The sequence below is a fragment of the Cynocephalus volans genome, chromosome 1, assembly GCF_027409185.1.
Source record: "Cynocephalus volans isolate mCynVol1 chromosome 1, mCynVol1.pri, whole genome shotgun sequence".
NCBI lineage: Eukaryota > Metazoa > Chordata > Mammalia > Dermoptera > Cynocephalidae > Cynocephalus > Cynocephalus volans.
In genome coordinates this window covers 119,140,800-119,207,787 of record NC_084460.1, presented here as the reverse complement: position 1 = coordinate 119,207,787, position 66,988 = coordinate 119,140,800, and the positions used below count along the sequence as shown (strand labels likewise).

The 66,988-nt window shown below is 38.3% G+C and overlaps 2 protein-coding genes, 1 non-coding gene and 2 pseudogenes across 3 annotated transcripts; 1 reads left to right on the top strand and 4 right to left on the bottom strand.

Annotated features, from left to right (window-relative positions):
* Positions 1-20,409: 20,409 nt before the first annotated feature.
* RNF168 (ring finger protein 168) lies at positions 20,410-49,559 on the bottom strand. Its single transcript, XM_063097626.1, has 7 exons — positions 49,342-49,559; positions 48,640-48,976; positions 38,553-38,629; positions 36,269-36,448; positions 34,027-34,148; positions 27,312-27,393; positions 20,410-24,420 (listed from the first exon to the last, which is right to left on the bottom strand). Exons 2-7 carry the CDS (start codon positions 48,968-48,970, stop codon positions 23,470-23,472), a joined length of 1,743 nt encoding a protein of 580 aa, XP_062953696.1. The 5' UTR covers positions 48,971-48,976; positions 49,342-49,559; the 3' UTR covers positions 20,410-23,469.
* On the bottom strand, positions 30,537-33,489 carry LOC134386518 (glycogenin-1-like; annotated as a pseudogene).
* A 3,333-nt stretch (positions 49,560-52,892) lies between the features above and the next one.
* On the bottom strand, positions 52,893-56,977 carry SMCO1 (single-pass membrane protein with coiled-coil domains 1). Its single transcript, XM_063077896.1, is given in 3 exon segments — positions 52,893-53,368; positions 53,831-53,980; positions 56,755-56,977. Coding segments are annotated over 3 exon segments (621 nt in total). The 5' UTR covers positions 56,781-56,977; the 3' UTR covers positions 52,893-52,923.
* A 934-nt stretch (positions 56,978-57,911) lies between these two features.
* Positions 57,912-58,018, top strand: LOC134365167 (U6 spliceosomal RNA). Its single transcript, XR_010021945.1, has one exon. It is a non-coding gene; the product is annotated as a U6 spliceosomal RNA (small nuclear RNA).
* Positions 58,019-65,240: 7,222 nt separating this feature from the next.
* Positions 65,241-66,988, bottom strand: part of LOC134386010 (developmental pluripotency-associated 5 protein-like) — a 3,143-nt pseudogene continuing 1,395 nt past the window's right edge.

The window sequence follows — 66,988 nt, the reverse complement described above, 5'->3', positions numbered from 1 at the left end:
TCATGCCTTATCAAGATAATTTCCTAGGCTGACTGGTTAGTCCACTTGGGAGAGCATGGTGCTAACGCCAAGGTCATGGGTTCAGATCCCTGTACTGGCCAGCTGCCAATTAAATAACTAAAAGACAAGTTGTTGTGCTTTGTGCCTTTGAAATCTTTTGTCGCTTTGGTTGACTTCATAGTGTCCCAGTGACCTGTCATCTTATTTTGATTAAGTATTCTATAAAAGAGAGATATTAAAACCAATCAGGATTTTGATAGGCTAAATTACATGGGAAGCATTGTCAAAACAAGAAATGAAGTTTGGGGCCGGCCCTTGGCTCACTCGGGAGAGTGCGGTGCTGATAACACCAAGACCCCGGGTTCAGATCCCATATACGGATGGCCGGTTCGCTCACTGGCTGAGCGTGGTGCTGATAACACCAAGTCAAGGGTTAAGATCCCCTAAAAAAAAAAAAAGAAAAAAAAGAAATGAAGTTTGAGCTTCTTTGAGTTATATGGCTATATTATTAATATGTGTTCCAAAACTGTATAAAGTTTCTATAAATCTGATATGTCGTGATATAAATGCTATCAGTCATAATTTTGGTTATTTTGCCACGGAACAAATCGCCTTCTCAGTTGCATAACTTTCATCACATCTTTAGTCATGGCCATTTTAAGTATCGTTGTCCACAGTTGTGTTATTCTGATACTTTTTCTGAAAGCTCATTGCAAGCAATTATAATCTTAAAGTGTTGTGTCTTCAAGGAAGTTCATGGAAAGAATGAAAAGAACTCTGACAAATACAGGTTTCTAATAACTTCGAGTTCATACCATTCAACTAATTTTGTAAAATTCTAATGAAAAAACTGATGGGTTTGTGAAACTGCTAACCAAGATCAAACAGAGCAGGAATTAATTACATGAGACTGAATGAACTGAAGAAGAATTATGATTTTTTTACAGATTTTTTATTTGAAACATTGCTGGTTCTTTTAATGTTTTGTTTTCCAGATTTTTTTTTTTTTTTTACAGCAGTCTGGTATGGGGATCCAAACCTGTGTCCTTGGTGTTACACAGCTGAGCTTTAACCGACTGAGCTAACCAGTCAGCCTGTTTTCCAGATTTAAGAAAACTTTCTTCTTTTAAGCTATCTATAGCATACAGCAATTGGTAAAGGACACTTCTGTAAACAAAAATTTAAACATTTGCTTTTCCTCTCCACCTGATCCCTCCAAATTAAGGAAAATATTCATGAGTACTCATTTTTATAGCAATATCATTATTTGCATAAGTTTGGTAAGAATTTGTTCTCTTTAACAGAATACATTTGGATATATTACTAAGGTTTTGGCTGGAATTTCTATTTAAAAATGTGCATGGAATGCCTGGCATCAAGAGTTCCCAACCTTACAGTGAGTGAATAAAAAATTGTCACTTCCAGACAGGTCCAGGAACTTCAAAATATCAGATACAGCAGGAAAAGTCTAATATCTGCCTTGATTTGGCTTCAAAAGTCCATCCTGAAATTTTTTGTAAAAATTTCCAGCAAAGCAAATTTAAAAAGGATCTATGAGGTTATTCTTGCTACACTTATGTCAATAACCAGGCAAATTGGTCTTACCTTGATTGTCTTTGGTAGAAATGGGGGTGACTATAGACAGAAGAATTATGTTCCAAAGAAAACTATAGAACACTTGTTATTAGATTGTAGCCCTGTTTGTTATTTTTGCCTTTTTATTATCCACCCGTAGTTTGGACTGGATTCTGGATTTTTCTAGTTTTCTTTAATATCTGGTCACAACTTTCTAAGAATGAAAACTGTTCTGTTCCTGAAGCCTTGTAAGGCAAAGCTGTACAACTCAATGTAGACTTCAAGGGATAAGTCTTATGCCTGATGCATGGGTCACACAGAGAATTCACCAAAAACACCTAATACCATAACCAGAGACATTCAAACTACAAACCAGGACGAGGAATTGCCAACTTCATGCTGTGGACAGCTTTTCCAAAGACCTTCAGAACAAGACTTCCTATCATAATGAGATTCTTATCCCTCTTAATTTTTCTTTACTTATGTCTACCTCTTTCACTTGGCAAATGATGTTGTAGTTAAAATTTCACTATCAGTAGCTTCGGTGGATAACTTGCAAATTGTCTCTCCCTGCTTTAATTTAACCCAGTCGTGGGATGCTAGATTACCTCCTAACTGAACAAGCAGGAGTCTCTGTGCAGTTGCTAATACTTTTTGCTACACGTGAATAAATACATTGGCTTACTGGCTAGTTGCCAATAAATAAATAAATAAATAAATAAATACATCAGATATTGTAAAGTCTCTGTTACAAAATAAAATAAAGGACAGGCTATTTGATTAAAATGAGTAGACTCCTGTTTGGCCATTTGATTTTAATTAGTTTGTTTCATGGAGACCTTGGTTAAGGAGCATACTCCAAACTCTTGGTATTACCCTCTTAATCATAATAGTGGTCTCACCGGTGTGCTGTATCCTCAAAAAGTTTTAAAGGTTTTTTTTTTTTTTTTTTTTTTTAAAAGATGACCGGTAAGGGGATCTTAACCCTTGACTTGGTGTTGTCAGCACCACGCTCAGCCAGTGAGCGAACCGGCCATCCGTATATGGGATCCGAACCCGGGGCCTTGGTGTTATCAGCACCGCACTCTCCCAAGTGAGCCACGGGCCGGCCCAAAAAGTTTTAAAGGTTTTGATAGCCATTTGTCAAATGTCAAATGGTCTCTCTCCAGCCTGAACAGCAAAAACTCAAAGAAACACATGATAATGAGGGGACACTGTAACCTATAAATGGTATGCCGAGACCAGAAACTCAAAATGATGGTACAGTGTGACCAAAAGGGGGAAATTGTTATATAAAAACAATAGGAAAAATAATTATAGGAGGCCATTTTTTGGACTAAGCTTCTGTACCAGGCCTCAACAGACCAGACTAAAAATAAAAATGGAGTCACCCCTGCTAAAGTTCTACCTCACCAAACCCAAACTAAGTGGTTGTCTGACCTTCTGAGAAATCAGGAGAGACAGATAACAGCAACTTTCCTGAAGAGGCCAGTTTAAATCTTCAAAAAACACAATAATAAAGTTCCCTCTGCTTTAATCTTTACACAAAGGAGGTATCCTGATGTTAACCAATCTGTCTAGCTGTCTCCACCTTACAAGGAAAGTAATTCCAAAATGTTCTGTCTAGCTGTCTGGCTGTCTCCACCTTACTTTGTTCTGTCTGGCTGTCTCCACCTTACAGGGAAAGTAATTCTGAAATGACCGATCTGCTTTTTGTTCTTTGTTTCTGCTTTTTTAGCCCTTTTTCTGTCTATAAGCCCAATCTTTTTTGCTCAGCTCACTGGAACTTAATCTATTGGATTTTTTTCTATTTTACGTAATTTTTCTACTTTGTGGAATGAAGTGTTGCCTTATTCTAGAAATGCACTAAAGCCAACTGGTATCTTTAAATTTGCTGTAATTTTGTCCTTTGACACCACTTAAGGGTAATTATGAACAAAGCTACTATAAATTCATGTACAAGTTTCTGTACGAACTTGGGTTCTCGTTTCTCTCAGGAAAATATTTAGGTGTGGAATTGCTGCTTGAATAGTGTATTTCTGACTTTACAAAAAGCTGATAAACTGTCCCGTGATTTTTAAATTTCAGTTTTAGAAAGACACCCTGCAATCATCACCTTAATCAAGTGATCAAACTTAATAATTAACAGAAAAAACAAAACAAAACAAAGCAATAGTGGGACAAGATATTTCATATTCCTAATGTGATGTGTTAGGAAATGTATAGCATCACCTATGACATATTCTTGGCAAAATTGTTACCAGTCAAGCTTCTAGGCCTTGTTTCTAGTCTACAAAACATGCAGGACAGTTAAGAAACAATTCAGGGGGCTGACCAGCTAGCTCAGTTGGTTACAGGGCAGCATTGTAACACCAAGATCAAGGGTTCAGATCCCAGTATCAACCTGCCACCAAAAAACCAAAAAAGAAACAAGTTAAAGGACACCATGAGGAAGCACTCAGGCAAATACAGAATATGGGCATTCATTAGACAATTGTCCTGGTCTTTTCAAAAAGTCAGTGTTATGGGAAGGGCGCATTGCAGGTAGGGGGAATAACAGGAGGACTGTTATAGATGAAAAGAGAGTGAAAAGACATTACAGCCAAATGTAATACTTTGATTGGGTTCTGGTTGTGAAACAAACAACTATAAGAGACTTCGGGGAAACTGAAATTTTAATATGGACTCAATATGAGTTAACATTAGAAAATTATAATTTTCTGGGCCGAGCCTGTGGCGCACTCAGGAGAGTGCGGCGCTGGGAGCGCAGCGACGCTCCCGCCGCGGGTTCAGATCCTATATAGGACTGGCCGGTGCACTCACTGGCTGAGTGCCGGTCACGAAAAAGATAAAAAAAAAAACAAAACAAACAAACAAACAAAAAACAAAGAAAATTATAATTTTCTTAGATGTTATGACATTGTAATAATAGTACACAGTGTTCTTATTTCTAGGAGATGCACTAACATATTTAAGGTCTAAATATGATGTCTGCACTTGCTTTTCTTTTTGGCAACTGGCCAGTATGGGGATCGGAAACTTGCCTTTAAATGCTTCACTAAATTTAAAAATATAAAAACAACTATGTAAAATGTTAACAATTGTTAAATCCAGGTAGTAAGTATATAGGTGCTGATTGTACTGTACTTTCAACTTTTCTGTATTGCGAGAAATGCCCTCACCTGTCCAATGTCAAAGGATGCACACAGAGACACAAGGTATGGCAAAGTGAGACTTCAATGGCAGTCTTGCAAGATTGGGTTTCTGATGAACAGGCACACCTGAAACGGCTACACTGAGCAATTTATTCCCTAGTGCACAAGTGCCTCCCCCATTTCCTCATTGGCTGAGTACTATGGGGTGCACAATCTTCCCGAACATGGCTTAAGTTTTATTTCTTCCTTATAAGGCATTTATTGTCCCCTTCCCTGTGGCAGAAAGGGGTGGGCTCAGGACAAACCCATGAAAAAGGCCCTGAGGAGGGCCTGAAGGAGGAAGAAGAACCAGGAAGTAAAAAGAACAAGGTGACCAGCCACCATCTGGGGGAGTCACCCTTGGGAAAGTGCACTTTCAGGGGTTATCACACTAGAAGTTAGTCAAGCAACCCTTGTTAAGCTATTCTTGAAAATGAATCACTTAGGCTATTTTCCCAAATGTATGTTTAAAACTTTTGTATAAAATAGTTTATAAAAAAAAGTCTTTAAATGATTCATTTTTTTCTCCTATTTTCTATGACCTAAGCTTTATTTTTTAGTTTTTTGGTGGCTGGCTGGTATAGGGATCCAAACCCTTGACCTTGCTGTTATACCACACTCTAACCAACTCAACTAACCAGCCAGCAAAAAAAAATTTTATTATTATATATTGTTTTTACCTAGAAGTCTTGTTTATATTTCAAATCTGACTAGTTACTTTTTAAAAAACGTTCTTGCTTATTGTGTTTGCTTTCAAGCTAGTATTTGATTTCTTTAAACATGGTAATCATAGTTACGTTATAACTCATGTTTGATAATTCTAATACTGAAGTCTTTGCAAATCTGTTTATTCTGTCTGTTGTTTATATTGATTCTCATACATAGTGCTTGTGTTTTCTGTTGTGTGCTTATGTATTTTTTTCTATGAGCTACTTTTTTTTTTGCAAAATTATTTATAGGAATTCTTTGAGGTCTAAGCTAGTATATTTCTCTAGAGGGAATTTACATCTGCTCTTGCCCAGCATTTATGGGCACTACCATGCTACCATACTACCATACTGAGACCGATGTAAATTAAAGTCATAACTTGAAGTTTTCTGAACCACACAGATAATATGTATTTGGGCTGCAAATCAATATGTGAGAGTTGGCCTGGGGCTACAATTTCTCAGGGATGGCCCCCACTTCTCACCCTCCATCACCAAGGCCAACTTCCTTGAAGCCCTATGGTGACAAGGTGTGGAAGGATCAGGTTTACTTCTAGTTCTCCTTTTCCCAGAGGGGTCCTAGCATTATGAGGAGCATTTCATATTAGATTCTTTTAGGGGCTGAGCTGTGTCCCCCCTCCCTCCCCCCAAATTCATATGTTGAAGCTCTAACTCCTTCATACCTCAGAATGTGACTGTATTTGGAGAAGTGGCCTTTGAAGAGGTGATTAAGTTAAACTGAGGCCATGATGGTGGGCCCTGATCCAATCTGACTCATCCTTAGGAAAAGAGGAAACTAGGACACACAGAGAAACCTGGGGCACACATGCACAGAAGAAAAACCACGTGAAGACACAGCAAGAAGGGGGCTAACTACAAGCCAAGGAGAGAGGCCTTAGAATGAACCCAAAGCTGCCAACACCTTGATCTTTCCAGCCTCTAGAACCGTAAGAAAATAAATTTCTGTTGTTGAAGCCACCCAGTATATGGTAGTTTACTCTGGCAGCCCTAGCAAACTAATATAATTCACCACCTTTGGTGGTCCTTGCCATCGACTTCTTTACTCCACACCCCAAGGGGCTGTGAAAATTGTCACTCAAGTGTATCAGATTTGGCAAATGTACTCAAAGAAAAGAGACATCAGTGCTTCTTTTCCTTTCTGAGATTCTACTTTCCCTTTGATTTTGTCCCAATAATTCCTTACTATCTTGTCAGCTCAGTGATGGTTTTAAGAAGTTTTTTGTTTTAAATCGGTATTCAGCATTTTTAGTTATTTTTTGTGTCTATCTAAACACCTCCCCCTACCGATCAGCTTTGCAGAGGCTTCAGCTGCATTGTGGTAAGGAGTTAATGTTCTAAAGACATCAACAGTCCCAATAATGGAAGGCTGCAAGAAGGAAAGAGGAAGGGGTGCAGAAGGAAGGGGGAAGAGAGCGAGAAAAGAAAGAAAAGTCAAGAAATAACAGCAGACGGACAGAGGCGATGAAGAAGAGGGGAAAGTGAGGGCAAACCTCAAGGCTTCAAGCCTGCTGGAGAAAAAAAGGTGATTTCTAGCAAGAAATCAAAAAGAAAAGTGAATTTTCAGAGAATGACCATGAGTACTGTTTAGAACAATAGTAAGACATCAAAGGGTAAGAAAGGAATAATATTTTCAGTCGAATGAGAGTTGCTGTATAATAAGTATGAAGCTTAATACATAAACTCATGTAGCAAGAAATATAATTTTATTTTTCCATAACTCAATTTAACTTTTATTATTCCCAGACCAGGGAATCTTTACGTAGTCTAGGTATGGGATAGCCTGATTACCAGTCACCAATTATTCTCCCAAATCTATTGTCCATATCTTGAGTTTTTGTTTTTGTGTTTTACTGCCCTGAGACCTAAGTTTTAAAATTCAAAAGCTAAGAATTAACTTATTTTCCCTGTTTTCTACTAGGTAAATAACAATAGTTAGGAATGGTTCATGCTTCAAATAACAGAAAACTTGGCTTTAGTAATAGAGTGTTGTTTCTCTTATATAATAAGATGTCAAAAGGTAGGCAGGCTGGTACTGGTTCAGTGTGGTCAGGGCTGATAACTCTTGGCCTTTTGCTCATGTTTGCAAGATAGCTTTCATAGCTCCAGCCATCACACCAGTGGCAGTGGCAGGAAGAAGGGCGAAGGGCAAAACACAAACTTTTCCAGGAACCCCCAACAGATTTCTACTTTTTTCTCATTGGCCATGATTGTGTTATATGGCATAATTGAAAAGGAAATTACTTCTTTTCCAAGTCTCTCACCTTTGTGTTGATAGGACCTGCATATTTGTCCCAGATTAGATTCCACAGAACAGGAACTTGCTCTTACAAAGCAGTCCAAGGCTGTATTAGTGACACTACTTGCAGTGGTTTTAAAATATTATCTACAGATTTTTTGACATACCACTCCTTCTAAAAATGATACCTAATTCCTCTCCTTTTTAGAGTGGGCCTGATTTAAGGACTTGCTTCTAATAAGAAGAACATGGCAGAAGTGTGAAGCTTCCGCGATGAGGTCATAAAAAGTATTACACTTCCTCTTTTTTCCTCTTGCCTCACATACTCTGGGGAAAACCAGTTACCATGTCATGAGGACAGTCAAGTAGCTCTGTGGAGAGACCATGTGGTAAGACACTGAGGCCTCCTACCAACAGCCGCGTTGACTTGCCAGCCCCAGTCAAGTGTTCAGATCACGGCAGCCCCAGCTGACATTTTGACTATAAGCTGATAAGAGTCCTAGTCAGAACCACCCCATGAAGCCACTCCAGAATTCCCGACCCACAAAAACTGTGTGACATAATAAATGTTTATTGTCACTAAGTTTTGGAGTAATTCATCCACAGCAGTAGACAACTAATACACTCCCTGTGGGCTCCTCAGGTCCTTAGGTAATCCTGGATCCAGGGTGATGTCCTCACCTGCACCCACTTTGATAAGTACCTCTTCGTTCTCCCCTGTAGAGTCTTCCTTTGGTTCCATTCCCTCCACTCCCCACGGATGTGGCCGTCAGTGAGCTGGGTGAATCCTCTGATGGGCCTTGTTCATGTAGAAGAAAGGGCAGAGCCTCTGATTCAGCTTTAAAGCAGCAGGAGCCTAGTGCCCAGCCATGCCATCTTCCATCTTCCTTCTCAAACAATATAGGCCAATTTCAGGGCATTCATTGTCTACCAAAGAGGTGAGATGGGTACCAACCAAACTAGTCTCTTTGGGTATTCTATGGTTCTTTCTGACTCCTGAGATGGTGTCCTCCCCAAAGCCTTGACTTGGTGTGTACATTAATAGCTGTGGGTTCTCCTTGTGGATTTAGAAATTTTTCACTTTTACCACAAAATAGTAGTAAAGAGAGAGAGTTGCTTGCCCTTTCCTAAACTCTTATCATCAATCTTAAGGTCCTAAATCATTCCTCCCAATAAAATTCCTTACTATCTTGTTAGCGAAGGGGAGCTGCAAAGTGCTGTAGAGACCTGCCTTATCCTCCAAAACCCAGTTTGTCCCCACATATGCAGGGCATCATTTTTATAGCAGGTTAAGAGGTATGCCAGTTTGGAAGGGTTTTGAGGGCCTCTCTACTTTGGTAGCTAGAGTTAGAGCCATTGAAATCACTCTTCCTTCTCTAAAAAGAGGCTCAGTCATTTGAAATTCACCCTGTGACAGGGGCATTATGACTATATTACTTTCCTAGTACTGCTGTAACAAATTACCACAAACTAGCTGGCTTTAAACAACAGAACTCTATTGTCTCAGAGTTTTGGAGGCTAGAAGTCAAAAATCAAGGTGTTGGTAGGATCAGGCTCTAGGGGAGAATCTGTTTCATGTCTTTCTTTTAGCTTCTGGCAATCAGCAGCTGTCTTAGTACATTTTCTGCTCCTAAAACAGAATACCACTGGCTGGGTAATTTACAAAGAAAAGAAGTTTATTTAGCTTACAGTTCTGGAGGCTGGAAAGTCCAAGAGTATGGTGCCAGCATGTGGTGAGGGCCTTCTTACTGCCTCATAACATAGTGGAGGGCATCACATGGTGAGAGGGCAAGAGTGTCCGCAATAGAGAAAAGCACGAGGGACTGGGCTTGCTTTAAAATAACTGGCTCTTGGAATAATTAACCCACTCCCACTATAACAACATTAATCCATTCGTGAAGGTTCTGGCCGCATGACCTAAACACCTCCCATTAGGCCCCATTTCCTAACAGTGCCACATTGAGAATTAAGTTGCCAACCCATGAAATTTGGGGGATACATTCAAACCATAGCACCGGCATTCCTTGGCTTGCCACTATGTAAGTCTAATCTCTGCCTCGGCCATCACATGGCATTCTTCCCGTGCTTCTTATAAGGATATCAGTCAGACTGGATTGGGGGCCCACCATACTCTATTACAACCTCATCTTAATTATATCTGCAATGACCCTATTTCCAAATAAGGTCACATTTAAACACCAAGGCTAACAGTTCGGATCCCCTTACTGGCCAGCTGCCAAAAACAAACAAACAAACAAAAACACACACAAAAAGTAAGGTCACATTCTGAGGTTTTGGGGGTTGGAACTTCAACATATTTGGAGGTGGGGTGGGGCACAATTCAACCCATAATGACCTTATGCATCTTTGACTTAGAATATTTAATCATGAATGCAAACGCTAATAAGGGTGACGTCACCCTTTTATCAATCACCCCGTCTGTCTGGAGAATTTAATCATTCTGTGGGACTCCTTCATACTTGGTCTTGTCACTGTCCACTGGTATTTCTGGAATCATCAGACTTCTGAGAGGTCACCTTAGCTCTACACACAAAATTTCCAACCAGGGCAAGGCCTTTGTCTCAAGATGACTCAGTTCTCATCCTAGTCTAGGGTTTATATTCAGCCCTCAAACAGATATGGGCTACCCCAAACTTCCAAGACATCCTAGATGAGGGTGATACTATTCTTGATCCAGAAGTAGATGTACAATGGCTTTAGTCTTCTATAATTCAACGTTATTTATATTGTTAGCCCCCTTCATCTGGGGTAGCAAAATTTAGTTTCAGTAAAGTTGGTTTCCTCATGCTTTTACCAGTTATGCCTAAATTCTAGGGGGCCTTACATCAGCACACACACACCCCTGCCCCAGGATGTATGTGATCTTTGTCGTCTACCCTATTATGTCATCACAGCCTATCTGCTGCTTAGTCCTCCCCAGGCATGGTGGGATTCTCTCTTGTTAGGTCCTCTGGGCTAGCTCTCTGTGTCACCCTTGAACATACAGGAAATGTTGGGAAGGAAAGCTCTAAGGTTGTCTAAGGCTGTCTCTGTTTCCGTGTTGTTTTGGAACAGGTTTCTGAGGCATGCAGTGGTTTGGGGTATGGGGTCTCTTTCTCTAGGGATACACTGCGAATGTATAATGCTTCTCCTCTTTCTTCTCCCCCAATCCCAGCCCAGGTAATCTATATTTGGTCTGAGGTCAGGGAATTCTGTATTATGCAACATCATGTATTCTTTTTTTTAATTTTAATTTTATTTTTTTCAACTGCAACTTGAGGTACACATCAGGTATTCTTATACATCTATCATTTTTGTGTTGAGTTCTTTTTATTCCTCTCTGAAGGCTAGATTTTTGAGACTCAAAAGCCTAGAACTAACTTGTTTTTCCTCTTTTTCTCCTAGGTGAATCCTTTCCTGAAGGAACAAATGTCAGAGAGCCCAGCTGACTAAATGGGGAAAGGACCAAATAATGCAAGGTAAAATATTGGTTAATATTTCAAAAACTTATCCTATCACACATATGCTATGTCATTTAGTCTATTCAACAATTTTATGAGCAATGTTGTTTTGTTTGGTTGGTTGGTTTTTGGTGTTTTTTTTTTTTTTTTGGTGGCTGGCTGTCTGGTATGGAGATCTGAACCCTTTGACATTGGTGTTAACAATACCGGGTTCTTTTTTTTTTTTTCAAAGATGACCAGTAAGGAGATCTTAACCCTTGACTTGGTGTTGTCAGCACCACGCTCTCCTAAGTGAGCCATGGGCCGGCCCAACAACACCAGGTTCTAACAAACTGAGCTAACCAGCCAGCCAGGAATGTTTTTGTTATCTCTACTTTACAGTTTAGGAAACATTCAGAGGTTAAGGCTACACAGCTAGACGCAGAATTTGAATCCATGTCTATCTAATTCTAGAATCTGTTCTTGCCATCTCACCATACCCTATGTATAGGCATTTAGAGGTATATAATCTGAATGTTCCAGGCCTTATCAGCTTGTGGGTTCAAATGAGGCCACATTAGCACGTACCCAAAGTTTTGCTGGCAGGGTAAAACTTGTGCATACAGGACCTCAGCTTCCTTCCAAATGTCTCCCAAGGAGGTTCTCATAGATGTTCAAGAACAAGTTCCCTTCATTAAGTATTGCTGTTCTCTTGTCTCTAAGCCTTGGCAAGGAAAACCGATGCAAACATGATGCTCTTGCTGCCTGTTGGGCCATGAGTAATAAAGTCCTTTTTCTCTGACTCCAGGTATCTTTTGCTAGCATCCATGAAACAGTAATAGGCTAACTTAGCAGTTTATAGGTAAGGTAAAATCAAATCCCAGACTTGACACATGGCACAGGCTTAAGGTCAGGTGCTTTGTGGTGACAACCACAAGAAGCTGGTAAGAGCCCAGGCAAAACTTGTTGCTATAGCAGTGGCTGGCATAAGAGGCAGGTAAACCAAGGGAATGCAAAAAGGTATTGCTACTATGTTTTCTTTCCTCAAATCTTATAAACCACCCTCCTAACACTCTGAACTGAGACTAAGAAAACTAGAGCCACCAAACAAGAACTCCCTTGACTTGTAGCCACCAAACTCACAAATCTACATACAAATGCATTTGTCCTGTCCCCCCTTTTCTTCTCATGACAGAAAAGCCATCTTTCCTCCGATGCAAGACTCATCCCTTCCTCTGCTTGTGTATTTATATGAAAATGTTTCTTCTCAACTGGGCCCTCTCCACTAACGTTAAATATGCCCATGTGTTCTCCCCTTTCCATTCTAGCTACGCCTTAATCTCTCTCCACCCATTTCAGAACCAAACTTCACACTATTGTCTACACAGCCATCTCCATTTTCTTACCTCGCACTCACTTCTGAACCCACTTCAATCTGATTTCTGCTCACACTGCACCCAACCCACTTTTACTGGGGTCACGTAAGACCTCAAATTGCTAATTGCTACAGATACTTATCAGTCTTTTCAATAGGATCTGGCACACTGCTCACACACCCTGCTGGTTTTCCTAGCTCTCTGCCCTCCTTCCATTCTCTGCAGCTCATTCCTCCCCACCAGCCATTCAATGTGTCCTCAGGCTTGCTCAGGCCCATCTCTCTTTCCCCTCTGTAGGACAGGAAATTTTACTATACCATCAACTTTGATCATCAGAAATAAAAGTGATTTACGGGCCGGCCCGTGGCTCGGGAGAGTGCGGTGCTGATAACACCAAGGCCACGGGTTCAGATCCCATATAGGGATGGCCGGTTAGCTCACTTGGGAGAGCGTGGTGCTGACAACACCAAGTCAAGGGTTAAGATCCCCTTACCAGTCTTTAAAAAAAGAAAGAAGGAAAGAAATGTGATTTACACATTTCATATGTTACGTAAGTGCATTTAATCCTTATATTTTATCTAATTTACATTTAACAAGGCAGTACATTTTGCTTGAAGGAACATGGGCCTTAGACTGATCTGGATACAAATCCTGGCTTTTTCCACTTACTGGCGGAATCATCTTGTTTTTTGTGATTTTTTGTTGGTGGCTGGCCAGCAGGGGGAACCGAACCCTTCACCTTGGTGTTACAAGGCCATGCTCTAATCAACTGAGTTAACCAGCCAGCTGCAGTATTACCTACAGAAGTGTTAACTGCCTCCGTCTCAGGTTCTTCCTCTATAGTATTGTGAACACCATCCCCTCATTAGGTGTATAGAACTACACACAATCCCTTTCTTTTCTCCTAAACAATGAAAAAAAAAAAAAGGTGAAACATACCTCACTCCCTATACCATGTTAAATATCAAATGAATTAAATATTGAAATAATGTAAGAAAACAAAACTACATATGTGTTGGTGGGAGGAGGTGAAAACCTTTAAAGCTGTGTAGTAAGAAAATCTTTTGGTTTTTTTTGGCAGCTGGCTGGTACCAAGATCCAGACCCTTGACCATGTGTTACAAACACCACACTCTAACTAAGTGAGCTAATTGGCCAGACCAAGAAAATCCTTCTAACAAAAAAATTCAAAATCCATTTTTAAAAAGATCGAAAAAGTAAACTATATAAAGATTTAAAACTTTAGCATGGCAAATAAGGGCTGGTCGGTTAGCTCAGTTGGTTACAGGGCAACCTTGTAACACCAAGGTCAAGGGTTCTATTCTGCATGTCAGCTTGCTTCCAGAAAAAAGGCATCCCCCCAAAATAGTTGGTTTAGCATGGCAAACAAACAAACAGAAAGCATCATAATCAGTCATATGACAAAATGACAAGTTGGTGTCAAAATATGAGACCACCACTCAATAACTAAGACCCCCAAATCTTTTTTTATTCCTTAAGTACGGCAGAGGTATGCTGGTGATCAGGCATAATCACATTGCACAAAACAAACTGCTGATCTCATATGGGTTTTAGGAAGTGCAATGGTATTGGCTGTGTTGGCTATAGAGGCAGGAATGTGTTGGTATCAGCCTTAGAATGGTGGTATGAGATCACTGATAGTGAGCAGACTTTCAAGGTATGAGGCTCTGTCACTGATCTGGTTGGTTTTCAGAGGTGTGCATGGAATTAGTCTTTTCCTAAGGGTGTGGAGACTCTTATTCTCACGGGGAAATTTTTTCTAACTTACTACATAGGTCAATATTCCTAATATATAAAGAGCCCCTAGGAATTGAGAAGAAAAAGACCAACCCAATAGAAAAATAAGCAAAGAACTCAAACAGAAAAATAAATACAAATGGTCCAGAACATTGAGAGAAAAAAAACCCCACCTCAACCTCATTCATAATAATGGTTTCCCTAATAATTGCTCTCAAGACCCTGCAGAAAAACACAAACCACATTCCATAAAATTGAGGTAGAATGTCGAAATAACTTTTTGACATTTAAAGACACAATGCATTCTTCTGAAGTGAGCATTTAATGCAATAAATTTTCCCCTCAATACTGCTTTTGCAGTATCCCACAGGTTTTGGTATGATGTATCATTGTTTTCATTAGTTTCAATAAACTTTTTGATTTCCTGCTTGATTTCTTCTTGGACCCATATGTCATTAAGTAGAATGCTGTTTAATTTCCATGTGTTTGTATAGTTTCCAGAGTTTTGTTTGTTATTAATTTCTAGTTTTAATCCATTGTGGTCTGAGAAGATACATGAGATAATTCCAATTTTTTTGAATTTATTGAGACTTGATTTGTGACCTAATATGTGATCTATCCTGGAGAATGATCCATGTGCTGATGAGAAGAATGAATATTCTGAGGTTGTTGGGTGGAATGTTCTGTAGATATCTGCCAATTCCAATTGGTCTAGAGTCTTGTTTAGATCTTGTGTTTCTCTACTGATTCTTTGCCTAGATGATCTAATATTGACAGTGGAGTGTTCAGGTCCCCTGCTATTATGGTATTAGTGTCTATTTCCTTCTTTAGGTCTAATAGAGTTTGTTTTATAAATCTGGCTGCTCCAACATTGGGTGCGTACATATTTATGATTGTTATGTCTTCTTGATGGATCAGTCCTTTTATCATTAAGTAGTGTCCCTCATTGTCTCTTTTTATGGTTTTTAGTTTAAAGTCTATTTTGTCAGATATAAGAATAGCCACTCCAGCTCGTTTTTCTTTTCTGTTTGCATGGTAAATCTTTTTCCATCCTTTCACTCTTAGTCTGTGTGAATCTTTATGGGTGAGGTGGGTCTCTTGTAGGCAGCATATAGTTGGGTCCTGCTTTTTGATCCAGTCAGCCAGTCTGTGTCTTTTAATTGGGGAATTTAAGCCTTTAACATTAACAATGGAATACTACTCAGCTATAAAAACGAATGAAATACTGCCATTTGCAACAACATGGATGGACCTTGAGAGAATTATATTAAGTGAAACAAGTCAGGCACAAAAAGAGAAATACCACATGTTCTCACTTATTGGAGGGAGCTAAAAATTAATATATAAATTCACACACACACATACACACACACACACACAAACTGGGGCGGGGGGGGAAGAAGATATAACAACCACAATTATTTGAAGTTGATACAACAAACAAACAGAAAGGACATTGTTGGGGGGGAGGGGGGAGGGAGAAGGGAGGGAGGTTTTGGTGATGGGGAGCATTAATCAGCTACAATGTATATCGACAAAATAAAATTAAAAAAAAAAAAAAAAAGACACAATGCAAAAGCCATAAATTTTTTAAATAAATGTTTTAGTAAAATACATGATATCTATTTATATTTTTTTAAGCCAAATAAAGAGGAGTGGTTAGTTCAGAACCTTTTTGGTTGCCTTAGAAATTAGAGCTTTTGCTATTATGAAACATTAAAATTGCCACTTCTCTCCTCTAATGTCCTAAGTCTTAGATAATTAGCCCTCATCTATTTTTTAGCCTGTGACCTGTTTTTATCAGCCCCAAAGGAAAATTTGTTTCTAAGACCATGAGTTATTTACTTATTTATTTAGGCAGCTGGCCAGTATGAGGATCTGAACCCTTGACCTTGGTGTTATAACACTGCGCTCTAACCAACTGGGCTAACCGGCCAAGCCTCTCCATGCTTTATTTTATCTATTTTTTTATTTTTTAATTTTTTTGTGGCTGGCCAGTACAGGGATCTGAATCCTTGACCATGGTATAACAAGGACCATGATTTTAAAAGTACTACCGGTTTAAAAATTATTCTTCCAAAAATAAACCAGTTAAATTCATGTAATTTTTAGCTTTATACAAGATTTAAATATAAGTTTTCCAAGCATTTGCTAATAGAAGAAATCAATTAATATCCCTTTTTTTGTTTACAAGGTGCTTTTCCAGAAACATTTCTTTAGATCCTGAGATTTTTTTAACACTCTTCTCAATTCAATAAACGTACAATAGAAATATGTGAATTATAGCTCTTCAAGCTCTTTGGGTATGGAAAAATTATCTCACACATTAAAACCAAATTGATTTACTATCATGTCAGTGCCTGTTGCTAGCATTGTTATACCAGTTCTCCATGCTGATTTTTTGTAATCTAGGTTTACTCTGGAGAGTTACTTCATTATGATCTATTTTCAATTACTCAAATGCCGTCATTTTGTAGACAAATAAAATCTTATCCTCTTCTAACTCTATTATTTCTGGGTTGTATCCTTCTAAGAGCTCTGGGAATTCAGTGATGACGTCTGTGGGCTTAATTGTACATGATGGAAATTTCAGAGAGGGGTTCCTGGCATCCCCTCTGGGAACGTATAGAGCTTACAGGGATTCAGGAAAATGGGACAATGGTAACTTTAGGTGACTGCCAGTCTGTGTATGGGAGTGGCACGCACCACCTTATTCTCTGAATCATCAGCTTAGGTCATAATTAAGACAAAAGAAACTAAACAATGGGGAAGGCTTTCTACAGGTACTTCTCCAGTTTTCTTTCATAGATCTTTAATAAGGTTTTACCTCTCTTGGGAATTTGTGGATAAGCATCATCTCCCCACACATATTACTCCCATCTTATCAAGATAGGTGATTTATAGATTTTGTCTTAGAAATTTTATGACATCTTAGTCCCAGAATCTATCAAAGGAAAACATCTGTGGTGTGTTTACTTTTCCCTCTTATCTCTCAGTTCCAAACCTGCCATTTGAAACTCTGCTATGATATAAGAAACATTTTCCCAGACTCCTTTGCCAGCTGTCTATTAAGTTCTACAAATAAGAGGAGGGAAGGGAAAAAGGGACTATGTTTTTGTGCTGTTCCTGTCATTATTGCCCCAGCAATGGCAGTTGACGCCAGCCCCCAAATTCTTTCAACTATTCTAGAAGTAGATTCATTTGGCCATTTCAGAGGTACCAGCAGCAGCTGGGAGGTATTTCCTTCTCAGAGATCTGCATACATAGTCTGCACAGTCCACATTCCCCCACACACTCAGTTCCTACATTCTCGTAAGCAAAACCCTTCTCTTTTGTTTCTCAGCTCTGAAAGTGGTAGCTACTTACTGCAGTTATCATCTTTGGGTTATCTTAGTTTTCCCTTGTGTTCCAAAATCTATGTAACCAGTTCCCTAAACTGAATACCCTCTGTTGAAATATTTATTGTGGCTTTTGTTTTCTTGATTGGACCTTGATCAATATACCATATAATCTACATTTGTCTAGTATATAATTGAGCAAGGAGCAAAGCTCTCCTCCTGATCCTGAGACTGAGGAAAGTCCATGGATAGTTAGTCTAACCCGAAATAAAAAAAAAAAACACAACGAAACTTTTTATGGGTCTCAAGAGATGTAGAGGAATGGTACAGACTCAATTGATGTTCTGCAACTGAGAGTCTTCCAAATTGAAGCTTCAGGGATGGAGCCTAATCGTAGCAGCTTGGGACCACAAAAGTCAAGTTGAAGAGAAATATAAAGCAAGAGAATGACCTGGACCCCCACCCCATCCTACACCCCCTAATTGAACTCAGTGTCCATGCTGTTCCAAGTCCTGCCAAGACAAGGCAGAATATTCTGGAAACAAACAAACAAAAAAAGCATGAGACTCAAAGTTTAAGGTTGTGATTGTTTATTATGATCTTTACACAGGAAGAAATGGGTAAACATACAGTACTGGCACAACTCCCCAAGTCCTTTTTATTTTTGTTTTTGGCAGCTGGCCAGTACAGGGATCCAAAAACCTTGACGCTGGTGTTATCAACACCATGCTCTAACCAATCCGTCTTTTTATTTTTTTCAGCCAAGTCTTTTTAATACCTCAAAGTTTTTAGTGTACATTTTCCAAACTATTATCCATATATGTGTAGAACTAGCACATGAACTTGAGCAAGTCACAAGGTATTTCTGATCATTGGTTCTCTCTGGAGTCAATGTCGATTGTGACCTAGGAGCTGTGGTTTCATCTGGCAGGGGGGAGATGAGTGGAGTCTTCATCAATAGACAGAAGATAATTGCAATTTATTGAATGCCTGTTGCTTAGCCCCCCACAGATTTGTCACCCCACTTCCCCTGGGTGACAAGAGATGCAAAGGAAACTCAAAGCCCATCTCTTCTGAGCAGTGAGAGACCCCGAAGTGGTTAATCTCCCGCCAGAACCCTCAAGCGAGAGGCATCCCTTCCTTGGGAAATTAACCACAAATTGGGGTTCTCTTCCTGCATTTATTTTCCAGACCAGGACGTTACAGGAAGAGAACATAGGTGGGGTTATAGTTTAACAATACAGGCTGGTAACTTTCAGTGAAACAAGTCAGATGACATTCCAGTAAGGCAATTAAGCGGTCCTATCAACAAAAGCTTTATCTTAGCAAACATTCCTTCTCTCTCTAGCCGTTTTCCAGCAACTTAGATATCAATCAGTAACTAATGTCTTTGAGCCAGCAACCTTGCTGTGCCACAATTCTTATCTTGCAACAGAGACTCACTAGCCTGGGGGAAATTTCCTTCCTTCAAATATTTGAAACTGCAAGGCTTTGGAAAACCAGGACCTGTGAAGTACATTTGCTTTATAGGATATTCCACAGATGCCATCTCAGAACTTAAGGCAGCAAGAAGTCACCAAATGACTCCAAGAAGTGAGAAAGTGAGGCTGATTGAAGTGGTGGTGAAGAATAGCCAGGAGAAAGGAACTATCACGTATCAAGGATCATTTTTGTCAGGTCATGTGCCAGGTGGTCTATACATATTACTCTCCTAACTCTTCATAGCCACTCTGATGGTTACATTATGACTTCCATTTTACAAATTAAGAAAGTTAGGTAATAAAAGCTAAGTAGCTCCCCCAGGGTCACACAGATAGAGACCAAGTTAAGATGGGAATTATTTTCTTTCTTCCCTCTTCCCTCCTGTACTACATGCACTTGCTTTTTTTTTCAGCTGGCTGGCATGGGACATGCCCTTGTGTTGATGGTCTAAAATTTGTGCAATTACAAGTCCTATAGTTCAGTTTCTTATAGATTAAATACTTGTGGACTAACCAAGTAATGTAAATGCTACTTAAAAAGTATTCAGCTCACAGGCCCTATAGATAGTGGGTTAGATTTGGCCTTTGGGATGTAGTCTCCAAACCCCTTTCCTAGGGCTTTCAATTGAGACTGGTATGTTCCACAGGCCTAGTAGGTCCTGAATTCCAATCTTTTGTCTCATGAGCACTATGAACCTGACAATAACTTGCTGCTTTTCAGAGGTTTTCAGCTTAGCTTTTAGCCTCTGCTCTGAGCAGTTTCAAAACTCTGCAATTATCTTGAGGGGAAAACCAGCCATGTAGTTGTGACCCTCAAATGTCCAATATTGTCATGCTAGCCTTAGATGGCCAAAAGCTCTGCCAGTTCCTCTGTTCATCAGCAGCAGCCCTGATTCTTGTCTTACATTCTGGATAGGTTCTTGCTACTAAGGAAAAAGTGGTTGCAAACAGTTCACCTTTTTTTTTGGCAGCTGGCTAGTACGAGGATTGAACCCTGGACCACTTCTCTTTAAGTCTCCCCTCTCTAGAATCTTAGCCCCTTTAGTCCTGTTTCAGTAGCCACTAATGCTTTTATGTAGACAATTTTATATTTACATGTGACTTTTCTCATTGTTCACAGCAGAATTGTAGGTCTGCTGCAGTCCTATCCGGAAGGGGTAAATTTTCCTTTTCGAACAACTGAAAACTTCCCAAAGCTATTTTCTTTTCTCGCTGAAAAAACATTCCTGAATTACAACTTGTTATAACTTAAACGGTAAAAAAAAAAAAAAAAAAAAAAAGGGCCATCTAGAGTGGTGCAGGCTGAGAATTTATAAGCTTACTTTATTTTGCAATATTTTAAGAGCACTTAATGTTGACTAAATGATATATTCAGTATGTTTCAAAATGCAAGAAGTATGAAAGAACATATAGTGAAAAGTAATTCTTTCACTCCTGTCTCCCAGCCACCCAGTTCTCGCCACTGGTAACAATATCATTGTTTCTCCTTCTGGAGATATTTTATGCAAACACACATATATTTCTTTTTTGGACAAATGGTTGCACACTATATATGCTAGTTATATCTTGTATTTTTTATTTAACTCTGTATCTTATAGTTTTTTCCATATCAGTAAATTGGTTTGTTGAGGGTTTTTTGCCAGCACTGTAGACCATGGAAAAAAAGGTTTTAGTGCTATATAGTATTCCATCGTACCATCATTTCTTTAGTGTCTACTATGGACATTAAAGTTGTTTCTAAAAAGTTATTAGCAACATGCCATAACAAAATTCTTTTGTACATCATTCTGTATATGAAGACAGCTTTAAGAAATTCCTAGAGGTGTAACTGCCAAGTTCACCTACATATTTATCTTTCTATTCATACCAAGCAATGCATAAAAATGCCTATTTGCCTACACTCTTGCCAAGATTAAAAAAAGACAACACATACACACACAAAAACAAGAAAATAAAATAGAACAACAAAAAAAAACCCCTTTGTCTTTACTAATCTGAAGGGAGGAAAAATGTAGAGCATTAGTATAAGTGATATTACGCATCTTTTCACATGTTTAAGAGCCATTTATATTTCCTGGTTGTTTCTGTTTTCTTCTGATGGCTGGCCAGTTCGGGGATCCAAACCCTTTACCTTGGTGTTATCAGCTATATTTACTTTCTTGAGAGTGATGTTTCCTGGGAACATAAACTTTTCTAATTTTTCTATTGTCAGTCTTTTTCTTAATGAATTGGTAGATACTTAATACAGAAGAAATTAGCTGTTTGTGATGAACTGCAACTATTTCTTCCCCAGTTTGCTATGTCTTCCAATTTTGTTTTGTGGTAGTTTTTGCAGAACTTTAAATTTTTATGAAGCCAGTATTTGTGTATTTTTAAATTTTGGTAAAATATATGTCAATTTTTATTTTTAATAATTGTTTTAATTTTCAGATTCTCAACCTCTCCAGCTTTAGTACTCCCTTAGAAATGAAACATTCTCATATCCCTTTCACAAAAATTAGAGAAAGAAGTAGCAGTACATTCTAATGACTGACACAAAACATTTATTAGTTTCTAACAAAAAGGTATATATGGTAGGGATAGCAGAAAGACTTAATAGAAAAATTAAAATTTATCTCAAAACCAACTTTAGTCAGGAAGACATCTTCACAGACAAGTAATAAGTGGTTTAATATATAAATCCTAAATATATCACACCATGAGATACTTTTCCCCCCTCTTTGGTCATGGAGTATTCCAGGAAGATTTAATTAGATTACATTTTAATTCGAGGAGTTCCAACAATGTCTACCCTAAAACATAAAGTAAAATTGCCCTTAGAGAAATACTGGTTTGATATGACAGATTTTAGTCTGTTGTAGTCAAATTTGGTTAATTTCTGACTATACTTCATTTCACACAATCATTATTCAGAGGGCAATCGCTTCTTTTTTGAGAAAGGGCAAATTAAATTTTAAATTAGCATCAGAATTCTACCCATAATTACCCAATCAATATTGATGTAGACGCTACCAAGTATGCAAAGATTAACAGAATTTCAATTAAAAAATATGGAGGGAAAAAATCTTAATGACGTATAAAAATGTTGATAAATTTAAGCTAGAATGAGCTCTAGGACATTTTATCATATTTTTACATTACAAGGATGGATGACGACATCAGCAGAAATGCTGTTAAAACTGTTGTTTGTGAAAAGTTGTTCACATTAATGAAACAAAAGATTGATAGTCTCTAAATTAAATTTCAAAAATGAAATCACTGTCTTAAGATTTAACTTTCAGGGGTAAGAGAGGGCAAAATCCAAGTCTCATACTTTTTATGTCCGCCCATAAACACACAAAAAAATCAATATCAATACAAATGATAACAGGGAAATAAAGACATGGTTGTTTCAGGTTCCACAACTTAAGATACTGTGATATAACTCTCCTACAGTAAATACCCATTTTTTCTGGAATAGCAGATTAATACAAATGTGAATGTACAAAAATTGAGGTAATTTAGTAACTAATTTTGATTTTGACACCAGATACTAATGGTGTGAAAAGCTGTAAAACCCAAATGTTTTCTGTGTCACTCAGCAAAGAAAGGACAGGGAAGAACCTCTGCCAAACTACACGTTCTATTCCATCCTGGACACAGTTTCTGATCACACATTCAGTTCCAATGCTCCCAAACTGTCGATCCACCCAACTCAGCCTCATTCCAACTCTTCACTCCTTTTGTATAAAGAATCTAGGTTCCTTTCTGTCACCTGATTTCTGATTTTCTAGAAAACTCTGATTTTCCGACTTAACTTTGATCCTAATCCATTTTAAATAAAAGGAAATGCTACAATACTTAAAATTTAGGGATGGATATTAGATAACTTCAGTGTTATGGAAGATACACTTCAAGTGCTCTGTAAATATATGAGAAAGCAGCAAGAAAACTTAGGCTTTAAACCTAGCATGGGTCCATTAACTATTTGGTATAATATAACTTTGCTTTGATTTCTGGTCAAGACAAAAAGGTGAGCAAAGGCCATAAAACATGCATTGTTTGGAAAGAGAATGGCACTTGAAGATTTCTTGGTGTTGGCCAAGGCATTTTTGATATCCACAAGGTCTGTCAAACTTAGTACATCACAGTTATTAACAATGGAAAAGATAGAGACCCTTGCTTATCACTGAGCTTTGCAGAAACACATTTATATATTCTTCCCTTGCAATCACACAGTCCTTCAATTAAAGACAACGAGTGTGCCTACAGACCACAATTAATGATAAATTTATATTCTATGATAGAAAGAGGGCTTCACAATCCAGCTTTACCAGATTATAAAACACTCCCTTTTCCCGTGCATTACTTTGTGCATCTCTGAAACATTTGAAAAATACTTTTCTGTAAACTACTAGGGTGTAGGGAATGAGCACTTTTAGATACATTACAATTATCTCTAGTAGAATTTGGCATCTTTCTTCCATTAACAGAATGCTTCAACTGGATCTTAAAAGGTTGCCAATTTTCATCTTTTGAGCCTCTCCGTGCTTTTGAATGCCCTATATCAGCTCGCTCTTTGAAGTTCCTCTCTTTGGAATTCTTCCTCTGTCCATTTAGCAATTTGTCTGGAGGGGAGGATGTAGCCCGTAACTGATACTCATGTGGGGATCCTTTTTGCCAGTTTAGCTTCATTTGTTCTTTATCCACCTCTTTCTGAAGTTGTAATGCTAATAACCTGTCTTCCTCCTCTTGTTTATGTCTCTCAAAAAGCAGATGCTCCATATCCATCAGTCTTTGGGTAAAGTTTACTTCTGTTTCCTCTTGATCTGAGGAAGATTTGGGGAACATCTTTCTTTTTTTTGCAGAAAAGCATGGATCCCTGACTGCTTCAAATGACGATTCCTGGTTTTTTCTTTTGGAAGTATCTTTACTGATCAGTAGGCAAGAATCTTCATTTTCTGTCTCAACTGTGTTCTTTCCAATTATCTGTGTCATATCTGATATAGTACACCCACTCTCTGTTTTGCCACAAGGCTTAACTGCAACCTCTCTAGAGTAGGGAACTCTTATTTTAGGTCCCTCATGATTTATGACACATAACTCTTTATCATGATTGTTTGATCTTGTTTTGACTTTTTCTTCAAGGCACCATTCTGCACCATAAGTATATAACCATGGCATAGGTGACTCTACCGAAGACTTTGTATCTTGTTCTTGAATTTCTTGGCATATTTGTGGAGAAAGTGCTGGCATAACTTCTTTAATTTCCGTGTCTTGCCACAAAGAACTCTTCACATCACTACTGTCGGTTTCCTGTACAAGAGAGAAAAAGACTGAGTGAACCAGGGGAAAACATCAAATCATAATATATAACTTAATTCCACACTAATATATATCTGAACTGTCACTATACATTATTTTGTGTGTGTGTGTTTTGGCAGCTGGCTGGAATAGGGAACTATACATTATTATTACTAATAAAGTATATTTGTTTGTTCTTAATAGTATTTTTGCTCTGTGTGCCAATTTAGATTGAGACATACATCACTTCATTTTCACTCCCATGAAAACCTACAGATTAAAACCCACAGGCTAGATTCTACCTAAGGCCAATATGTAGACCTGACCTCTTTCACCTTATAAATTTCCTCTACCCCAGGGGTTTTTAACCCATTTCTATTCTGTGGACCCTCCTTTTGGCATTTTGGCAAAGCTTAGACTTCTTCTGAGAATCACACTTTTAAATACAAAAATTAAGATACACAACCTTACAAAGGGAGTAATTAATATTGCAATACAATTATTAAAATGTTTTTAAAAACCCAAATGTGATGTAGTAATGTGCATCTATTAATACATTAAATAATAAGATCTAGTAGCAAGTCTAATTGGTAACATTAAAGTAGAGGTAAGTATAAATGATATTTTAAGAGATCTGCAACGAATGTAATGTGATATGAAAATACCCATGTTTTCTACTGACAAAGTCACAGATACTGTAAATAGTACTGTGGTTTGCTGTCTACATTCATAATTAAAGGAAACACTAAAATTAGAGTAAAATATATACTTTTCTCCTAAGTTCACATGTACTCCCTGGATTCTAACCACAGACCTTAGGTTAAGAACTCTTGCTTTAGCCAGTATAATTCTTCTCCCTTATACGTCTTAGGTAGGTCAAGACGTAGCTTTGAAAACGGGAAAGCCTTGAGAAGAAAGTCTTCGATGAGAATTTGCCTCAGTGGAAGTTGCTTTTATACCTAAAATTCTGATCACAACACGGAAGGTAAGGTACCAGTAACAATGGGAACTCCTCCTAATGGGAAAGCCCCTGGTATGTACTTAAAGGACCCACTGGACAGTCAGAAAAGCTTCGGGGCCAACTTCTTAGCTGGAAGCCTAGCCAGATATGGGATCTCTCTGGGGAGAGAACAGGATTTACCTACTAGTAGAAGATGAAGTGAGGACAGTTTAGGAGACCCTGCCCCCCCCACCCAAAAAAACAGAGCAGAACCCAAGTTTACCCCCAAATCTGCCATTTCTGAAAAATCTATAAGAAGAAATAGCCCTTCTCAGTTGTATTCTCATGATACAGGTCATTTGAAACAAACAAAGAAATAAAACATAAAACTCCAACCATGAATTAAAAAAAAAAAAGAACTGGCCTCAGAACAAAGATTACTCCTTGTTGCTGCAGCCTTTATGTTCTTTTACCCACTTTGCTTTGCATTTATCATTCCTGACAGCATTTCTTATGAACCAGTGTGGTTTGGATTGGACAAATTCTAGGTTGCTTACCTAGTTTTACCGTGAATATGAATATCTGAGTAGGAAAAATATCTGCCTCCTACAATACCCCTTCCACCAATCCTTAGTTCTAGTATAAGCCAGACTATCTGGACTTGAATCCTCCCTCTACTAACTTTACTTGAGGGACTTTGGGCAAATCTCTTAAATGCTTTCTGCCTCAGTTTTCTTAACTGTAAAAGGGCAAAAGAAGGATAACAACCTTACAGAACTGGTGGTTGTGATGAAGATTAAAGAAGATAATAATACATTATGTGCTGCATAGTAAATGTTCATTAAATGCTATTTGCTATAAAACCAATTAGATGAATCGAAAAAATGTTAGAAACCTTTGAGTTAAGGGTTAACAAAATTTGTATGGAAGAAACTGACCTAAGCTTGAGTTCCCCTTTCCTAGCTCTATTTTCCTGATAAAGGTGGAATGTCACCTATTACTAGGCCACATTGCTTATGGTAAAAATGACCCCCGATTGGTGAACTGCATCCGTACTAAGATGAGTGCTCTATAAACAGCGAGTGGGAAGCCTAACCACTTGCAGCTTCTGTAAGGGACTTACAACTCTTTTCACTTGGCATGTTCCTTACCAGGATCACTAGAAGCTATATTTATTGGTTGTTACAAGAAATAATTGACTCTTATAAGGCATGGGGCTTCTAAGCCAGGGTGGTTACCACACTCACTTGTGTGCTCTCGTTTCCAGGCCATCACTTAGGAGATTTGCTGTGAGGACCCCTTCTGAACAGACATGCCTGATACTGCCCTACCAGCATGCTTTGTTTCCCATTTTGTAATCTTCTAAGTGAAACTGGTGCCAAGTATAACCTATTCAGTTTTGTGAGTTTGATTACCTAGGTCAGGGATCAGCAAACTATGGTGCATGGACCAAATCCAGCCTCCTGCCTGTTTTTGTGAATAAAATTCTATTGGAACACAGACAAGCTTATTTGTTTACATATTGTCTATGGATGCTTTCACAATAAAACAGCATAGTTGAAGGGCTATGACAGAGACTGTAATGACCAAAAAGCCTAAAATATTTACTATCTGGCCATTTAGAGAAAAGGTTTGCTGACCACTAGTCTAGGTGAGCCTAAGACAACTAAGAAAGTCCACGGGCCATTAACTACAGTGACTTAGGAAAAAAAAAGTTAGAAGGACCAGCCTGTGGCTCACTTGGGAGAGTGTGGTGCTGATAACACCAAGGCCATGGGTTTGGATTAGGGATGGCCGGTTAGCTCACTTGGGAGAGCGTGGTGCTGACAACACCAAGTCAAGGGTTAAGATCCCCTTACCAGTCATCTTAAAAAAAAAAAAAAAAGTTAGAAATCTACAGGTATTAGTAATCTATAGCATTAATAAACTTGCCAAACTAAGAACATCTTCAGCATCAACATACCTTAGATATGGAGTCTTTCCTGACGTTTTGTACAACTTCAGACTGTGATGATGACCCAGATTGAGATTTAGGTGACAAATACCTAAGAAAAAAGTTTACCGAAGTTTGAATGCTTTGAAAGACAAGTGGTATGTACCCAACATAATAAAGCTGGATTAACTATTTATGCCTAAGGTTGTATGGTTTGCTGCTTGGGAGATTTATTAGAGTGTATTTCATCTCCTCATCTGAGGTATTTTGGTCTAACTCCAAGATAAAACTTAAAAGGCTGAGTATTAACATTTTAGTGAAAAATATTAGAAAAGTAAGTCAAATCTAAATATTTCTTAATTCTTAAAAATATTTTTTAAAGGCGCAGATAGTATCAAAACAATGCACAATTATATAGCCTTCCCAAAAGTATTGGAAATGACACTTTAAGTCAGGAGAGAGACTACATTTTTGTTGTTGTTGTTTTTAATGACAGAAAGTTTGGTTATTTATTATATTTTTAATTTCTACTATTGGGAAAGGGATGATTAAATTCTTTACCATTTTGGTATGGAGATTTTATTATTTACACTTTTTTATACCAACTATCTGCTTACAGACCCTAAGATATATCAATACATCAGAATAAGAGCTTATCTCTAAATTTCTAAGCATCTTTAATAGGCCTTTTTGCCACTGAAAATATGAAGTTCATAATATAGTAGGAAATGCTATAAAAGAAGTGAGAATAAAAGGGCAGGTTACAAGATGGTAGGTATAATTTTGAAATTATAAAATATCTGAACACACACATTTTTAAGCTATGCTTAATTATGGCAGAAATCTCCCAAAATGTTGGTTGCATCCAAGTGGTGGTAACTTTGGATGGTTTTCGTGGTAACTTTGTGTGGTTTTCAAAGAGCAGGTAACTATTATTTTTATAATTAAAGAAAAAAATGGAAAAATGTCTGATTACAAATAATATGTAAAGCTATAAGTTACACTGTGTCAAAAGCACCAACAAGTAGCATATGGAACAATAAAATAAAATCCAGACTAAGATCTCATATAAAGAACAAACAAATATCTGTTACAAATGAACAAGAGTATCTAAACCACATATTTAGTCACATCAGTCTAAATACTTACTCTGCAAACTTTTGAGAACAAGAACCACCTTTTCAGCTGATAAGAGAAAAACAGGAATCCAGGTTTAGTCTCATTTTAATTTTGTTTCCCAAGGTTGAAGAATTCCTTAAGGCCTTCCTTAATGCACCTTAAAGTATTTATTCTTCCAAAAAAGTTTCACAAATCTACATTACCATGAAAACCCATACACTTATCACTTGGTTTAAGGGATAAAAAAATGTTTGGTTTTAAAGGCCTCCTCCTCTTCATCTCACACCTCACATAACCACTATCCTGAGTTTCTTACCTCTTACTTTAAAAAAGTTTTACCACACATTTGTATCCCTAAACACTTTATAGCTTAGTATCACATAATTTTGAACATTATGTAAATGGAATCATATTACAGTTGTCCCTCAGTATCCACGAGGGGATTGGTTCCAGGATCCCCACAGATCCCAAAGTCTGAGGATGCCCAGTCTCTGATAAAAAAAATAGTGTCATGAGGGTACTTCAAAAAATTCGTGGAAAGGCTGGCTGGTTAGCTCAAGTTGGTTTGAGTGTGGTGTTATAATACCAACATCAAGAGTTTGGATCCCCGTACTTGCCAGCTGCCAAAAAAAAAAAAAAATGTTCATGGAAAAAAGCCAGTCATTTCTATTGCCCGTTAGTCCATTTGCATTCTTACTTGGACTGCTTCCCTCTCCACACAAAGTGAATCGCCAGATGTCTAACACTTGCCCTTTTTCTTCTTCAAAAAAATAATCCATCCTCTCATAAGGTTATAGGCATAAAGCAAGGGAGAAGCACCAGTGTAACATTAGTAGATGATACAGGGGTCTGGGCTAACTACTTATGCAGCTATGCCACCTCACTTATGTGCTGTCTGGACATATCACTTCCACCTTACAATGAATTGTTGTTGGACTGGCCCAACCTATGACTTCAAGAGTTTGACAGAACGTAGCTATGGCCATGTGGTCAAATGATATCCATAGCCAGACATTCTATCAGGGTGCAGCAGCAGTCTAGCAGCAGTTTGTTAAATGCTGTACAGTGCTCCACTGTAAGGGAGAAACGTGCTGCGTATCCATGGGGATCTAACTGTGATTTTCCTATTGGGGCATTTAATAAATGCTACAAGGCACCTTTTTCACCACAATGGTATCTTCTAGGTAACATGTATCTTCTAAGTAATATTGGCCAAGTGGAATAGTTGGACTGTAGATCTTTTGTGTGTTGGACCCTATTCAAACCTAGTAGCCTTGCAAGCACTGTGCTTCTTTCTCAGTGGTGGGAGGGTTCAGATGACATAATAGATCCTTTACTTAGGAAGAGATATCATGATAGGCCCCAAATCTTTGGACCTCTAAATACTTCACTAAGGCAGAATGACCCTGAAATGTCTCTAGTTTGTTTTTTTTGTTGGCACTAAGTCTTTATTTTTCACATAGGGTGCCACTGCAGGTAGCCATCACAGAACACACTGCTATTTTCAAATATACAGAACTGAATAAAAGCATTTTAGCATGCTGCCTTACTGTACATAGAAAACTGATGAACATCTTCAGACACTGATGAGGAAATAAAATGGGTTTATAACATTTGTCAATAAGTTTATGAATCACTCAGCAGTATTAATATGGGCTATCTTTTCCTGAAAGTGGAATTACATTCACTCTGGCAGACTCTAGATAACTCTAAAATGCAGGTCTAGTGAAGGTTACAACAAGCAAGCAAGGGGCAGATGCCATGTCCTATTCTGAAGGGAGACTAATTTGGAACCTGGCTCTGCACAGTCTAAGGTTGATACAGCCACCTTAATAGCTTGATATTGAGTTTCCCTTACCGTGTAAGCTGGCAATCAGCATATTTTCTGAAACATTGGCTAAATTAGTCTAGAGTTAAAAAGCAGAACACTGTCCATATAACAGAATTGGTACTTCACAACTTTTGCCCAGTTATTACCTGTTATCCTACAAAAACCCATCATCTAATGAGTTCTAGTGAAAGCCTCTAGCAACTGTAACAGACTTCTCCCAACCCAGCTCTAGATACTAAGGATCAGGAACAAGTGCCTGTGAAGTGGATGTATCTTCAGGAAAAAGGCAGTGTTTCTACCAGAGGTTAAGTGTCAAGTTTCCTCTTGATGTTGTCAAAGGAAGTTGCTCCCATGTAATCAGCTTAGCCCTGTTCCCACCACTCCTTTCATTCTTCTGAGGACACAAAAGGCTACACTGTAGCCAGGATCTCCTTAAGGGACAGGTATAATATGGCTCCTGAGACATCTTCCACAGTTAGGTATGAGCTGATATCTTTGACAAGGCCAAATTGTTGAAGCAGAGGTAAAACGTTGGTGGTGAAGATGTCCCACCACAGTCTGAGAAACTCTGGATGAGTTACATTGGCAATCAAGGGACTCACTTTTGATATTTTTTTGTCTGGGGATTGTAAGTATAATTGCATGGTTTGATTCATCCCAGGAGGAAATGCTCAACTTTGGCTCTTGCACCAAATGCTTTAAATGCTGGGAGGTAGGAGTATATAGAAATGCTGCTTAGGTTATAAATAAATGGCAGGTGTTTTCTGATGTCTGTTGTTGCCCAGCTGCTAAAAAACATGTTCAGTAAACCCTGGTCCCCACCATCAAAACTACCGTGTTCGGAAGCAAGGTCCAATAGCTGATTACAAATTATGACTTAAGGCTGAGAAAGACTATTGAAGCAGTCAGGCCACCCTGGGTCTGGTGCTGTTGACAATTTTCCTCTCTCAAAAAGATCATCAGGGGCCGGCCCCGTGGCTCACTCGGGAAAGTGCGGTGCTGGTGGCACTGAGGCCGCGGGTTTGGATCCTATATGGGGATGGCTGGTGCGCTCACTGGCTGAGCGTGGTGCAGACCACACCATGCCGAGGGCTGCAATCCCCTTACCAGTCCAAAAAAAAAAAAAAAAGATCATCAGTATTTGCTAGGACCAGAGTATCTGCATCCATGAACACACATTTTGAATACTATGTAAATGACCAGCTTTGGAGTTTTGTCAGCTTGATGCCCAACCCAGGCCTCTTCATTAAGACTGTCCAAGACATCTACTATGATGACTTGACTTCAAAGACTGTCTCTAAAACTTTTCTTGTGTAGTCTGACTGAGGGGTGGCAAGCACAACTAGCCTCGTGGTAGTCCTAGTGACCCTCTGGAGAACATGTAACACACAAAGGCATTCACTGTACTTATCACTTCATATGCACCCTACCTGGTTATAAAGTGGGCCAATGGGATGTTTTGCAGAATTTTCAGATGGTCTAGGTCCCTTCAGAGCATATTATGATAGAGGGTAGGAGAGTTAATATACACATAGGACAAAACTGCAATGTGCACTATTTTTATCCCACATTGATGTGAATTGCTTCTGCTCCTCCATTCTCAAAAGGAATGATATTCCATTGTGTGGATATACCACATTTTCACATTTTGTTTTTCCATTCATTTGCTGATGGTCATTTGGGTCATTTCCACCTTTTGTCTGTTTTAATAGTGCTGATAAGAACATTTGTGTACAAGTTTTTGTTTGAATACCTGCTTTCAGTTCTTTTGGATATAAACCCAGGAGTGGAACTGCTGGGTCACATGGTAATTCTGTTTAACTTTTTGAGAAACTACCCACTGTTTTCACAGTGGCTGCAGCATTTTTTATTCCCACCAGCAACACACGAGGATTCCAATTTCTCCACATCCTTGCTAACACGTTATTTTTCCTTTTTGTCCATCCGAACGAGTGTGAGGTAGTATCTCACTGTGGTTTTGACTTGCGTTTCCCTAACAACTAATACTGTTGAGCATATTTTAATGTGTGTTTTGGCCATTTGTATGTCATTAGATAAATGCCTATTTAAATTTTTTGCCCATTTTAAAATTGCGTTGTCTTTTGTTGTTGGGTTATAAGAGTTTTTTAATATATTCTAGAGACAAGACTATAGCGGATTGAATAATGTCCCCTCAAAACCCACTGAAGCTTGAATTGCATTCCCCAAGTTTTACATATTAGAAACTTAGCACCACTGTGACTGTTAAGAGGGTGGGAAATCCTATTATGGCAATTGAAAGGTGGAGCCTTGAAGAGATGATTGGATCGTAGGACTGCGCAGTGGTGAATGGATTAAAAATGGTGGTCCTGAGGGCTTGAAAATAAGAGGAGAGTCTGTCTCTCTCTTACTCTGCTTTGCTCTCTCTGCTTCCACTATCTTGCAATGTGAGACCCCTGGGATGCTGTCACCATCACTGGATGGACTTTGGGCTTCCCAGCCTCGGAAACTGTAAGCAATAAATTTTCTTTTCTTTATAAATCACCCAGTTTCAGGTACTTGGTTATAAGCAACATAAACAGACTAATACACAAGATCATATCTGTTTTTAACTTTGTTTTGCCTTTAATCTATCAGTTTCTCAATTTCTGCATTTAAATTCATTAGTCAGTTTACTCTTGTATTTCTAGTAATTTTTTATCTTTATATATTTTGAAGTACATACGTAGTAGATTATCTCAATTGATTGTTCACAGTCAGGTGCAGATCAAACCCCTTGTTTTACTCTCCCTCCCCCCATCATTACTACACTTGACCTAAAAAAAACCCAAAAAACAAAAAAAGGAAAAATAAAGTATATACTTAGATATGTAAAGATTCACGAGTTATATCCCTAAGCAGAATAATAATATATCAATATGAAAATACTTCTGCTTTTCCCCCCTTTAATGGTTTTCTCTTTATTTCTACTTTGCATGTCATCAATATTAATAATATTGATATTGCCACATCTATTTTTTCTTTTAAGAGTAACTGCCTCATTTTAACTCTCTTCCACCCAAATCCAAAGTTTGTTTAAGGAGATAAGTTACCTGCACATATTTACTTAGTTGAACCAGAAGCCTTTACATATTTTTCAAGTCTAGATGTGGTTATTAAACTATGAATTACTATGGGAAAGCTTATGTCCTCATGAAGCCATCGATTCTACCTATTTCCTGCTGCTGGAGCAGTGTTGAGGGGAAACTAAATCACTCCACCATTGAATACCTGACTCATGTTTTTCATATGATAGAAAAAAAATAAGGACTGGCCAGTTAGTGCAGTTGGTTAGAGCGCGGTGCTGATAATATCAAGGTCAAGGGTTCAGATCCTGTACTGGTCAGCCTCCAAAAGAAAAAAGAGAGGAAATAAGATGCATAAACTGGGAAAAAGCGGGGAGGAGAGGCATGACCTAGATGCCAAATTGTAAACTCCTTCAATGAGGATGAGCCTCTCTGGGACCAGCTTTTTTCATCTGAATTTAAACCAAGAAAAAAATGGTTCATTTTGAGAAAATGGGAAATCGGGAGCAAGCAAGAGAAGAAGTGCAAATCTGCCAAAATAAGTAGCTGGGTGAAAAGCCTGCCAGGTTTCACATCTCTCTTCGTGCTAGACAGGAATAAGCTCTCTTCTTTGCACATCAATTTCAGACCATCTCAAGGGTTTTCATATAGAGTTCATGGACCAAACTTTGATAATCAGTGGTCTATATGAACAAAAAACACTGGCATACTGTATATGGTCAATAAATTATTGATAGTCAGGTTCACTTACTTCTGAATACCTCCAGTATCTCTTTGTTTGTTTTCACTTTTCTTTAGTGACTTGGTTGTGACTGGATCAGATTTTCTGGAATTCAAAGGCGAAGCCAAGAAACTTCCTTCATGGAAATCATTCTTCAACAAAAGAAAAGGCATAATAGAAATTATTAAAGAGAACTTTATGGTAATAATAAGGTATTAATTTGACTAATTCAGAATCCACAGAATTTTTCAGGAATTATACTTACATTCAAATTCTATGCATCCTTTAAAGAATACTAACCATGCAAACATCAATATAAGCAAAATTACATCCATCCAAGTTAATCTAAATTAATTACATTTTGGGCCGAGCCCGTGGCGCACTTGGTAGAGTGCTGCGCTGGCAGTGCGGCGACGCTCCCGCCGCGGGTTCGGATCCTATATAGGACTGACCGGTGCACTCACTGGCTGAGTGCCGGTCACGAAAAAACGACAAAAAAAAAAAAATAATAATAATAAATTAATTACATTTTTACTATACATTATTGAGTACACAAAAAAAGACATGAGGAAGTGTTTGGACCTCCAAATCAGCCTGCCACCCAATCAATCAATCAATCAATCAATCAATCAATAAAATTTTAAATGCTTGTAGAAAGAATCTCAAATAAAAGAAAAAAAAATTACATGATGATCCTAATCTCATTAGCTGATAATTTCTGTTGAGTTTTCTAATAAATAGTTTCATATAACTACCTTAACTACAAGGGAAAATTTGAAGAGCTGTGGATATACCTGGAGTAGAAGTTAATTTGACATAAAAATAATTTAATTCTGGGTTTAAGGGGATACTAATAAATATCATGAATATTTACTTGCTGTACTAGTCTCATAAGTATCTTACCACACTATTGGAAAAATTAATATAATTGGTGATGGTGAACACTTGGCCTTGGACCACCAAACTTTCACAAGTAAATCAAAAATCATTATAAAATATAGATTAAAAGAATAAATCTATTCTTATAATCCCATGTGAAATCTAGAAGGATTAGAAAAATAGACACTTGAAAGACAGGTACAGATGACCCTAAATTCTCCTCTTTGCCATATTTCTTTCCCTATACCATTTATTATTCCATTAGTCAATGTCTTTTATTTAATTTCCTGTGCATCTTTCTAAAGCTACTCTATTCAAATAAAAATAAAAAAATAAGGAAAAAGAAAACAATATATAAAAAAGGCTAGTAATCCCAAGGTCAAGAGTTCGGATCCCCATACCTGCCAGCTGCCAAAAAAACCCCAAAAAATAAAACCCAAACAAAACAAGTCAAAAAAGAAGGGCATATAATCCAGAACTTGGGTAAGTTATTATGAATGGTAGGCCTCTCAAAAAAAGAAAAAAATCCCAACTGTGGGTACACCTCATTTTGGAAAGTATATTTTAAGACATTTGTTGTTTGAAAGCAGAGGAATTATTTTCAGAGCCTCTCAAACCTGAACACCTCAGACTTCCCTAGATGCCTCCAGAGGTCATATTCTCTAAGTCCCATTCCCAGAGATTTTGATTCCGTAGATTTAGAGTCTGCATTTTAAAAGAACCACAGGAGCTTCTGCCAGGCTCTTTCAAATCACTGGGTCCCACTGTATCCTTTGGTTTTAAGATATATGTTTAATCATCCTTTCTTTCATTCATTTTCTCATAGGCAGTAATTTAGCTGCATCAAGATAATAAAATTCAGGTTTAATATATTGCTTAAGAATTTAATAGGCTTTACTTTCAAAAGTGATTTGCATTCCTATTATGAAACATTACTCTACTCTTAGAAAGTTTTAGATAGACTATATATAGTAATATGAAAAATCTCTAAGATATATCAAGTGAAAAAATGTGAGGAGCAAAACAGTATAACTGATATACTCCTTTTAGGTGAATAAGAAAAAAAGTTACCAGAAACTGTTAACAGTAGCTACCCTTGGGTAAAGTGACTGATGTAATGGAACAGGAATAGAAGTAGAGAGGAGGAAGAAGAAAGGAAGCTCAGTTTTCACTGAATAGCTTTCCTACATAATTAGAATTTACTAAAGCTTTTTAAAAAAGTAACCTGGATTAGAGAAAATATGCAACAACATGCAGAAAAGTTTTGTTTTAAGTAGACTAACAACGTCACCAATAGCTTCTAGTTATAGCGATTGCTTCTTTAGTTCTTAGAAATCCACATAGCCAAACCAATAGTAATGTTAATATTTCAAAGTCCTCTACTAAAACTTACAATATTAATGCTTAGCTTTCTTGCCAGTTCTTCATCACTTTTCACTTGTTCTTCCATTTCTTTTCGCCTTTTTTCTGCCTGTCTTTTTTCTTCTTCTTCCTCCTCTGCCAATAATCTCTGTATGTATTCTTCACTGGCTTTGTTTTCTTCCTCCTCACTGGCTTGTCGCTCTGCCTCTATCTTAAAAGTGATTAATAAAGAACAATCCTTCTCTGAACTTTTTAGTATACTTGTAAAATTTCATAATAATACTAAAAGAAAAGCAAAAAAAAAGAACAAATAGGCAGGAATGTAAATATCACAAATGAAAGACAAATATGGCCAGGCAAATACCTGTAGAATATAGGTCAAGGCAGGTCTCTCAGGAAGCCTTCCCCAGTGAGTCTGATGAAACCTCGATCAAAAACTCATCCTTCCTCTCATCAGTCCTTATCACAGTTTCTACTACACAGCCACACATAGTGGAACTATTTCTTGGTAATACTTTCCTCACTTAATGGAATGCCACATACGGACGAACATAGAACTAGTTTCCTGAACCAAACCCTAGCAAAAGGGATGGAAAGATAAAAACTGACTTAGACCAATCAGGGCCTATCCTTGGAACAGGGATCAATCCCCAAACACAATGGGCAGGAGTAGCTGAAGAAACATCCAAAATGGCCATTATATGATTTACAAATGAGGAAACAGACATAGAAAAGTGAGTAACTTTCTTAAATTAGTAAGTAGCAGAGTGTTGAGACTCAAACTCAGATTCTAGGACCTACGGCCACACTCATGGTCATTTAAACTACACTGCCTAAAAGAATAGGTACAATTTGTAATAATATATATGTTAATATTGATTTGATCAACATATGTCAACACTGAACTCCAAAAATCTGTATAATCAATTATGTTTCAATAAAAGATATATGTATTAAAAAAATAAAAAATAAACTATACTGCCTAAAAGAAATAATTCAATAACCACTTCAGATATCTAAAGGATTTGATTTAAGAATAAGTCCTTGATCCAATTCAAGCAAATATAAGACATAAGGGGAAACTTTGTTAAAGAACTGAGTTAAATTTTCTTGCTCTTAAAGGAAAGCCATAGGATGAGACTGCTTCTTTTTCCTCTGCACATTGTTGTGTATAAATCTGAGGTTCAGAACTGTGCAGCCATCTTGCTATTAGCATGAGGATAAAAGCAGCTCAAAGAAGTTAGCAAAGAAATGGAGCTAGAGCTCTAGAAGAAACCAGCCCTGAAGCCTACCTCTGGAATTCCAGTTAATTATAATTTCCTTATTGTTTACAGTAGTTTGAGTTTTCTTTTACTTGTAGTCAACAGTATCCTGACAGAGCCTGTTCTCACTATATTGTTGTAAGCATTACATTATTCCTTAAAAACCCTTATTTAGGACACTGTGTCGATAATATACTGACAATTATGTTAACTGAGATAATTATTTATTAGGTTTTCTAGACCTGCACAATCCAATACAGTAACCACATGTGGCCACTGAACACTAACAATGTGGCTAATCCAAATTGAGATATATTGTAAGTGCAAAATACAAAAAAGATTTTGAAGACTAAGCAAGGAAAACAAAAAGTAAAATCTCATTATTAATTTTATACATAACTATATATAATTAAAACATGATTACAATTTTATATAATTTTTATATTGATTACATGGTAAATAACATTTTAGATATACGGGGTTAAATAAAACATAATGTTAATTTTATCTTTAAAAAAGTCTTTTAAAAAATGTGGCTATTAGAGAAATTTAAATGACATATTGGCTCATGCTGTATTTCGATGGGGCAGTACTGCTCCACAAAGTAGCAGTGTAGGAGTCTAGAGTTCTCCTAGTACTGGTGAAGTTCAAAAGCTTCACTGTAAGCACTACTTCTACTTTTCCTATTTAGGTACATCACAATTAGCCCTTTATGCTTTTCTGATCTAAACCCATAATCTACCACCATTTCCCCATCCTTTAAGCTCAAAACTTCGGGAAAAAAATTTTTTAAAATCTCATTCATACTTAAATGCTTAGGGATCATTATCACCTAAGAAGAACACCATTTATGTATAAGTAAATTAAAGCTATAGTTTATAACTATTTTGAACACATGTAGAAAATGAAGGCTTTATAAAATACATGGAAACTATTCACATTTCAAGATATACCAGTTGTATAAAGCCCATAAATCTATATGTTTTTAAAATCTAACACCAAAAACATAGCAGAGAAATTTTCCAAAAAAATAACTACATATTTAGCACCTACCTTGCTTATCTCCTCTTCATATTCTCTTCTCAATTCCCCAGGTTTACTTAATTGATGAACTGGTTGATAATCATCAGCTGTTTCATATCAAAAAAGAAAATACAGGCAACACAGAATTTTATGGTTAACTTCAGTCCTCCATTAAAACTATACTGACATAAAAATACAAAATTAAAATAAAATGTACAATTATTAACAGCTACAGCAATATCTTCTTTTGGGGTTCTTTTTTAAAAGGCCAGAGGTTTTTTGGTTTAAAATGTCACATGAATATATACTCCTAACCTTTCCTCTAGACTCTATTAAAATAACAGTAATAGAATTTTTATTTATTTATTTATTTATTTAAATAAAAGATGACCGGTAAGGGGATCTCAACCCTTGACTTGGTGTTGTCAGCACCACGCTCTCCCAAGTGAACTAACCAGCCAATCCCTACATAGGGCTCCAAACCCATGGCCTTGGTGTTATCAGCACCACACTCTCCCAAGTGAGCCATGGGTCTGGGTCGGCCCAAGAGAATTTTTAAAAAATCTAATCCCACAATAGCAAAGAGATGAGGGGAGGGGGCCAATCAGTAAACAAATATTAACAAATTTTTAGAAAACGGGAAAGCAACGGCAGAGAGGTGACTATTGTTTCAGAATGAAGAAAAATACACCCCTTGGAAGGGAGGGCTACAGCTGAGGTGGGAGAAAAGCTGCCCCATATCTACCTGGAGAACAGCTCAGGCCCAGAAACATAAGGCACAATAGAGTCCAGAGTGAATAAGTGTAGGACAGAAAACAGGAGAATTCAAAGTTTATAAACTGTTAAATCAAAATACTTGAACGACAGGCATTTCTTCCTGAATATGTGTACAGGTGCACACATGCATATTTCTTTAGAGAAACTGAACTGTATAGAGTGAACCAGAGCAGCAAATATAAGAGGTGGTGACCCGGAGCAAAGCCCTCTGCAATCTGGCAGTTAGGGGCAGCAAAGCATAATGGCCAGGTTTCCACCTGTTTGACATCAAACAATGTCTGCCAGTCACCAATACTCATCCATGTACACAGAGCTTTTTTCTAGGGCCTCATTTTTAAATATGAAAGCAAAATCAAGGATCACCAGACATTTGAAGTTAATCTGTAAGATTAAAGAGAAACACTAAGCTTATACAAAGAGGGGGGAAAAATCACCCTGCAGTTAAAAGATAATTCAGGAATAGAAAAATAACCTATATGTGTATGCATGTGTGTGTGTGTGTGTGTGTGCGTGTGTGTATCATCAGCAGACAACGAGAATTTTATTACATAAAACAAGAACAAGACACTGTAAAAAGGGAACATCCAGAAAAAGGGAACACATCTGCCTGTTTATAACAGCAGCTGTGTGCTGGCTAGCTAGCTTAGTTGGTTAGAGTGTGGTGTTGATAACACGAAGGTCCAGGGTTCGATCACTGTACTGGCCTGCCACCCAAAAAATAAATAAAGGGGCAGCTGTTACTAAGCTCCAACTGATGACTGCCACCAGGAAACTTAGGCCCTTCATTCCCATATTTTTTGCTTTCTCAAGAAAACCCAGAAATCCAATTTTATGTGAAATCTTCCAATTTAAATGTTGGCACTGGATGGGTCACAGAAAACATGTCTGCAGACTTCATATGGCCTGAAGACCAGCAGTTTGCAAATTCTGCAATAGAGGAACTAAAAACAGTGATATGACTCCATAAAAAGTAGGGATGAAGTAAGTATGCCAAATTCTCAATTATTTTAACCTTTGAGGAGTATCCATTTAAGATAATGCAGTGGAATATACAGGAGAGAGAAGTTTAAGGCTCTTTAAAAAATAGGAGGGGCTAGAAATACAGCCCAGATAGAAAAGGACAGCACTTCTATTACAGCACTTCTAATACAGGAAGATGTTGTATATCCAGAGAGGTAGTTTAATATCAGATGTGATAACTTAGGGATTGGCAACCTTTTTCTGCAAAGGGCAAAACAATAAATATTTTATGTTTTATGGGCTATGTGGTCTCTGTTAAAGTCACTCAATTCTGCCATTTTAGCCCAAAAGCACCCACAGACATAGACAAATGAATGAAGTGCCCGTGTTCCAATAAAACCTCAGTACAGAAAAAGGTGTGGGCCAAGGTTGGTCTGTGGACAAAAGTTTGACAGCCTCTGGCTTAGAATATCCCTATTACAGTTCTCAAGTTAATTTCCGTGTCTGTGGAAGAGGGTGGGTGGGGGTATGTGTGTGTGTGTGTGTCAGAATATTAGATGATTACAGTACTTGGGAAGGAAATATTTCAAATTTCTTTTTATTATTAAAAAAGTTCACTTGGTAAAGTAAAAGAATAAAAATAAGCCAAGACATCAAAAGATTGAAAAGATAGCCAACAGAATGGGGAAATATTTGCAAATCATATATCTGATAAGGGATTGATATCCAAAATATATGAAGAACTTGTACAATTCAACAACAAAAAAATTAAAAACCCAGTTAAAAAATAGACAAAGAACTTAAACAGACTTTTCTCCAAAGATGATATATGAATTGCCAATAAACAAATGAAAAGATGTTCAACATCACTAGCCATTAGGGTAGTACAAATCAAGACCACAGAGATACCACTTCACATCCATTAGGATGACTTATTCAATAACAAAACAGAATAACAAGTGTTGGCAAAGATGTGGAAAAATTAGAATCCTTGTGTACTGTTGGTGGGAGTGTAAAATTGTACAGGCACTATGGAAAATGGTATGGCAGTTCCTCAAAAAATTAAACATGAGTTACTACATGATCCAGCGTTTACATTTCCAGGTACATACTCCCAAAAATTGAAAGCAGGGATTCAAACAGATACCAATGTTCATAACAGCATTATTCACAATAGCCAAAAGGTAGAGAACCAAGGCAAGTGTCCATCGATGACGGACAAACTAAATGTGGTGTGTGTATATATATACACATATACACACATAAACACACACACACACATACACACACACACACAATGGATATTATATAGCCATAAAAGGAATGAAATTCTGACACACAGAAGAACCCTGAAGACATTATGCTAAGTGACACAGCCAAACACAAAAGGACAAATACTATATGATTCCACTTATATGAGGTATCTTGAGTAATCAAATTCATAGAGGCAGAAGGTAGAAGAGTGGTTGCTTGTGGCTAGGGGGAGGGGTGAATGGGCAGAGTTTCAAATGCAGAAGATGAAAAAGGAGATGGATGGTGGTGATGGTTGCAAAACAATGTAAATGTACTCAACGCCATTGAACTGTGTTCGCTTAAAAATGTTAAATGTTATGTATATTTTGCTATAAAACTACTTGGAAAAAAAAGCAAATCACTTTACACATTGCATACGATAAAAAAGTACCTAAAACAATTTAGAAAAAGAATAACAAAGACAGATTTACTATAGAAGATAGCAAAACATATAATTAAGTAGAATTAAATTAAGAAGGTGTGGACTGACACAGCTACTGTTAAAACAGCCAGTTGAAAAATAAAAAGCCCCAAAATAGCTCTGGAAAATAATCATATGATTAGGGAAACATTCTATCAATGAGGATGGATCATTCACCAAGCAGTGTGGTTATTAGTGGCAATATCTGTGGGGAAAAAATTAAGATGCCTACCTAATACAATACTCAAATTCCAGGTGGATTAAAAAAAGTTTTTAATGGAAATAAACTATAAATGACTGATAAAAAATATAAGAGATAGATTTAAAATCTTAAGATAGGGTTGATTTCCTGAACAACAGAAGAAATCCCAAAACTATCAAAACCTCTATGATGGCAGACATCACAAAGTTAAAAATAAATAACAAACTGGAAGAATTTATTTGCAAATACCTAAATCACTAGAGAATTAATGTCCAGAATATAACAAGAACTTCTGCAAATCAATTAAGAGACATAACAATAATGGACAAAGGAAAGTGTGGCGCTACTGCTAATGACTGGAATCCTGTCATCGCCGATTGTAGCGCTCTTAATCCTGCCCTGACTACGCCAGTTGTGGGGCTACCGCTAATGTCGGCATCCTGCTCACGGCGCCAATTGCCTAGCTCTTTCTTAATCCTGTTCCTGTGGCCAATTGTCTAGCTCCATGACCACGCTAGTTGTCAGGCTTTCACCTGCTGCTAATCCTGTACCAACTGGCCCAACTGTTGAGCTAAGGCTGAGTCTGGAACTCACAGACCCCCTCAAGCCCGTCACAAACTGTTCACATGCCAGGCTGGGTCACCAGACCCCACACACACCAGGCTGGGTCACCAGACCCCTTACATGCAGGTCTATGAGCTAGGTAACCAGCAAACAGGTAAGCCAGAGGTTAAAAGCATGGCACTTGGTGCTGCAGCGGCTGCCGGAGGCCCGCCTGCTTCACTAAAACCTCTCCCTCTCCCATCTCTCCCTCTCTCTCTCTGTCTGTCTCTGTCTCTGTCTCTCTCTGTTTCATAGACTGAAAGTGACTATGACAGTCAATTTTTCCCACCTGTTGGAAACAACTCTCAACACTACTCAGTTCTGGTTAACTCTGTAATTTCTTTTGTAACCCACTTAAATTAGTTGTTCCTGCTGTATCTAATATTGCTTCCCTGCGGTAAGTGTTCTTCCTAGGCAGCCAGGATTCATTAAAGGAAATATATCCCCACATTTAAAAAATTTTATTCTGAAGGAAAAACCCAAATTAGTTAAATAACTAAATGCCCAATACTGGATGAAAAATAAAAATAAATAAATAATAAAACCTAACTTGAACAGTTAAGCTGTTCATAAAATTCTTCCATCCCTCAGCTTGAATCTGCTTTTATCACCATGCACTACCTCTCTCCATCACATTAATTTACTTTCAAACACTTCATTTTTAAAGCCATCTAATATATGTATGCTTCCTTACAACCCTCCTTCTATAAATTGATACAAAAAGTGAATGAATAGGTACAAGGGTGAACATATAAACACCAATTATATTTTTATAAACTACCAGTGAACAACTGAATAATGAATTTTTTTTAAAGTCCACTTAAAACAGCATCAAAAGCCATAATTAGAGATAAATTTAACAAAAATTGTTGTATTAGTGTCCTAGGGTTGCCATAACAAGGTAGCACATGCTGGGTGAGTTAAAGAAACAGAAATGTATTGTCTCACAGTTTCAGAGGCTTGAAGTTCAAAATCAAGGTGTGAGCAGGGTCATGATCCCTTTGAAATCTGTAGGAGAATCCTTCCTTGACTCTTCCCGGCTTCTGATGGTTTGCTGGCAATCTTTCACATTCCTTAGCTTATAGATGCATCACTCTAATACTGTATCTTCACATGGTATTCTCACTGTGTGCCTGCACATCATCTTCCTTCTATGCATGTCTGTCTCTGTGTCCAGACTTCCCCTTTTTATAAACACGCCAGTCATAATGTGTCAGGTCCCACTCTAACAACCTTATATTAACTTGTTTATCTGTATAGAGATCCTATTGCCAAATAAGGTCACATACTGAGGTACTAGGGGTTAGGAGTTCAACAAAACTTTTTGAGAGGACACAATTTAAGATACAACAATGCGTAATACGCCTCACTGAAAAACTACAAAACATTACTAAGAGAAATTAAAGACCTAAATAAATGGAGTTAGACTATCTTCATAAACACAAGGGCTCTATATTAAGACATCAATTCTCCCCAAATTGATCTATAAGTTCAATGCAACCCCAATCAAATGTGTAACAGGCTTTCAGTAGAAACTGACAAGTTAATCTAAAAATTTATGTGGAAATAGAAAGAACCTAGAATACCCAAAGCAATCATGAAAACGAGTAAAGAAGATGGAGAACTATCACTACGTGCCTTCAAGACTTACTGTATAGCTACAGTAACCAAGACAGTGAGGGCTGGCCAGTTAATTCCGTGAGAGCATGGTGCTGATAACACCAAGGTCAAGGGTTCTGATCTCCATGTTGGCCAACCGCCCAAAAAAAAAAAAAAAGACAGTGTGACAATAACATTAGAATTAACAAAAAGAGCAATGGAATAGAATAGACCCACACTTATAAGAAAAGTCTTTTCAACAAATGGTGCAGCAATAACTGATGTCCACATGGGAAGAAGTTAACTTCAACCTCTACCTCATATAATTTGCAAAAATTAATTTGAAATGGATCATAGATCTAAACATAAAAGCTATAACTATAAAGCTTATAGAAAATAACATGAATATCTTTGCCTGAGTGCCTGAGGGTAGGTAAATTTTTCTCAGATAGGCCCACAAAAAGCAATAATCATAAAAGGAAGTAGACTTCATGAAAATTTTAAATTTCAGCTTGTACCGGCCAGCCCCTCCACCCCCACCAAAAAAATTTCAGCCCATCAAAAGACATATTTAAGAAAATGAATAAGCAAGCCACAGACTAGGAGGAAATATTCACAAAACATATCCGGCAAAGTACTGGTATCCAAAATACATAAAGAATTCCTACAACTTAATTATATAAACACCTTAAGGGGCAAAAGATTCAAACAGACACTTTACAACAGAAGATACAAAAATGGTCAATAAGCACATGAAAAAGGACTCAACATTGGGAAATACAAATTAAAATTGCAATGAGATACTACTAAAAACCTACTAGAATAGTTAAAATTAAAAAGATAGTTAACACCAAAAGTTGATGAAAATGTATGGAAACCAGAGTCAGAAAACATAGATCACAAAACATGTACAAGAATCTTCTCAGCAACTTTATTCATAATAGCCAAAAGCTGGAGCCAACTGAGGTGTCATCAACTGGAGAACAGCCAACAAAATATAGCATAGTCAAACAGAATGATACTTAAAGAAACTTGTACAAAAGAATACACACTGTATGTATTGTTGTGGGTTGATTTATGTTCTCCAGAAAGACATGTTGAAATCCTTACCTCCAATAACTAAGAATGTGACCTTATTTGGAAACAGAGTTGTTGTAGATAAAATTAAGTTGTGTTCATACTGGAGTAGGATGGGCCCAGTCACACTGGTGTCCTTATAGAATAGGAGAAAGACACAGAGGATATGGCCATGGAAATACAGAGACACACAGGGAGAACTCCACCTGACGATGGAGGCGGAGACTGGGGTTATGCAGTTGCAAGTAAAGGAACATCAGAAGCAAAGAGATTGCAAGCAACATCAAAAGCTAAGAGAAAGGCATGGAACACTCTTCTACAGCCTTCAACAGTACACGTCCCTGCTGACACCTTGACTTTGGACTTCTAGCCTGTAGAACTGGGAGATAATAAACTTGTTATTTTAAGCCACCCAGTTTTTGGTACTCTGTTATGATGTGAATAGAATTCTATTTATATGGAATTCAAATGAAGTTCCAGAACAAGTAAAACTCATCTATGATGGAAAATAAAAACAACAGCTGACTTTTGATGGGTTGGGAGTAGGAATTTGAAAGGGGCATGAGAGAATTTTCTGGAGTGATAGTAATGTTCTGTGCTTTGATACAATTTTGTGTTAGAAATGGTTATACATATGTGAACACTCAGTGAAGGTACAATTAAGACTTTATTTCATTATATGTAAAGAAAAAAGTTGTAAGCTAATATTGATCTCTAATAATATGCATACTTACATAGTTAGGGGGAAGTGAAATTTAAAAAAAAATAAAGTAAAGATGGATGGATGAATAGGTGAAATGATACACAGCAAGTATACCAAAATGTTAATTGCCACATGCGGTTATAGGTATGAGTGTTCACTATAAAATTCTTTCAACTTTTCTGTATGTTTAGAATTTTTCATAATAAAATGTTGAGAAAAAATGAATATACTACCAAAATCACTAAAAAAACAAAACCAAAAAAACCAAGCATTGGCAAGGATGTGGTGCAACTACAACTCTCATACACTATTTGTAGGAGTGGCTTTTGGTGAAACCACTTTGGAAAACCAATACCCACCGAGGTGTGGTCTTAAGCTCTACTACACATTTAAACTCAGAAAATCACCGTGGGCCACTTTTGGCATCAGTCTAACAGCATGAAAGCAAGGCAGCCAAGTTAGTCCTTGCTCCACAGAAGCCAACATCTCTTGTAACAACCAAACAGGCACAACTCCCCACAAGGAACATGTCCAACTGCAATAGCCACTACACTTGGAGAAGCACCAAGGCCAGTATCCCAATCAGTATTTGTAATTCCTCCCAGTGGACAGGAAATTTGTCAATTAGGGATCATTTTTAGCGTAAGTAATGTTGCACACTAAAATCACTGACATTCTTACATTCATTAGGTTTTTAGAGAAACAAAGCTAGGGATTTAATCAAAGGTTAGATTCTCATGTAGCACAGGAAAGGATTTTACTTTACCCACACCTTAAAGCTCCAAAATTCCACTCCTAGGTATACAATATATCCAACAGAAATGTAGACAAATATTCACCAAAATTCATGTGCAAGAATGTTCACAGTAACACTATTCATAACAGCAAAAACTAGAAAACAGCCCAATATCAATGGACACAGAATTTACCATTGCTGTCACGATTTGATATCCATGCAAAGTAATACTGCATACCAATGAAAAGTAAGCAAACTACAACCACATATATGGATCAATCTCACCAAATAATGGTGAGCTAAAGAAGCCAGGCACGACAGTACAAGATTCCACTTTATAAAAGGTTCAAAAACAAGTAAAAGTAATCTATGGTGTTACAAGTCAGGATAGTGGTTACAGGGATGGTGAGTGAACAGAGACTGAAAAGGGGCAACAAGGAGGATTCAGGAGTTCTAGTAAAGTTCTAGGGCTTGACCAGAATCCTGGTTACATAGATGTGTTCACATCTGTGTGTTATACTTCTGTAACACTTACATGAAAAACAAAGTGAGGAGGTCTATAACAATGAGTGCAGAGATCTGCAGACCTGTTCTCCAATTAAACAACCATAACTGGAGAAAGTTATAAAAAACTGACGATATAAACTACCTGAAAATTATCCTAAGAGCAACAGCTAATGAAGAAACATTTCAAAAAAATCTACTAAATCTCACCAAGAAAAGTGAGTCTGTGGCACTTGAACCACAATGTACTCCCTCCCTTCACTCCCAGCTCAGCATGCCAGAAGCTCCACTCCAGGTGGGTGGAGCCAAGACAGAGCTCTCTGTCTCCCCATCTCCCAGGAATGGGTTATAGCATTCATCTCTACCCTACCCCTACCCCTACCCAAGGAGCAGACTGCCAGCATTTCTCATTACCCCCAGCTCAACGCTACAGAGGCTAAATTCCAAGTGAGTGGAACTGAGAGGCTGCGGCTTCCTTTCCTCCTTCCAGTTCCCACTCATAGAGTGGAGGCTTTACCTCAGGCAGCTACAGGTAGAGAATACTGGGAGCCCAGTAACATTCATCCCAGCTTACTCATAGGGTGAAGGTTCTGGGAGGCACAAATCAAGACCAGAGGCTACCAAGCCTGCCCAGTGCCCTGCTCACAGAGAGAGGTAAACCATTGTCTCCACTTCCAGCTCCAGAGCAGTGCGTTCAGATATTTGGGATGAGGGGTAGGTGTAGGTCCTAATAACTGAAAGCTCCAACAGATCTCCCCCAAAGCAACTGACTTTATTTAGAAAAGAATGTGGGAAGTTCAAACCTAAGGGCATTCTTGAAAGCAATGGCAATTTAAGAGGAGGCTGGCGGAGTGATGTCAGCAAAATTGCGGAGTAGGCAGCTCCAAGCTCCTATCCCTCCACAGAAACGTTGAAAAACAAGCAGAAACTATCAGAACCAACATTGTCAAAACTGTGGAACACAGTTGAAGGTTTACAGAAAAAACAACAATAAAAACCCCGGCAATGAATTAAACACCAACCGAACACTGCTTGGGCATTATAAAAATGGACAAAATCTTGCCCTTGACTTTGACATTTTGGGGCCCATAAAACCCAAAACCCCCGACAACAATTTAGACAAATACTAGTTTGGAGGTTTTGTTTTCTTTTGTTTCTTTTTTCTTAAATGGAGAAAAATGGTGTTTCACTTTTTAAAGGATTTTGTTTTTTCAGCTTATAAACACGCTGGGTTTTACTCACCGATTTCCTCCGTTTCTTGCCCAGAGGCTCTAAGCTTGCATTCCTTCGGATAGTGTTTTTGAATTATTTCCCACAGTTCCATGTTGACAAGGGAATTTTTTCGGGTATGGTACCGAGCCCACGAAGAGACCCGGCGACGACAGAAGGGACAGCATAGATTTGCCTTTTCGACAGTCGACTGGAAGCACGGACTACAGAGCGTGTGGTTACAAGGGAGGGTTATGGGCTCGATTAAGATTTCCACACAGATCTGGCACTGACATTCCGACAAGGAAGGGATGGCGCCTCTGGGTACAGCCATTTTAATATGGTCATAAGAGCTATTCAACATCAACACCTGAAAGAAAAAGAATCATATTTTCGGCCAACTACAGAGGAAGCAAATTAACAGATCTGTGTTAAATATTATGACCAGCAACATATCAGAATTCCGAGAGTAGGAGCATCATACACGTCTTGAAGCAAAAAGGCGCTCTGAGGGTCAAACAGTAATACTCTGGAAGGCGCTGTATTTGCCCATTTTTAACACAAACGTCCAGCAAGAAAACAAATGAACATTCGCTCGAGAGAGCCTGGCCGCGCCGAGACATTAACACCCGTTTTGCGGCAGGGAGATGGGTGGGCTCCTGGCTCCCTGACGCAGCGGGAAGTACTCGCCAAGTCCCCCTCCTCCCTCTTACCAGCTGAGGACGATCCCCTTACCTCCGAGTAGCCAAGCCCCGGACCGCGGCTCCAGGAGAACGCTGCTTCCGCCCGGACGCTGGGCTCCGCGGGAGCAGAACTTCCGTTTTACCGTTGCTGTGCGGGCAGCACGTGAGCCCGTGCATTCCAGCCTTCGGGCTCCCAGTGCAATTTCCCGCAGCTCCGCGCCCGGCACCGCCCTTCCCCTGCTCTCTCTTTTGTCAACCAAAAAGCCTATTCGTTGCGGTGGTGCCGTAGCAACCGGAAGGCTAGTGACGTCACAACTGCCCGCCAAAACGGCACTTCCTATCCAGAGAACTGCCCAAGGACAGGCGAGTCTAACTTTCGCCTGGGCGGGACTTCCGGGCTGCACGCACCGCACCGCCCCCCGGCCTGGGAGAGGACCCCGCCCCGTCGCGCCGTGCCCTAGCGCCACATCTCCTCCTGGGTCAGCTTGGGTGGACTCCGACCTCTTCCTGAGATTTCTCCTCGTAGAGGTTGTAGGAACTTTCCAAAGTCGCACGACTGGCCAGAAAAAGAGAAACTTCATAATAAAAGACCCGAGTAGTAATTTTGTAATTCTTCCCTCGGTACTCTTCAAACTACTTTTTTGTTTCTTAATTCTATTAAGGGGACTAAGCCCCTTAGGTCGTTTTGCAAAGTTCTTAGAAAAGCATCTCGGAGAAAGGTTGTGGTCAGAGAATCCGCAAACCTGGGACAATTTAACAGGCATTTAAACTACCTTCTATAGTCCAGCCCCTAAAGTATGCGCCCCAGGGATAGATTGTTTTAGGATTGCCTTCCCTTCCAAGCGTTTGAGGCTTGGGCAAGAGCTGTGTCAGTCCTGGGGCTCAGCTGTTTACGTCATGTGCATCATTTATATAATATGCTACTTTATTAAATTTCAATCTAGAACAATCAAAACTCCACAATAGAGGTGAACAAGAATATAGTTTCACATTTTATACTCGCCCCACCACCCTGGCTGGCCGCTATGGGGATCCAAACCCTTGTCCTTGGTGTTACCAGCACCATGCTCTAACCATCTCAGCTAACCAGCCAGACCTAACTATGGATTCGGAAGTACGTTTTTCCACTTTGGCATTAACTTTTTGAACTGACAACTGATTTTATAGAATTGAGTTCTATGAAAAAGGCAGAATTTGCCTAGGAAAATCATGGGGAACACACAAAGAATGTGATACCTAGTACTTAAAAACCAGGCCTGAGTTTTTTTAAGGAAATATTAAATAGGCATGGAGGAAGAGAAAAGAAAATCACTGTGCATGAAAATGGAATTTGAGGTCTTTTGGGTTTGCTAAGGGCATTGAGGTTGGGACAAAACAAGGAAGGTGGGTCCTTGGTAGAGAGTTGTGATAAGAGCTTTTGTTTTAATGTGGGTTCAGAAACCTGTGGTCCTCATCCAGTTGTCTACAGTATCATTTCCTTAGCTAGGAATTCCAGACTTCTTAATAAGTCCACCACCTGCTTTTCCCATGGTATCTCCCACTATTCTTTCAAACATTCGGTTATGATCTATTCACTGTCATCAAAATCTTGTGCTTTTGTGCCATTGCTTCCTCAATTCATCCTAAATGGGTTGCTCTGTGGCTTTGCCTACTTCAAGGATCAATTTAATGTACTTGCTCCAGGAAGTATTTCCCCAGCACACAGTGATACCCCTCCTTATCTTCTTTCTTCCAGGGTATGATTTCTCCAAACAGTGTGTCTGAAGAATGACAAGACTGAGTGGATGTACCTGCCAGAAAACCTGCGGTGTCTCTTGTGGTTCATCTTCAACAGTGGCAAGCAAGGTAACACATCACTTGGTATTACTATTAGGCCTCACGGCTAGCTTAACATCGACACAGCCAGGTTAAGCAGCTTCCCTCCACCCCCTTCCCTTTTCTGCTCCAGGAACTGAGCAGCGAAATTCCTCTCCTGGAAGTGGTAAACATGACCGTTATCATCAAAGGAACGTGACAGGCTTTGGGCTGGAGCCTTTGCACTGATATAGTAACGACACTAATTAGAAGCCTATGCCCTAACTGACCAGGTGTTAGCAGACTACAAGGGCTGTGTCACCTTGCACACCACTGATTTTGAAATGGCCCATTACTCTGCCAGAACTCTCGAAAGCTTATAAACGCCTGCTTTCCTTTGTTCGGAGGAACTGATCTGGCTCAGTCTCGCCTCCACATTAGTGGATTAAAGCTTTTTGGGTGAAATAGCACCTGGTTCAGGTCTCTCTCTCCCTTTTCTCCATCTTGCTGAACCTACCAATTACTTCACATCTTTCTCTACCTAACTTCCCAACAATGTGTTACCCTGCTCTGGCTGTCCTGAATTTGTACTTCCCAAATAAAGCATCAGCACTTAATCCTTGCCTTCTGGTGAGGATCCACGTTTTTTAATGTGTCTGTTATTCACAGCATCTAGCACATGGCATTTGGTGTTTGCATTAGTCCGTGTCTGTTGTTATAACACACATACCTGAAATTGGATAATTTACAAAGAAAACAAAATTTATTTGCTTATAGTTTCTGCATCTGGGAAGTCCAAAATCCATCTGGTGGTGGCGACAGTGACCCAAGGGTCTCACATTATAAGACAGTGGAAGCAGAGAGAGCAGAGAGAGACAGACTCTCCTTTTCTTTTAAAGCCCTCAGAACCATGTCCCTGACCACCATTTTTAATCCATTAACTACTGCATGATCCTACAATCCAATCACCTCTTCAAGGTGCCACATTTCAATTATCATAATAGGATTTCCCACCCTGTTCACACTCACAGTGGGGGCTAAGTTTCTAATACATGAAACTTAGGGGACACAATTCAAGCTTCAATGAATTTGGGGGGGACATAATTCAATCTACTACAGTGGTCAATAAATATTATAAATAAATAGTCAATGTATGAGGATTCTCTTTTCAGTACAAATAATTATGGTACTGTACTAGAGAGCAAATGTACATCAACATACAATTTATAGCATCTCATAATATATATGTTAAGTGTTTTTTACTGTTTGTTTTTTAATAGGTGAAACATTTGCATGGTTCAAAATTCAAAATGTATAAAATGGTTTAACAGTGAAAAACTTCCTCTTACCTTTGATCCCTAGCGTCTTAGTTTTTTCCTAAGACAACTAATATTGTCATTTTCTTATGTATCTCTGCAGAAGAAGCTTATGGCTATATAAGCTAATAATCACTATATATATATATATATATTTATATTTGTTTTTGCCCCTTTTCCACTTAACAATATATATTAGAAACAAATATTTTAAAACAACGTCATAGTGATAACTCTGTATCATTACACAAGAGCATCATTCTTTTACATGACTATACAGAAAGTGTCCATTTTATCAATATGTCATAATTTCTTTAACACTCTTCTCACTTTTTTTTTTTGGGATCCGAACCCATGGCCTTGGTGTTATCAGCACCGCACTCTCCCGAGTGAGCCACAGGCTGGCCCAACACTCTTCTCACTTTTTGCTGTAATAATTTTTTTTTTTTTTTTTTTTTTTTTTTTTTTTGCCATTTGCAAGATAAATTACTAGAATTTGAATCATTGGGTCATACGGTAACAGGTTAGTTTTTGACTGATGGTATCAACTCTTTTAGGAATGACTTTTGTTCTTCAGGGGTCCTCACTGCTTTCCCCTTCTCAATGACCTGAACAGCTCTCAGCAAACCATCCTGAAGAGCCTGGTTCTTTACCATGTTAGTGATCATAAGTGTGACATCCCTGATGTACATCGGTCTCACTTTAGTAGCATAGTGTTCTGCCTTGTTACCATGTGCAATAAAGAAGGTACAAAGTGCTGTGATATCTCCTTCTTGCAGCCCACATTCCTCCAGCACAGACTCCCACACAACTCTAATGTGCTTGTTCTTGACTTTTCGTCTAAGAACAGATGCTAATGTGGGAAGACCTCTCACCAGGTCTGGTAGCTTCTCAAGGACACGGGTGTGCAATCAGATAAGTACTTCAATGATGTAGCTGTATAAAATATTCAGTTCCATTGAGGTGAACCTACAAAAAATGTGGAGATTTTCTTAAACAATAAAGCACTTTATGTACAAGCATAAAATGAATTTTGTTAGGATTACTCAATGTTAACCCACTAGGCAAAACAGTTGTTGTATTTTAGAAAATGATTACTTTAGAATTAGAGCCTGTACTAAACTGGATAGCTGAGTTCTCAGTCCACTCATACTATAAGTTCCTCAGTGGCAGATTTATATTATCCATCTCTGTGTTAATAAGACTTTGGCAAGCAAGGGATGAGTTGTGTACCACAGTACCTGGCCTATGAACAGGTGCTAAATTAATATTTTTTGAATGAATGAACCGAAGAAAATGTAATTTCTTCACAATCATTTGTTGGAATCATATTAAGAAATTCTGTTTTCTTAAATTCTTCTGTGAGAGCTACCACTGGAAGCTCTCACAAGGCAGCCACAAAATTCCACTGATTTTTCTACTGATACTCACTTAAGTGCCAAAACTGCTGTCCACATCTCATCTTGGGCTGCTTGGCTTGCCAAAGTCTTGCTGTGATGTTCAAATTTCTGTGTCAGATTATCCTTGGCAAAGTCCAGCTCTTTGAACTGTGCTTCTAAAGCTTGGAGTTTCTGGTCTACTCTATAGGATAAAAGAATCAAAGGTTAGTTTAAATTGGGACAAAATTAAGGTTTTGCCTTAAGCTAAGGCTCTAATTCATTATTTACAACCACTACCAAATTTGGGTAATTATTTAAATTTAAAATTATGAACAGATGTTCCCATTTGCCATTTCCTCTAGCTATCGTCCTTGCTCTTTCATTTCTTATATTGCCAAACTTTTGAATCATCTCCTCGTTTGAATTATCTGTCATGTCTTGTCTTTGTATTATACTTTAAGCCTTAAAGAGTATTTTATACAAGCACTACTTTGATTTCACAATAACCATAAGAAGTGAAGAAGTCATTTTTACTATTATACAGATAAAGAAATTGAGTTTCAAAAAGATTGAGACATAATGCCATATAGCTAGCTAGGGCTGGGACCAGTATACAATTAGGTGGCTTTCTCTATCCTATTCTGATTGTTCAACTCCTATCCTTCCTTCACGGGTCAGCTAGAATTCCACTGCCTTCTTGAAATCCTTCTCTACTTGGAGATCTCACCCTTCTACTTATCTCTCACAGGGACTGCCTGTACTATCATCACTCTCTACTTCCTGCTTTATTTTATTATTATTACTATTTATTTTTATTTATGTATGTATTCTGTGGCTGGCCAGTATGGTGATCCAAACCCTTGGCCTTGTTGTTATAAAACCACACTCTAAGTGACTGAGCTAACCAGCCAGCCTCTTTTTAGAATTAGCTTTTCATGAACTAAATTGTAAGTTCTTGTAAGCAAGTGGATCAGAGACTATTTCTTAGATATTTTTACTCCTGTCACTCAATACCTAGCAGAGGCCTTACACAGAAGTAATAAAGTATTGACATCTGTGATTTGAGGGAGGTACTGAGCTGTGTAACCCAGCATAGGGATTTGAGTAGTTCTGAATAGCCCGGATCATCAAAGGTGCTGTGGCACCAGAATTATGTCTAATTGAACCACAAAGAACTGGAGTAACTTGACTCACTTGCCTGAAGCCACCCACTTTGTCTTTATGAAGGACGTGATGCACAAACACACATGCCACTTCTCTGAGCTTCTATTTCCCCAATGACTTGAATATCCTTATGATTACCAAGGGTTCTATCCTTGATCATCATCCCTTCTTGGCCCTCAGTTTCTACTAAGGCTAATTCAGTTTCAGGTACCACCTCTTTCCTAAGCTCTAGACTTGTGTTTTCAACTATGTTTTGCACATCTCCACCTGGCTGGAATGTCAAACTCAACTATCCTAAGCTGAACCTATTAACTCTCCCTTGCTCCCTCCCTCGATCTTTAGAAATTACTATGAAGGAATTTTCTCACTACTTTGAATTCTATTTACACATAGATAAGACTTGGTATAAAATGTGCATTTCATAGGAGTATTAGCCTGCACGACCTAATATGCCAGCAATCTCTGTCTACAAGTCAAAACCATATCATCTGGCATACTGTTTGTATTAATTTTTAGACCTTTAAGATTATATTGCTTATAGGTCAACTCTAGAGACAAACTCTAGCTTGTCAATCAGTATAAAAGTTTACAATTGCAGCAGTTCTTTGGAATCCTCTCACCGAAGGGCAATCCCAGAATTCCAAATAAATCTTAAACAACATGCAAATCTGAGCACAGTCTCTTTTTTACTATAGTTCCCTAGCTCAGTTAGATAGACCTCACCATCTATCCAATTGCTTGAACTAGAAATTTCAGAATAATTCTCAACTTTGTTTTCTTCCTCCCATTAATGTCTCTCTAATCTATCCCCTCCTTTCCATCCGCACTAAACCAGTTCATCATCATCTTTCACCTGGATCTAGAATTACAGTATCCTAACTGGACCCCTGCTTTCAGTCTCTAATCCATCCTCCAGACACAATTCTTTCAAGACACAATTCAGATCATGTGACTCAAGTGATTTCATATATATATATATATACATATATATATATGTATGTATGTATGTATGTATGTATGTATCATATATATATATATATATATATATATCTTTTATGACAACCTGACTTGCCCAGTGATACATTTAGACCCAAACTGGATCTCCTCAGCAGAAAACAAAAAACCCTTTACCCTTTTGCCCCATCTTCTGCCAGTCTTCTCACATATCCTACTCACCAGTCAACATGAGACATCTAGCCGTTGACTGAATACAGTATGTGATTCCAAGCTTGTATATGGCTTACATGTACTGTTTCCACAGCCTAGAATTCCTTCCCATATTTTTCTTTCTCATAAACTTCTACTCACACTTTGAGATCCAACTTAAATGTCCCTCTATGAAGGGTTCCTTTTCCTAGTGTCAAAGGCAAAATTAATCGATCCTCCCTTCATGTTCTCATAGTCCTTTAGAAACGTCAGCATTATAAGGTCAATTCATTAAATTGTAAGTTTTTTAAAAACATTCCTGTTATATCCCTACAGGCTGTGAGCTCCTTTAGGGCAGAAGCCACATTTTACTTATTTTTGTAAATCTAGCATTTAGCACATGCATAAATTGAATGGAGTTATAGTACCAGGGAGTAGATTTTTCTTCCTTTTTTTTTTTGGCAGCTGGCCAGTATGGGGATCCAAACCTTTGACCTTGGTATTACAGCACCACACTCCAACCAAGATAACTGGCCAGCCCTCTTTATTATTAATTTACTTATTTCTTGAGCCTGGAAGTCTTAAACCACTTTAACAGAGACAGAATTCTAATTAACATGTCTGTATTTCTTTGCTTATTTCTATTCTTCATTCTTCTTCTCTTACCCATCTTCACAGAATAGCAGACCCATGCTTGTTCCCTCCCTGTAGCCCTTAGAAACCTTTTCATAGCCTCCTTCAAGGACATCAGGGTTGTGGTTTCATTGTTCATCTTCTTAAGGCAAAATGAAAGGAAACAAAACAAAGCAAAACAAAAACCCGATAGATGTTTGAATCCAGGATTTTCTGCTGTCTTCCACTTAGCAACAGGCGGCAGCAGCGTGAGCATTTGATCTAAATTCTGCCTGAAAGGTCATTCAGTACAAGAAGCTTTTAATAACTAGTACATCCAAATATAGCTTCAAAGAACTGATTGTGTGAACACAGGTGTCCTGGAATGCACTATAACATTTGCCTTTGAAAACTGAACCATAGTACATCAACATAGAGCAACAAGCATATATTATTATGCCTCTGTATATTCTGGTAAATGTATATACAAATATATAAATGTATATACTAGGATTAAATTCGATGAAAATGTTAAGCTTATATTTTAACAGCTTCATTATTCAATTACAACCTAAATTTGGTTAAAAGAGTGCTCCAGATCTTTTATGATGATATCAGAACTAAAAATCTAACTAACCATTACTAGAAACTACTAAATATTTATTGAGAGCTTGTAGTATCAGATTAGGAATTGGATATAAAAACACACATAAAACAGGATTCCTGTTTTCATGGAATTTAAAATCTAATTGGGGAGATAGAACATACACTTTTTTAAAAAGTACATAAAATGTGATGGGGTACATAGCTACAGACCATAAAAATCATAGAAGATGAGAAAGCATGTCAATGAAATCTTGGGTCAATAGGGAAATACTCACATTCAACTTGGATTGGCCTTAAAGGGAAATGTAAGTCTTTATTCTCAGAGAGGTGTGTGAAGGATATTACGAAGTGGAGAAGTTGTGTGAACAAAATCACAAAGGTGGGGGCCGAGCCCGTGGCGCACTTGGTAGAGTGCTGCGCTGGGAGCGCGGCGATGCTCCCGCCGTGGGTTCGGATCCTATATAGGACTGACCGGTGCACTCACTGGCTGAGTGCCGGTCACGAGGAAAAAAAAAAAAAAAAAAAAAAAAAAAACAAAATCACAAAGGTGACAAGGTAAATGATGTCAGTAAATGGGTCTGTTTTCAGCAAAAGATTTAGGTGAGGTGCTCACTTCGGCAGCACATATTCTAAAACTGGAACGATACAGAGAAGAGTTACATGGCCCTTGTGCAAGGATGACACGCAAATTCATGAAGCATTCCATATTTTTCTATGTCTGGGCTTAGTTTGTTCTTCATTTTCTTGTTTCTTAAGGTACAGATGTGATTGTTGATTTGAGATATTTATTTTTTATTAATGTACATTAACATTAAATACATTTCCATTTTAGCACTGAAAAAAAAAAAAGATTTAGGTGAGGAAAAGAAAACAATAACAACATTTAAACTAATAAGAGCCAGGGCTGGCTGGTTAGCTCAGTTAATTAGAGCGTGGTGTCATAACACCAAGGTCAAGGGTTCGGATTCCTTTATCAGCCAGCCACCAAAAAATAAAAATAAACTGATGAGCAAGGTCATGTATTTGTTCATTTATTGGAAAATTGGATAAAATACTGTATCAGTTGTGTGTTTTTGAAATATTTTCTCCCACAAATTTTTTTTATAACAAACTTGCAGCGTAGATCCTGCCTGCTTTCTATTGCATAGAACAGATCTTTGAAAGAATGCTGTGCTCAAGAGCTAAACAGCAGTGCTAAGTAAATGAATTATACTTTGCTCTGCTGAAACAAGCCTTTAGAAAAGCAGCAGCAGTTGTTGTCCTAGAATGAATCAAGTAGCAACAATTGAATACTTTGGGTACTTTGGGTACTATACTTTGAGTACTGAACTAACAGGATAATGTTATCTCCAGAGGCTTCCGACCCAGGGAAAAGATCCAGGAGTTTTTGCCAGAAATCAAGTTGCCATTAGTAAAGTTACTAATGGCCACCTTGCTTTAAGAGATTTTGTAAAAGTAGCACAAGCAGATGGAAATAGGATTTGTCAAAATGATGCTTTTTGTTAAGGGGCTGCCAACCTGGTTTTACTCACTGCACTTTGCTCACTGTACAATCTTTAAGAACGTGCATTCAACTCAGATATCTGTCTACAACAAATGTCAGAGAAAGGGGTTCTTTAACTTGGAAATATATAAAGGATACAGAAGAATTCATTGAAAATGTCTGAATCCATACTTTAGAATGAGAATTTCACACATTTTATCTGCTCCATCACCAGACTCAACCTTGCACCTGGCTTGGTTATCATACGTAAAATCCAAACAGTACTGATTCTAGGCAGTCACTTCATTTGCTTGCAACCTGCTCGTGTTTATTTCCTTCTCTCACACTTCTGGATTCCAGTTTCTTAAACCTGGTTTTGCTGATCCCTATATCGGCCAGCAGCCAACAAAAGTAAAAATAAAAATAAAATAATAAAATAAAACCTGGTTTTGGTGTTGCCTCTAGTGTCCTGATTTTGGTGTTCTTCAAACCAAACTATCTTTGAGCTCTGATAAGATTGGTACAAATTCTTGTCTATCACCTATTAGCTACATGAGCTTGTGGAGGTTACTTAATATCTCTCAGTCTGTGTTTCTGTATTTGTAAGATGGGGATGGTAGCAGTATTGAAAGGCCTCTAGAGAGATAGAGCCTCACTTGCCCACAGAGAGGATCTATGGTTAACACAACCTGTATCAGCATCCTTTCCTTCTCTGTCTCACTTTCCTACTTCTGTACTGCAGGTGCTTCCTGGAATCATCTCACAAACTATGTGCAATTCTTATCTCGGGTTCTGCTTCTGGGATATACCAAATTAAGACTGTACCCTTACTTTCTGTGTGAGACATTTTTTGTTCAAGCATCAATCTTAAATAACCCTAGCAGACACTACCAGCTAGATCAGCTATTGACCCCAAAATATGTGTGTTAGTTTCAATTTTATTTTAACACATATATACATATTCATAGACAGTGGGGGTGGGGAAATTTATGGAAGATTCCACTAAGGAACTGGTGGAAACCATTCAAATGGTTTATTTACTTAAAATCTACTTTTTTTTTTTTTTTTTTAGGTAATAAGGTTGTTTTTAAACTGAGGTATAACATACACACAGAAAGCTATTGGGCTGGCCTGTGGCTCACTTGGGAGAGTGTGGTGCTGATAACACCAAGGCCACTGGTTTGGATCCCATATAAGGATGGCCGGTTCGCTCACTTGGGAGAGCATGGTGTCACAACACCAAGTGAAGGGTTAAGATCCCCTTACCGGTCATCTTTAAAAAAAAAGAAAAAAAGAAAAAGAAAGCATGATGATATCACACACTCATATAACCTTAACCTAATTCAAGAAATAGAATATTGCCAACATGCTAGAACCCCTTCATGGCCCTTTCCAATTATTATTCTTCCTCTCTTCCCAAAACATAAACACTATCTTCTCATTATGCATTAGTTTTGCCTGCTTTTGAACTTTTTGTAGATGACATGATACAGTATGCATTTTAACAGCTTTATTGAGATACAATTCATATATCACACAATTGACTCATTTTAAATGTATGAGTATTTAGAATATTCAGAATTGTACGGGCCGAGCCCGTGGCGCACTTGGTAGAGTGCTGCGCTGGCAGCGCGGCGTCCCGCCGCGGGTTCGGATCCTATATAGGACTGACCAGTGCACTCACTGGCTGAGTGCCGGTCACGAAAAAACAAACAAAAAAAAAAGACGACAAAAAAAAAGAATTGTACAACCATCACCACAATCATTTTTAGAACATTTTCATCACCACAAAAAGAAGACTTGTACCCATCAGCAGTCCCTCCCCATTTCCTTCTACTCCGCCCACCCCAACACCCCCTAGGCAACTACTAATCTGTTTTCTTTCTTTTTTTTTTATTGTAACGTAGTTGATTGTACATATCTGTGGGGTACAGAGTTGAATGTCATTACCTGTGTGCAATATGTGGTTCTCAAATCAGGATAATTAGTATACTCAGCATTATACAATGTAATCGTTTTTCTTGGCGCTTTACCAATTCCTCCCTTACCCCACCTCCACCTCCTCCTTTCCCACCTCTGGTAACCTCAGTTCTGTTCTCTCCTTTTTTTTTTTTTTTTTTTGACTTTTAGGTTTTTTAATTGTACTTTAAGATTTTTACATTTACATCTCAATTAACAAAAAAAGGGAGAATAATGTAATTTAAAAACTCAGATTTTATTGTTTATATTTTTATTACTCTGATTTTCCACCATTTTTGCATTAGCTATTAACAACTATCTACAATTGAACATTTAAAAATATCTTTAAAACTGCAAAAACTTATAGAGATAATCAAGATCTCAGCCCCAACCTTCAGAAAACACCAAGATATGGAGCCGTATTTTTTTACCTAGATGACTGGCCTCACCCCTCAAAAACTAATTCTGTCAACAGCAAAAACCACTGAGTCCCTGCTGCAGGACATAAAACTGCTGAGATGACCCAGGTTAGGAGCTTGGTAATTTTTTTTTTTTTTAAGATGATTGGTAAGGGGATCTTAACCCTTGACTTGGTGTTATCAGCACCATGCTCTCCCAAGTGAGCCACGGGCCCAGCCCAGGTACTTGGTAATTACTTAATGAGAGAAGAATGGTAGGGAAAAAGGGTAGAAGAGAGGGAAAAAACAAGATAATTCTTGTCATAAAAGAGCCCACAACTTGGTGGTAAAGATCTACTTTAAATAACTAATGTTATCTTCCTTTTGATAAAATAATGATAATATGCATATTTCCTAAGAATGTGGTTGAAAATCAATTCAATCTTTGTTCACTCTAGATCAAATAGGCATGCAAATGTACAATATCTTGTGAGAGATGGATTATTTTATTTATTTTTTTGTATCTGGCTTTTTAAAAAGTTTATTAATATTATTTTTTTACATTCTAAGATGTTGTGGAGCAGTTGGGGGGAGGGGGACAGGGAAAAGGGTAAGGAAATAGGATGGGAGAAGCAGAAAGGAGGAGAGACAGGGTCTTGACCCATTGCACCCCCCTCATTCCTGTAGGAGAGACCAGGGGGCCTCCAGTGGCAGCTTGGTCATTGCTGGGCTGGGTTCAGATGTCAGCAGGATGTGGTTGGAGCCCTCGGCCCCCCACTTCCCCAGCTTGGGAGACCAGGGGGCTTCCAGCAGTGGTTCAGTGGTCATTGCTGGGCTGAGTGTAGGTATCAGGGGGGCATGGCCAAGGCCCTCAGCCCTCCACTGTCCCAGTTCAGGGGCCTGGGGTGCTTCCTGTGGCAGCTTGGTGGTTGTCCCTGGGCTGGTTACGGGTGTCAGCAGGCATGGCTGAGGCCCCTGGCCCTCACCCCTTCCTGGCTTGGGGGCCCAGGGAGCTTCCAGTCCTTCTAGGTTTTATTAGTGTTCTTAGGTGAAGTGAGAACTTTACTAGTTAATAGCAAACTTTATCTCTGGTCTGTGGATATTTTGTTTCTTCTTTCAGTTCTGTGTTGGATTATTCGCTGTTTCCACTACTTAAACTCAGCACTGGAACTAATTTGTTGTCCTTTGCTTACTTCTAAAATGGGGGAACTTCCTGTGGGGACCAGCACTTGAGCCCTGTGTTTGAGCTAAATTGCTGCTTTGCTGCTGATTCCCTGGGGAAAGCTTTTTGTACAGCTCAGGTTTTAACAGTTGACTTTGTAGGTACTTCCCGCTCCTCGCTCCTATGTGGGTCCACGGGAACCCTGTTAGTGGTCTTACTAGCCTTAGGGCCACCAAGGCCCTCTTCTCTCCTGACGCCTCCAAGCAACTTCATAGGAAAAGCACAGCTGCGGCTTTTGCCAGCTCTCACTCTATGCACTCACCAGCTCCAGTCTGGAAGTGGCCAGGGCTCAAAATGGTCAGAGCAATCCCTTCTTTCTCTCACTATGGCTTTTCCTGCCTTCATGAACGTCATAGGTCTCTCCTCCTCTTCCGCTGAGTTTTAGTGGCCCCAGCTTGGCTGTCACTGCTTTTTAATAATTGTAAATTGGTGGATTTGTGGAAGAGAGCGATGCTGGGGACCATCTATTCTGCCATGTTGACTGGAAGCCTGACTGCTGATTTTCTATTGGTTATAGGTCATATTTTATTGTTTTTCCAATGTCTAAGGTTTGTTTTTTTAAATCAGTTCACCCCTTTGAAGTCACAATTCAGTGGGTTTTAGAACATTCACAAAATTGTGCAACCATCACCACAATCTACTTTTAGAACATTTTCATTCACTCAAAAAGAAATTTCATGTCCATTAGCAGTCACTTGTCATTTCTCCTATTCCCCCAGCCTAGGAAACCACTAATTTATTTCCTGTCTCTATAGATTTGCCTATTCAGCTTAGAAGAGTCTACCCAGTAGTTTTTCTTTCTCTGGTCTCATGAAGTCTCATCCTACTCTTGTATAGCTTAGTGTTTTGCCAGAGATGCAAGCGATTCCTATGCAGATTTCTGGATTTCTTTCTTTGCGTAGTTCCCTTCTCTCTGGTATTTTGCCCCACAAACGCTACCCCTCTCAGTCTCCCCAAGCTCTTTTGTCTCCTTAGCTCAGCAACTCTGTCATGCTTTACTTGGGATCCCTCTTCCTATGCTGGTATTTGGTAAATGCCATCAGGCAGAAAGCTGGGGAAATGTAGGGCTCACCTTATTTTTTCCCCTTCTCTCAGTAATCACTGTGCTATTCTGCCTGTGGTCCAATGACTGAAAATGGTTGTTTCATAAGTTTTACAGTTATCTAATTTGTTTTTTACTTATTTCTTAGTCTGGTACCAGCTACTCTGTCATGGCTAGATGTATGATTTTTTTGATTGGTTCCTTTTTGCTCAACATTGTGTTTGTAAGATTCATGCATATTGTTGCACGAAGTAGTTAGCTTACTTTTTATTTCTGTGTGGTATTCCATAGTATGAATTATATCACAATTTATGTATACTACTGTTGTTGGACATTTGAGTAGTTTTCAGTTTGGAGCTATTATAAATAATGCTGCTACGAACATTCTTGTACATGTCTTTTGGTGTATACATTCCTTTTGGGTATATCTAGAAATGGAATGGCTGAGCTATAGGACGTGCTTATAATCAGGTTTAAACATACTGCCAATTAGTTTTGCAAAATGGTTATACCATTTTCATTCCCATGTGCAGTGCATGAGAGTTCCAGTTGCTCCACAGCTTCACCAACACTGGTATTGTCAGTTTTTCAAATGTTAGTCATTCTAATGGGTGTGTTTTAATTTGCACTCTCTGGTTTCCAATGAAGTTGATCACCTTTTCATTTATTTTCACTATTTTGCATTTCTACTGGCTTGTTCATATTTTTAAATAAAAATTATTGTAGGCTATTGTTTTGGATAAGATCTTGCACTAGGCCCCAACAGATCAGACTAAAAATTAAAATGGAGTCACCCTTGCTAAGTTCCAAGTCACTTAGGATGTGGTCTGACCTTCTGAGAAGTCAAGAGAAAGAGATAACAGCCTACTTCCCAAACAGGCCAGGTTTAATCTTCAGTAGGTATGATAATGAAGTTCTCTCTGCTTTAATGCTTACATAAAAGAGATAGCTTGAAGTAACGTGATATTAGTCAGTTATTTTTCTATTGTTCTTTCTTCCTGTCCCCACTTTACAAGGAGAGTAACTTTGAAATGACCGATGTACTTTTTGTTCTTTGTTTCTGCTCTTTTCAGCCTTTTTCTATCTATGAAACCAACCTCCTCTGCTGGGCTCATGTGAACACTTATTCCATTTTATTGAATAATGTGTTACTCAATTCTAGAATCACAATAAAGCCAATTGAGGTCTTTAAATTTGTTGTAATTTTGTTCTTTGACAATGGTCTTTGCCCATTTTTCTATTGGATTGTCTGACCTTTTATTGTTATTGATTGATCAGTTGATTGAGTTATTGCTCTGAATCTGAGTCCTTTGTCAGTTATACATATTACTCCTGTCTTCTACTCCATGGCCTCCTTTTCACCATCCTAATGTACTAGAGTTCTTAATTTTAATGTAGTCCAATTTATCAATGTTTTCATTTCGATGTCCTATGTATATGAAATCTTTCTTACCCAAGGTCATGAAAAAAATTTTTTTTTTCTTTTACCTGTTTAGAACTTTTTTCTTTAATTAGCAGTCTTGGGAAAAGTCTTGCTTGAGTCAGAACTCACAGCAAATGCAGAGACCCCAAAACAGCTGGGTGTTGTTTGTTTGTTTTTCTGTCCTTTTTTTTTTTTTTTTTTTTTGGTACTGATGGGTACAGAGATCAAACCCTGGACCTTGGCTTTATCAGACCCATGCTCTAACCAACTGAGCTAACCAGCCAGCACAGCTTTCTTCTTAACTGCTCTGGCTGGAGTAGAGTTTCAACCAAGCTAGAACCCATTCCAGCTCTGGCCACAACCTAATCTCTGCATCTGGTCCCACTCATGTTGGCTGAAAACTGGCTTCACTTCACCCAGGGACCTAGTTTGAGGGCATTCATGGCTTCCTCAAGCTTGAGCAACCCTTGCTCCTGCCGCTGGCAGTGCCACTCAGTCATGAACTGGAGTATGCACTTGATCCAGAGCTTATACAAGGAAGAGCTGTAAACCACAGCTTCGGTGAGGTCCAAGGAGTCCAGAGCCTTCAGCTTGAGCATGGCCTTTCTCACTTGCTGGATGTAAGGTATTTGAGATCCATCTGCGCCAAACATAGCTTCCAGCAGCCAAGTCCAGACTTGAAACACCTCTGGATCTTTCCGGTCTTCAGGAACCTTCACGCACAGTGGAATACCCTCTACGTTTTGGGAGCATTCCTATCTTAGTCCCTTGCAACCAGCCACTCACCAGCAGAGGCTAGGCCTAAATGTGCCTAGTATTTTTTCCTTTTAGAAGTTTTATTGCTTTACCTATCACATTTATATCTACAATACACCTAGACATAATTTTTGGATGAGCGTGAAGAAGGAGGTCAAGATTAGTTTCTCCACCATATGGACATACTGTTGACTCATCCTGTTTATTAAAAAGACTGTCTTTTCCTCACTGCTCTGCTGTGCACTTTTGTCTGTCATTAATTTTCTTTATACAAGTCTGTAAGCATCTATTTCTATTCTGTTCCATGGGTCTGTTCAGCTATTTTTTTTTTTTTTTGGCAGCTGGCCAGAGTGGGGATCCAAATCCTTGACCTTTGTGTTATAACAGCTTGCTCTAACCAACTGAGCTAACCAGCCAGCCCCCTAGATAGTTTTTAAATCAATAGAGTAATTCTGATTTGCAGCTAAGGTTAAAAACTGCTGGTCTCAGAAGACATAAGCATTAAAGGAAAAGTCATCCTTTGAAGAAACAGCCATATCCAATGATGGGAACAGACAATGAAAATACGTGGTGTGATAGTAAAGCTGAATGATATTTCAGAATTATAAACAAGGATTCTATGACCCTGAAAATAAAATTTTTGGAAAATAATTTTTAAACTTTTGAAAACCTGATATGGAATCAATGGATGAATAGAAAAAGAAAATGTGTATATATACACAATAGAATATTATCCAGTCTTTAAAAAGAAGGAAATCCTGTCATTTGCAACAACATAGAGGACATTAAGTTAGGAGAAATAAGCCAGGCACAGAAACACACATATCCATGATCTCACTTATATGTGGAATCTAAAAAAGTCTAACTTATAGAAGCAGAGAATAGAATAGTGGTTACCAGGGGGCTGATAGGGATGTGGGGCAGGGGAGAGGATTGGGGAGATATTGGGCAAAGAATACAAAATTTCAGTAGACAGAAGGAATAAGTTCAAAATAACTATTGTACAATGTGGTGACTGTAGTTAACAACAATGTATTGTGTACTTGAAAATTACTGAGAGTAGATTTTTAGTGTTCACCACACAAAAAAATGGTATGTGAGGTAATGCATGTTAACTAGCTTGATTTAGCCATTCCGCAAAATATACATATTTCAAAACATCATGTTGTACACCATAAACATATACAATTTTTGTCAATTAAAAGTACATTTTAAAAAGATTGGTTCTTTTAAAAGGCTATTAATATTTTTTTAAAAAACTCCTGACAAGGTTAATAAATAAAAGAGATAAGCCACAGATAACTAATAACAGGATTAAAGGGGACATCATTATACATATAAACAGACATTAGAAAGCTGAATATATTATAAACAGATTAATGACAATAAATTTGAAAAT

Bases quoted from the DNA above. Each gene is read 5' to 3' on its own strand.
- RNF168 (XM_063097626.1), bottom strand. From the start codon at position 48,970: ATGTTGAATAGCTCTTATGACCATATTAAAATGGCTGTACCCAGAGGC. The intron at 38,630-48,639 runs GTGAGTAAAACC...GATATGAAACAG, and splicing joins GCAAGAAACGGAGGAAATCG to CTGATGATTATCAACCAGTT. The intron at 36,449-38,552 runs GTAGGTGCTAAA...ATCACTTTTAAG, and splicing joins ATGAAGAGGAGATAAGCAAG to ATAGAGGCAGAGCGACAAGC.